Source organism: Cottoperca gobio, chromosome 12 (genome assembly GCF_900634415.1).
Source record: "Cottoperca gobio chromosome 12, fCotGob3.1, whole genome shotgun sequence".
In the NCBI taxonomy this organism is placed as follows: Eukaryota; Metazoa; Chordata; class Actinopteri; order Perciformes; family Bovichtidae; genus Cottoperca; species Cottoperca gobio.
In genome coordinates, this window is record NC_041366.1 from 3987202 (window position 1) to 4042348 (window position 55147).

The window sequence follows — 55147 nt, forward strand, 5'->3', positions numbered from 1 at the left end:
TCTATTAAGACTCTGCTCATTTCTCAACCTGTGTTTTGTTTTGTGGTGGGGGGGAGGGCTCACTGATCAGAGATTGACTCTTCACCGATGTGTTGAGGTCTGCATGACAGACAATTCCCTGAAACGTACAATAACACATTTTGTAAAGTATAATGAGAGCTGCCCAGCTTTTGTTGATTCAACATTCAGCAACAGCTATCCTGGCTCTGTCCAAAAGTAATCTCCCTGTGCCTCTAAAGATCTATGATTAACACATTATATCTCGTCTGTTTAATTCATAAAAGTGTGAAAACAAGAGTAATAAAACTTGTGTACAGATAAACAAATGAAATCTATTATAAGATGTATTCATTAGTGAGCGTTAGAGATACTCATAGATGGATTAGTTAGCGGTAGCCAGGTCAGCTGCTTCCTCCAGCTCCTAATATGTGTTCGTTAAACTAAGCTAACTGTCTCCTGACTGTAGCATCATATTTATAGGACAGATATGAGAGTGGAATCAATCTTCTCATCTAACTCTGACAAAGGGCCCATTTCCAAAATTGTAAGACTATTCCTTCCTTCGCCACGTCCTGCCCCCATACTTCCCCCGCCCTTGCTTGGACCACACTCAGAATTCAACTTAATCTCAACTACACACCTAAAGTTTTGTCATGCCAAATTCAGCCAGAGCCGTAAAGTGGGGGCACTAAGATGACCCCTTTGCCCCCCCTTTGCTCACACCCATCTTCTAACTTGATCTTCCTGATGTCAATTACACATCTGTTAAGTTTCGTGACTGCATCTTGCACGGTTGTAGTCACACAATCTGTCCACAGACACACGCACACGCACACGCACAGACACACACACACACGCACACGCACACGCACAGACACACACACACACACACACACACACACACACACACACACACACACACACACACACACACACACACACACACACACTCACACACACATATAGACACCTGGCAAAGTACTCGAAAACTCGAACATAATTAGTTGCAGCCCTATATAATGTAACTGTTAATTCCATATCCCTCTCAGCTCCTAAAGCACTGTGCTGCCTCTGTACTTCAATCTTGGAGATGAAACTAAATATCAATATATAACCCTCAGACAGCAAATCAGTGAATTTCCAAAAATGTCAGGAGGGGCTTTTAGATGGCTGACCGAGAATGAATGTGGACAGTTGAGCGGCCGCGGGGCAGCCCAGGCCCAGGGTCGTCGTCTGATGACCTTGTGCTGTCTGCCGTGGAAAGCTGATCTGACAGCAAGAGTCCCGAGGCCGTGGACACACATGTGGGGAGCTCAGATAGCCACCAGGACGCAGACTGACTGACCGACCGACTGACAGATGCGGCAGTCAGGACTGTGATGCATTCGGTGGGTCAAGAGTTAAGTCGATACAGTTAGTCAGCACTGAGATTACAAGTGGTTATTATTTTTGTAATTATTATTTTGCATGCTTTTGTAGTGTTTCAGGTTTAGGGGAGTGCAGGGTAGCTACCATTGAAGACTCTGAGGTCATGTTGTTTGTTATTTCTGGGGGTTTACATACATAACATCATATGGATGGATGTAAGAAGATGATTCTGGTCATTTATATCTTAAAATGTGAATGTTTTACATTTATAAACTTAATAGATTACAAATAAATGAATAACACCAATGGCCTGTAGCTTAGCTTAGCATAGGATAAAGACACAGTTAGCCTGGCTCTGCCTGAAGGTAACAAAAATAGCCTACTAGCACCTCTAAAGTTCAACATGTTATTGTTTGTCATTTAGTTTTTTGTTTGGTTGCCAGCACTAACTAAGGTTCATCTTGAGATGGGATCACACCAGCTGCATCGCCAAATCGGTCCGGGGGCGTAAAACAGGGGGTGCCAATGGACCCCTCGCCCCCGTTGCTTGAACCAGTATCTTCAAACTCAGTCCATTTTGATCTAAACTACATATCTGTCAAGTTTCATTACTGCATCTTGCACAGTTGCGACGCTATCGTGGTGACACAAATCTTGAAGTTCAGTCCATGAATGGAGAGAGGTTAGTGAGCTTGTTAGCATAGCTGGCAAATCAGTTCTGGTAACGAAAAGCAGCCATGCTGTCTCTGTGTTTGCAGCGTGCTGCCGGTAGAGTTGTTGTTGTTGTTGTTGTTGTTGTTGTTGTTGTTGTTGTGCTCTTACAGCTTGTTCAGCTGTTTGCAATTCAGAGGAAATTGGTCGTTCTGTTTGTTTTCTTACAGAATTCTGCCTGTTGCTCCTGTCGGTGTGAAGTCTAGCTGCTGCGTTCTAACCTGGTTGCTGTGATTAGCGGTGCTCGCTAACTGGAAGTCTTTTAGGCAGGCCGTTCGGTGTAGAGAAGAAAGTCCTGTGATCAGAGAGCCAACCGATGTGTAAGGCGCGGGGGTCTGCACCCGCAGGCCACAGCCATGATGTGAATTCACAACAACAGACATACTGTACATACCTTTCCGTCTATAAGTAGTGTGTGTTTAAGTGTACACATTTTTAAAGATGGACAAAGGTGGGAACATTTGCTTTATTGTATGCATTGACCTCAAATGTTGTGACATACTGATCCTTATTTCAAGAGATACATGTAATAGGGCAGAAGCTGTCCCTTTTGGAGAAGCCTACAATTTCACTATTTTCGTTTTGAGGAGGAATCAAGCATCAACCAAATAAACTCATTTTCCAGTAAAAATATGTTTATACAAGCATCCATTTAAAAAGCTAGAAACTCGTATCTCAACTTTTAGGGGCCTTAGTTTCTCTACTAATACCAGCGTTGCTGTGATAATCATACGTCAAGACATTGTTCAACATGAATACAAACATCATATAATGAATACATCTAATCATTTCTTGAGATCATGAGTCATTTAGCTAGAAACACTACAGATATGTATCTGTTAGCCCTGTGCTGTGTTATTGAGCTCACAACAGCCACTTTTCTCCTAAACTGTCTGAGCTCCAGCAATGGTTCAATTAGCTGATATCAATGTAACAAATGTATCACAGAGTTTATCATTTCCTTCCACAGCCACGTTGTGTATCTTGATATTTATGGCTAGTAAAACTCAAGTGGGATGTCAGATTAATGAAACCACATGTCGTGGTGCAAGAGTATATTATATTCTAAGTGACAAAAGATCAACATTTTCTGAAAGCAGGGCTGTAGCTAGGATTTTGGAAAGACTGAGGTACAAACTCCCCCGTGTGCATCCTCACCCGCAACCTCACCCTAAGAAATGTTTCACTACACAGCAAAAACACTTTACCTATAATTATTCCTTTAAGCGTTCAGTTACAATCTCTGTACATTTGTATTTGTCAGATGATGCTCCACACTCTTTTTTTGCCAAAAAAATTGTCGCTTTTAAAATGATAGACTCTAAAGCATATATAATCATCGGTAAAAGAAGAAAAACACTGTGAAACTTGTTTGTAATTGTAATGTAAACTTCTCCTGAGGCCATTAAAACAAAAACCGGACTTTAACCCAGGAGACCGCTGCTCATGTCCTGTTTGAAACCAAGTCAATGTCCACTTATTTTACCTTACTTTTGTTACATAACTTACAGTATATCTCAAAAGTGAGTACACCCTTTAGATTTTTGCAAATATTCTGTTATATCCTTTCAGGGGATAACATTATCCTACTGAAACTTTGATATAACTTAAAGTAGTCAGTGTGCTGCTTGAATAACAGTATAGATTTATTGTCCTTTGAAAATTACTCAGTACACAGCTGTTAATGTCTAAACAGCTGGCAACAAAAGTGAGTACACCCCATAGTGAACATGTCTAAATTGTGCCCAAAGTGTCAATATTTTGTGTGACCACCATTGTTATCTAGCACTGCTTTAACCCTCCTGGGCATGGAATTCACCAGAGCTGCACAGGTTGCTTCTGGAATCTTCTTCCACTCCTCCACGACGACATCACGGAGCGCACGGATGTTGGACACCTTGCACTCCTCCACCTTCCTCTTGAGGATGCCCCACATGTGCTCAATTGGGTTTAGGTCTGGAGACATACTTGGCCAGTCCATCACCTTAACCTTCAGCTTCTTCAGCAAGGCCGTTGTCATCTTGGAGGTGTGTTTAGGGTCATTATCATGTTGGAAAACTGCCCTACGGCCCAGTTTCCGAAGAGAGGGGATCATGCTCTGCTGCAGGATATCACAGTATATATTGGAATTCATGTGTCCCTCAATGAAATGCAGCTCCCCAGTGCCGGCAGCACTCATGCAGCCCCAGACCATGATGCTGCCACCACCATGCTTGACTGTAGGCAAAACACATTTGTCTTGGTACTCCTCACCAGGGTGCCGCCACACACGCCGGACACCATCTGACCCAAACAGGTTTATTTTGGTCTCATCAGACCACAGGACATGGTTCCAGTAACTCATGTTCTTGGATTCATTGTCTTCAGCAAACTGTTTGCGGGCTTTCTTATCCATCGGTTTCAGAAGGGGCTTCTGTCTGGGGCGACCGCCATACAAACCGATTTGATGCAGTGTGCGGCGTATGGTCTGGGCACTGACAGGCTGACATCCCACTTCTGCAACCTCTGCAGCAATGCTGGAAGCACTCGCACGTCTATTTTTGGAAACCAACCTCTGGATATGACGCTGAGCACGTGGACTCAACTTCTTTGGTCGACCCTGGCGAGGCCTGTTCCGAGTGGAACCTGTCCTGGAAAACCGCTGTATGATCTTAGCCACTGTGCTGCAACTCATTTTCATGGTGTTGGCAATCTTCTTATAGCCAAGGCCATCTTTGTGAAGCGCAATAATCCTTTTTTTCAGCCGCTCAGAGAGTTCCTTGCCATGAGGTGCCATGTTGTCCAGCATTCAGAGAGAATTGTGCCCAAAACACCAAATTTAACAGCCCTGCTTATCATTTACACCTGAATCCTTGTAACACTAACGAGTCACATGACACCAGGGCGGGAAAACAACATCATTGGGCACAATTAGGACATGTTCACTATGGGGTGTACTCACTTTTGTTGCCAGCTGTTTAGACATTAACAGCTGTGTACTGAGTAATTTTCAAAGGACAATAAATCTATACTGTTATTCAAGCAGCACACTGACTACTTTAAGTTATATCAAAGTTTCAGTAGGATAATGTTATCCCCTGAAAGGATATAACAGAATATTTGCAAAAATCTAAAGGGTGTACTCACTTTTGAGATATACTGTATATACTTACCTAATCATACTTATTTAAAAATGACTTATTTGAACCCAAACAATGAACTTTACCTAAGCCCTACTGAGCACTTTTGTTGCGTAAGTAAACGTTAACCTACGTTAGAACTTTATTTTGAAAAGAGACTGTATGCATGTCACGAGAGGAAACTGACACGTCCAAAACTGAGTTGGGAGTGAGAATGTGTTGGTTTCTCTATTTAGGAAAGATTTTCCTGACTTTCTTTCTTACTCCGCACTAGAAAAAATAACACTGGGAAAATGGATGATGAGCTTGTATATTAAAATAATCGTAACTCAAAGGTTCACTGTTTTCTTTGCATCACATCTCGTGGTCTTCATCAGTGAATGGATGGCTCAGTTGTCTTGACTTTTGGATGTGCAAGCAGAGATCTTCAGCTGCTTCTGGTCAGTGCTGACTCCATGTGCATTGAAGGCAAGATGTTCTGACATCCACTCAAGGGAGTCCCACTGGGATGCTTCCGGTGGACCCCATTGAGGTAGCATTGTTCTTTTGCTGCTAATTTTTCATCACCCAGTCCATGTACCCATTGACACAGAGTGCCTCTCAGATATGCACCTCCTTGTCTTTATCCTCCCCCGTACACAGTAAATATTCTGCTGCGTGTGAGCGATGCAATTATGGATGCACCAATCAGAATTGTTCTGTCCTGATACTGTTCCCAATACCAAAAGTCCTTAACCTGACCAACAACAACCTGTTAGAACAGGTTAATGTACTTCCAGGTCAGTTAGACACCATGGAAACAACCATAACAATGGAGCGCACACACACGTAGTTTTACTACTCCATTTGCTAAAAGCGTTATTTAAACAGTACATAATGTTTTCGTGAAAATGCATGTGTGTGTGAAGAAGTGAGCACACGACTGGATAAAAGAGACTTGGATTATACTGCACAAATTGTGTGAGAGTTTTTAAACGGATGTTTTGATATAGTTTTGCTGTTGTTAAACTCGGCCCCCATTTACATCAAGTCATCAAGACTTTTCTCCGTTCTTGGATTCTTCCTTCACCGTGGAGGCATGTGAGAAAGTTTTGTTCACATATTGAAAGCAACACATGGAGAGTGATTAATATACAACGACCATTTTGTGGGTGTAATATTCCTTTCAACTTTAATGTACTTCTAGTCTATTATGTGATTCTAAATGCTCAGGAGCTCCTTTATTTTCTCATCTTGTCTTACTTCCCCCACACTCCGTCATACTTGAAGACTTTTGAAAGGCGTTGTATCCAGTATGTGTGTTCTTGTATTTAACACTGTAGGTTAACAGTGGGTAGCCAGTCAAAGAGCACTTAACAGCTCCCTGGTAGTCTTTAGTCATACAGAAAAAAAGTCCAATCACTGAACTCCTACTTCAGCGATCCGATGGCTCTGTCAGCCGCACGATCTTCACATGAAGAGCTCATGAATACATTTACATGTCTGGGATCATTAACTGAACCATTCTCCCAACTGCCTCACATCACTCTTTAATACACTGCTATCACCTTCATCCTCCTCAATACCATCATCCTTCTCTTCATTATTATCATCATCACCATTATCATTCTCATCTTCATCATGGTCTTCCTCATTATCAACATCATCATTATCATTACCATCTTCCTCCTCTTTAGTGCGGCCTCAACGCCACCATCTCACAACAGGAAATCATCTTCAAAATCATAAGTGTTCCCAATTCTCATCAAATTGTCTTCGTCATTATCAACTTCATCATCGTCATGTATCCTCATACAACAGTTCGTAAGATATTTATCCATGAGGTATTTGTTTTTTCATGTTTTCTCCTGTGAATGTCCTGCAACACAAGCGATCAGTGCGACTTTCATCATTGACTTTGATTCTTTTCACATATTAATAACAACCATAAGAATTATAATAGTGAAACCAGTTTTTACTGGTGCTTGGGAAAAAACCCTGAAAATCTCAATAAAGGAACATTGCTATGAATAACACTTAAAGGGCCTAGGAAATGCTATTTCGTCAGTGTTATTGAGCTTGGTATATGATAGAGGTTGCATATCTATTGTGAAATGTGCCATATATATATTTTTTATATTGATATATTCGTAATAAATCACGATCATAACAGCATAAAAATGACTTCCGCTAACAACAATCGGTCGCTGCGCCGGGAGCATCCACTTCGGCAATGTTCGGGCGATGACGTCACAAGTAGAATACAGCCGTCGCAGTGTTTGTCTGCGTTGAAGCGTCCAGCAAAGACTGCTGTCAATTATTACCAGAAAGAACGGACAACAATCGATCGCCAAGGATAATTGTGAAGCGATGTGTTGTATGGGGATGTGGGGCCATCTCCAAATCTAGCTTTCTGTGGCCAAAAGATGATAAAATGTCGCGTTTATGGACAAGACAAGTGCGTCGATGAAACCGATGATTTGTGGGCAGCACTTTGAGAGATCGTGTTTCAAACAAACTATGCACGCCAAGGAAATGAGATTCAAAAATAATTTAAAACTGAACGCAGAAGCTGTGCCTACAATACTGCCGAGACCCCAGCCGGCACAAGCCAGCACGCCGATTCAAACACGTCCGCCGGTGCAGAGTCCTCCAGCAAAGAAACAACGAAATGCATTCGCCAAAAGGGACAGAGCAAAGGTAAGCCGTGCTACTTGTTTACTTTATTTATTGTTACAAGCATGAAGCCATAATCGGTCTACTGTATGTAACGAGTTTACATACAAATGTAATGTAAATGTTTCCTAAATTTCCCTCGGGATGAATAAAGTATCTATCTACACCAGGCCCTAGTCAATATCTGTGTGTAATTGTTTGTAGTATTAATAACTTTAGCTAATTACACTTCATTAGCTTAATTAAGTATAGATTCAATGTTTATAACAGGCTTCCCCATTTTATTCTGTAGTTTGAGTAAAGGTGTGAGTCTATTTAACTTTTAACTATCACCCTAATATTACAGAGGTATTGAAACATTGGTGAATGAAGCCACTGACAGAACTGAGGATACCTGTATGATCAGCGACCATCTATTGGACATCCACACAAGCTGTGTGTACACCAGTAAGTATACAGACTGTACGTCATCTGTACATTACAGTTGTAGTACCAGCAGACCTGCACATGACGTGTTAAAAATACAATCACCACATGCATATACATAATTCATATATTTGTTTAATTTGATGGAAACGTAGCATTTTGAATGGCACATGGCCTTCTGTGGTTCTTACCAAGTATTTCCCAACAAAATCTCACCAGCTGGCAGTATGCCAAATAGTGATACATTCTGTAAAGTACAAGATAATACATAATAATACTAATAATAAGCTTTATTTGTATAGCACCTTTCATACAAGAATTGCAGCCCAAAGTGCTTCACAGCAAAAACATAACAATTAGTACAAGGACAGAATAAAAGTATTTACAGTACAATAATCAAGCTGTAGATGTAAATGAGTCTGATTACCATTATAAAAATAGCTGAATTAAAATAGTATAAAATAGCAGATAAAATAGCAGAATTAAAATAGTATAATAGCTGACAACGCGTTATGGTTATATCAATGGTAATCATTTCAACCGTATTTGCTTATTTATCTATGTATTCTGTAACTTTGCCAGAGTGACCATTCGACTCTCCATAAATACATCAAAGTTTCTGAGCTCTACACATTTGTGCACACAAGTAACTTCCTCATTACGTGGCTGATCACCTGCTTGTTGTCTGTCCCTCTTCGAATACCTTTGGTAGGCTGTCTGCAACACCCAAACATCCAGACACTTTGATTTGAATCCTGGGTGATCTGTTATGCAGGTTATGTTTGCACGATGTTTCTCATATTCATTGAATTCCTTCATGACATCCTTTTCTTGGCAGCAGCTCTTCAATTGCTTCCATAATTGTACAGTTTTCACATGTACACCTAATTATACAAAGGAAGAATGGTAAGGACATGTACACAATATGCAATATCCAGAAAAAGGCCAATATTAACTATTTATATGCCTGTGTTTGACAACAGGCTCGTAAGCACTATAGGTGAGACGGTCAGTAGGCAGACTATACTTGTAAACCAGCGCTGTCCTCCGGTCTGTTTGTTAGCTAATAGCTAATGAGGCTTTATATACAGCCTCGTAATATATGACGTTTGACATCAGACACAACGATAGAACTTCAACCGCAGAAACATCGAGAAATAATCAAATTATCAAGCTTTACAGACGTCGATGTGTCCAAGTAGAGAAGTATTTGAATATTTAGGGATCGAGCAATTTGCGGACAACTAGTCGGGTTCATAACAATTCTTGCTAGCAAGCTATCGATAGCTATCGATCTATTTACGATCGAGGATAATGTTACGTTTTATTATGATGTATTTACTATATATTGAGAAGTTCTATGAACTATAGTCAAATGTATATACCTGTCTGTGTTCTGCTGTCGCACAGGATCTCCGCCAAATCCAGATTCACCGTCACCATCATCCGCATGTCCGCTCCCGTCTATGTCTCCATTTTGTATGTGTCTCGCGCTGCTCTGTTTCCACCACGTTAAACTCGCCTGCATGATCTAAATCCACGACACCGGCATCCTCTTCAACAAACTCCTCTTCTTGAAGGTGCAACGAGTCTGTTGACGACTCACTGTCACTCGATTCTGTCGGAATATCCGATCCAGAGTCCGACATTGCCACGTCTGCCGCTTCTGCCGTGCTGCCTGTGTATTCAACTGGTGGACTGTGTTCTACTTGTGACGTCAGAACACGCCGCCGGGTGTTTCTGGTAGCGGCAATGTAAACATCGGTGGTCGACATACTAAATCATGATTTATTAAATACTGCGATCATTGTGTCATAAATAACACATCATTTTACACCACAAATAACATTTACTATCATCAGTAGAAATTCATGTTTATCATTTCGTAGGCCCTTTAAGCTGGAGCCACGTAGCAAAACTCTGGAACAATACACAGCGCCACAGTTGGCTTTTTTGATTACATTTTACCAAGCTCAAAGTCTAATTGAAACTTGACACGGAACATTCTCCATTACTGATGATTTGTGCCGATGAGTTAACCCCAATAGATTAATTCATGGAAATCATCCAGCTGTTAGTTGTTGAACATACAGTAGTATATGGGGAAAAATTACAAGAACTGTGCGTGGCCACAAAATACAATGTGTTCATTTTATTGGTCCATCCGCTGTTCTTACGACTAGGAATGTAACCATACTTCACGAGACGGTAAATAATATGTGACGATTCATCTTTGTTTGACTCAGTTTGTTCGACAGTTTGTTCGACTCATGTCAATAGCTGTATCAAGTCACAAAGACATGGCAGCTGCATGTGAAGATTTGGAAAGTGAGGACGCACCATTGTGTTTTAAATCAAAGGCATGGCAGCATCATGGCTGATCTATGTCAGAGAATAAAGAGGTGAGAAGATAACAGACACTATTGCAAGAGAAGGATGAACTACACAAATATAAAATGTATATCTATAAAATTTATGTTTTTTTCATGTTTATAAAGAAATATAAATATGCATTGTTTTGCATAGTTTTGTAGATTTTTGTCTGAGAAATAAAGGAATCTTTTTCAGTGATAATTCCGGCATAAATCACACATCATTACTTCCCTACTTCGACCTTCCCCAACAGCCTGAATTTGAAGAAGTATTAAGAATAAATAAACTAATTGAAGGTATCAGAATGAAGAGACTTGTTTCTATCATCGTCTCTGTGGCTTTAAGAAACAGTCTAGCTCCTGCATCCTTTTCTAGCAGGTTGTCTGGGCGGATCAAACCCCCCCCCCCCAAACTACAATTGGGCTTCTGATAACAGATCTTTTAATATTACTCTCTCCTCCAACATCGGAGGATTGTGAGGGTGCCAGGCAGGGATATTAAGAGAGCTAAGAGTTTCTCCCTTTCGGCTTGGCCCGCCATCAAAACTTATTAGAAAGATAAATGAGAGCTGGACTTGCCTCTTTCTGTGCCCGTGTGTCATTTATTCGTCCCCTGAATACTGGCTCAATCAGATAGCAGCCAGCCTTTCACAGCAGCCACCATCTCCCTGCATCTGTTGACCTGCGCTGGCACAGGCGCAACTAATGTGAGCTGCTTGGTGCCACTGAAACAGCTGTTTCCCTTTCACTTTGAAACTGCCTTTGTTAAATTTGTTCTTATTTTCCCCCCCAGATAAAGCTCTGATCTAAAGGTCAGACTGTGTATATGTGCCTCAACTACTCTAGTTGATGATTTTGTTCCCTGATTTATCAAAGTGAAGAAGACTTCTGTTTGTGCTTCAAATTTTTGACTTTCATTCTACTGTTTCAGCTTGTGTGATGGCTTTTGTATCCTACATGGATGGATGGAGGTAACATTATAGTAACGGTTACATTATATAGCAGTGATAAGAGTTTGCTTGATAGACTTGCAGAATAATAAATATCTCTTTCCTCAGCACACCTATACTATCCTGAGTTTGTGTGTGATCTACATTGCTTTCAATAGTCTCTGTCTGTCTCTCTCACTCTCTCAAACACACACACACACACACACACACACACACACACATTTGGTTGGGTTTGGGTGGTTGATGCATATGTTAGCGGTTACGATTAGATCCTACAACAGGTGCAGGTAATAAAAAACCCTGACCCGCGCATCACTACTTCCTGGATTTGTTTACTCATCATCCACAGTTTAAATGTGATACCAATTCCTGCATGCATCATATTATGGCACATTGGCATCCATCAAAATGTACGTATCAATAGTTCAAAATTGACACAAACAGTATGCGTATGACTACGCTAGCAAGGGGTCTGAATATTTATGCAAATTAAGATTTTATTTGTTTGTTTTTTTAACACATTTTGTAAATATTTCTTGTATCCTGTTTACATTGTTTCATTACTGTTGTGAAGATTGAGGGTGAAAAGTCAACTTAATCTATTCTACAATGACGTGTGTAAAAGGCGAAAGGATCTGAATACTTTCTGAATAAATGTAGTCTGTAGGAAGCCCCACCAATCAAACATCCCTTTTTATATCACACACGTGTGTTTTCTTCAGACCCACAAGAACATCCTTGACCAGTTTCCTGTATCCATAGCGATAATAAGTGCTCTCCAATCACATCTCTGTATAGTGTGTCGGGGAAGTGCACTGTTTCCTGCTGTTTTCACTGGCTTCCTCCCATTGGTGCGTGCTCAGGATTTTGCATTTGGTCCTGGAAAGCCACTCAGTTTTTAACCAGTGCTCTTGTTGTGTTCAGTTTTTTTTATCGTTTTTCTCACGAACGTACTTACTGCGACGCCATCACATTTGAATGAAGTAAGTTGCACAATTCTTGTAGCATTTTCAGACAAATATTAAGTGAGTTGAAGTTTTTAAACAGATTATCAGACAGCCTGTATTTTCTTTCTTAAATGTGTTCACTCGATACACAGTTAATCCTGTTCATTGTGTTATCACGTGTACATTTCTGTTTGTTGGTTTGTCAGTGATTTCACTTGTTTAAAGACATTGTCTGAAAACTACAGTTACATTGAAATACATTGAGATTGTTAGTCATTTAATGAATGTTTGTTCATAAATGCTTAATAACTACAGGGCGCCTTTAAGTAATAATGCTATGCAGCACATCATGCTGATGCTTTCACACTACTCTTTTGATTGACAGTTGCTGGCGAAAACACATCAGGAAAACTATGGTTTGCGCCATTAAAAGCAAAGAAAAAGGCTGAAAATGGAAAAAGGAGACTGCTAGCAAGCAAACATGGATGTAAACAATGTAGTATTTTATATAATTGATATTTTAATGTGTAAACAAAGTAGAGGGCTCACTCAGATTGATAAACCTTTAGAGAATTATCAGCTGAATCTGTAGATAATCGCGGATTTATGAAGCCTTATGGCCAGTTTGAGTTTATTGTTTAGCTTTACAGCCCTAAACTACTGTTTAGGTTCACTCTCGCTGCCCGAATTGTTTTCAGTATAAATAAACCTCTAAAAGTCCCATGTACTCTACCTGCTCAGCAGCAAACAGCAGACAAGACACCGTTAGAGACTAGCTGGTGAACATAGTGGAGCATTTAGCAGCTAGAGAGACAGATACTCTCCTCAATGGATGGAAGAGACTCTCAAGAGAGAGGATATTGAACTTACATTCATCAGCTGGACACAAACACGACTTAAATCCATAACTGCTGGATGTGTAAATAAGCAGTTTGCTAACTGGCTCACCGTATCAACTTAAAAGGTGATGAGATGTCAATTTCGCAACTTAAGTTTGCTGTCCCCAAGTGGGGAAAAACATCTGTTATTGCAGGTTTAAATGTTTTAATAGGAAGGAAATGCTCAACACATGATACACGCATTGCATTTTACTGAGAAACACTGAATTAAATATAACTTTGTTAGTTTACAGAAAACAACATAAAGTCAACAAATGCCGCAGCTTCATTCTGAAACATGCAGTGATTGACACCTTTTATGTTACAGAGCATCCGACATTTAAAGCCATCTGAAGCCACCACCTTGGAGACACCTGCTCACACTTCTCAGCGTGTGTTCAACATGTGGAAATAATTTACATCACACAACACTTCATCAATCTTCCCCACCGGATAAAACCTGGCAGCGATGCAGGCTGATCATCAGGTGACCAGCAGCACTTCTCTCCAGATCCCTCCCAAGCTTGAGACTGTCCTGGTCCAGGCCATCATCAATCCTAAGCGAGGTATGGAGGGACCCCTCCAGACACCACAGCCCCCCAGGACCTGCAGCTCTCCCGGAGCTGCTGGGAAACCATGCTGGAGCTTGGATGCGAGGGTGGCCGTGTTTCTGGTGACTCTGGGTGGAGCTTTAATCCTGTTGCTGCTGTACAAACTCTTACAGCTGAGACACAGGTGTGTACATGTCGGAGAGAAATACATGATGTAACAAACATCCCATGAGATCAAATCCTATTTATTATTTTTCACCCTATTTGTTGTTAATGTCTGTTTTCCTCACAGCTTTTCTTACATTTTACTAAAGCAAAATCCATGCTTGATTGGCTTGGAGGGATAGCATAGTATAAGCAAAGTAAGACAATAGCAAGCTTTTTTGAGAACTGGAGAGCCCATAACTACTGTAGATTATTAACTGTGTTGCACCATCTAATTTTATTTATTTATTTATGGCTAGCAGACAGTTAGTTATGAGGCAGAAGTCAATGGTAAAAGTACATCTTTTGAATAAACTGTGGGAACTTATCATCCCGTTAGCGCCAAAGGTAACAAGCTTAACAAATAACAAGTACAGCAAGCTTGTTAGCTCAGAGATCTTTTTTCCCCTCTACAAAAACTCTTTAATATATGACATGACGTACTGATTCTGAGAACAAAATGCCACGAGGGATAGTAGAGAAGAAATAGAAAGAAGCTTGGAGAGCTATTGTGACCGACTAGCGTAGGGGTCGGGAACCTATGGCTCTTTCGATGACGCCATATGGCTTGCAGACAATTTTGAGTTTTGCAAGGGGCGGGGCTTAGCTCCCAACACAAACACACGTGCGCACACACCTACAGTCAAAGACAGATCGGAGGTAAGGAGAGTGAAAAAAAAATAATTCCGCACGGACCTCGGACAGCACCCCCCCCACGCTACGTAGTGGTGGCACAGAAACAATAGCAATGGAAAGTCATTTAGGATCCTTTGTCATGTCAAGAATTTTGCTGTGCCACTTTCTGGTGTAACAAGGTCTTTAAGCTTTTTGAACTTTGGACAGATCCAGGCTAGCTGTCTTCCCCTGCCTCCACTCTTTATGCGAAGCTAGGCTAACACAGCTCAGACTTGTGCTGACGTGTGTCTCGTTGTTTGTTTTGTTTTGTCCTGCAGGCTGAAGTTGACCCAGGCGAGGCACGCGCTAGAGTACTACAGCTTCTACCACAGCGCCACCTACACACTCAAACATGCTACGTCGTGTCAGGCCCTACAAGCCAAAAGTGAGTTGGTCCCTGAAGCTACACCACCTGTACAAACCGTAACCCTGGTGAAACCTACGGTCGTCGCTCAACTTCCGCCCCCACCGGTGCCTTCTCCACCTCCGATGCCACTCCCCCCACCTCCTGCCCTGCCGACACCACTGCTCCATACTCCATCTTCTCTCACTCCAACACCTTCTGTCCTGGCCTTCCCTCTCCCCCTATCTGTGATCCACACCACCCCGCCAAGCCCTCACCTGTCATGGGGCGCCTGCTCAGATGCAGATGTGTACTCTCGGATCGGTGCGTTCAGGCCCTCCAGGCTCTCCAGCCTCTCAAACCATTCAAAAGTCATCCTATTTGAACACTCGTCTGTCTGACCTCTATCGCAGAACTAGGTTGGAGATTTCAACTTATGAGAAAACTGTAGTGATTACCCAAAACACATTCTTCTGTTGCATTAATAATTATCTCAGGGGGTGATTAAGTGCCCAGTGTACTGTATAAGTATGCAGTATACTGTGCACTTAGTATTTGAAGTTGAAATACTTTCACGGCCCTCCAAAACGTCAAAGATTTAGTTTGAGTTTTGTGCGACACTGAACTGATTTGTGTACTTATCCTTTAACAAGTACCATACTTTGTGCCAGACCTCTGCAAATTGCAGATTGCAGTTTGGAGCAAAAAATCTGTTATTATGTTTTGTTGCGTTGAAGAGAGGGGTTGTCTCTAAATTCAGACTGGTGGAAGTTAAGAGAACCTTCTCTCTTTGTAACGCACTGCTGCCAAATATATTTACTGTGAGAGAGTCCTGAAGTCTGCTTTGTCTGCATATTGTAGTGGAGCCCATTGTTTCCCAAATTGGGAGGCATTTCCGTAGCCGGTTTTCCATGGCAGGGTCCCTCCCTGTTTCACACCATTCTCTATATTCTCAGTGTTTCCTCTCTCTCTCTCTCTCTCTCTCTCTCTCTCTCTCGAGAGAGAGATCGAGAGAGGAAGAGATCTGTTCAGGGAGCTGGAGAAGTCGCATCATTTCGATCCTCTCCTATCTACGCATCATATAGAGAGAGTTAGAACTTTTCTGTCTCTCTCTCTCTCACTCCCTCTCCCTCTCTCTCTGCCTTTCTCTCTCTATCTCTCTCTATCTCTATCTCTCTCTCTCTCTCTCTCCCTGTCTGTCTCCTCTCTCTCTCACTCTCTCTCTCTCTCTCTCTCTCTCTCCCTGTCTGTCTCTCTCTCTCACTCTCTCTCTCTCTCTCTCTCTCTCTCTCTCTCTCTTCTCTCTCTCTCTCTCTCTCTCTCTCTCTCTCTCTCTCTTTAGCAATCTTACTTTATTCAAACAAATGTCACAATTTTAGTCATGCATTTTAATTGCTTAATTTGTCTTTATAACACATTCAAAATCTCAGTACAATTAGTACAGGTGAAACTATTGAATAATATGTTCCTTTGTGACCAGACTAAGACTTTGGAGATGATCACAGATTGATTTCTTAAGTAGCCCTGTCGACACACTAATAACAGTTTGTCGTTGATATGGTAGCCTGAGCATTCATCTTGACCCTAACAAGCTGTTAACATGAATTTTCTTTTAATATTTAACCTTGTTTTCCCAACAGGCCTCTCATTTATAATTCAACAATAGTTGAGGGAAGCTGTTTAAGTTGCTTGTTTGTTACTTGCTGCTTGCCGGGGTGAAAACTGAGACCTTTTGTGACATTCCCCCTTAGTCTTTTCTGTATTAAGCTAGTGAGGCTGTCTCCATACTAAAAGCCAGTTAATTCAATCTGAGTATGTACAGCTGTGTTGTCTCTTAATTGGTTGAAAGCCGAGTAGGGAAGACAATTGTAACAATACACTGCTACTACAATTAAATATAATGAGGGAGCGTTATGCAAGGATAAATATGAATGTGTTCTGGATCTGATTAACATTAATTGAATGTTTTCATCTCAAAATATGATTTATCGTATTTTAGAATGCTCATAGAAATTCTTCATACAGCAATAAAATATATCTGAGATGATGTGTGATACTGGGGCAGGATCAGCAAAGAAATGGAGAAATAAATTGAATTGAAACAACTGGTGGTCCATCCCCACTGAAGCCACCACCTGCTCTCCTTCCTGTGAAGTAGTCTACAAGCTTCGGGAAGTGAGGCAGAGGGATGGTGGCGTGTGCTAGCTTCAATGCCCCATATCGCTATTTTCCAAATTACTGTAGCTGTCATATTTCATGAGGTGCCACTGTAAAACTTATACAACGGAAAAACTGACTCTCGAGACGTACGTTGGTGGATAAAACAAAGCTAGCTAACCCTTTGGCTAATGTTGAATGCAGCTAACTTTAGCAAATAAAATCTTAATACCAAAAAGCTCAACCTCCTGAAGTCCAGCTTTGTGTCCCCAGATAGAAGGCGAGTCCTCACAATGTCATATGTTTGTCCCCACAACATGGCTAGCAGTATTAACTATTAAATACAAAAAGGAAACAAATACAGATGTTTCATTTATTGCCTGCAGGTGGCACTAGCGTAAAACAATTGTAGAGGCTATTAATTACTGTCATCCTGTGAGTGGCATCATCTGCGACAATGTGTAAATCTGGAAATGCACGTGTTTGATATAGCTGAGCTTGGTTTCACATTAACTAATCTGTGTGTCCTTGCTTCTGAAATTAATGTAAACAGTTTTGTGTGGAACAGACTTGACTGATAATTGACACTGCTGGTTCACAAAATGACTTTCTGTAAATGACTGTTTGTCCTAGAAGCCATTGACTCAAAGTGCAGAATCTTGGTAATTGCGTCTGTCCTCTTCTCATTTTCTCATCTCTGCAGCTCTGAGAGGAAATGGTCATTGTTCCAATTGCCCTCAGTGTCGTCACCTCTGCATGATACCAAAACAGCTCCTTTACTCGAAATATTCAAGAGACGGGACGAGGAAAAACAAAGAAATGTTTTTCACTGACAAAACTGATCTTAACAGTCAAGTAGCCAGCCATTATGTTTTACATTTCATCATAAATTCTATAAATACATTTGTGCACTAATTATTTAACATGTTTAAAATGTACCACAACCAGAGCAAAAGTGAGTTTAGTGAAGTTATAACTATATTTCTATCATCATATCAAAGAATATATAATTATAATTATAAAATAAAACTAATTTTGTGATCATTATTTCACATAAACATGTTTTTTGTCTACTTGTTGTCTTGCTAAAATCAACATAATGTACATTTCCACAGGACTTCTCAGTATAGAGTCATGTTATACTCACCACTCTGCTGCTTTCTCTGTTTGAACTGACCATAGACAAGTTTTTTGCTTCAACTTATCATTACAAAGTGAACGTGATTGCACAACGTCATGGCTTTAGAATAATGACACCACCGACATTTAGATTGGTTCCCTTAAAGCCTCGCTTTCACTGACTTGGCAATTCTGTCTGCCATTGGTACGATCTCCCGGGAAAATGATGGCATAATTTATGGCACAAAGCTGTGGAGAATAAAACGCAGTGTTTCAAAAAAACTTCCAATGAAAGTAGCTAGCACTAGCTCCAAAAGACACTCAAAGTCATCTGATGATGCCCATTCAAATTTGCATATCGGTGACATCCTCGTTTGCGTATAGTTTAGTGGCTGTGTCCGTCGCAGCAAGGGAAATACTTCCATAAGGAGAGGGAGAGACTCTGTGCTGTCTTGCTTTTTCTCTGATGATCTGTTTAAGTTCCTAAATGTGTCGCTAGTAGTAGGCTTGGAGGAAAAGGCCTTTCCTTTGACAGTGTAGAAATGTGGGTGAGAGAGAGAGAGAGAGAGAGAGAGGGGTATGACATGCAGCAATGGTCCCAAGGCCAGAATCGAACCCGGGACCTGATACTAGCAAAAGCAGAGAGTAAAACGTTTTTCCTTGAAAAAAGCCCAAAGATAGAATCTATCTCATCGGGACCTCAATGTCCAGATTCATTGATGTTAACTTTTGATCACAAAAAAAAACCAAAGTTAATATTTGTGTCTATAAACAGGCAGACTTTGTTAAACCAGTGCTGGTGAAAAGAAACAAACATGTTATCAGTTTTTGTTATTTTCTAGTTAAATTAAGACCTGGATCATTTTCAGCTAAATAGTTATTACATCGAGAGTTTCATAACCTTATAAGTGAAGTTCTGAGACGCTTCATCCATACAGCTATTTGATTCAGTATGAGCCCCGATATCTGATTTCAGTGCATCCCTATCAAAAATCGATGTATTTTGAGAATTTAAAATTGAGAATTAAACGGCTGGCAGCAGCTCCTTGCACAGCTTGACTGAAATGACATTGACTGTCACTTGCTCCTAATTGGTTAGACAAAATAGACCTATGTGGGAACAGTCTAAGATTTTTTCCCCAAACAACGAGGAAATAAAAAAGTACCAGCTTGTTGTGTTGACGAGGGGACTGCGTGTGAGAACGTCCAGGACTTTCTGTTCTACTCGCCAAGCTTCACTTGTTGCACGTACTTATGTCACAGCTAAACTGACGTTAGAATTTAAGAATTGGAAGTGCTGTGCAAGAGATATGTAAGGTTTGTGGGTGACGCATGTTCCAAATCAGCCAACATCAGTTGTTTGTTTTTTAAACTGTTCCTATAAATTAAGCAAGACAATATTTGTTTCAGTCTTTATTGCTAGAGCTATAGTGGTAGCTGTAATATTTATTTCACACAAAACTTGTAATAGGATAACTTCATTGATGGTTTTGTTCTTTTCATATGATTTATTGACAGTAATAAAAATATAGAATATTGCCATCCTTATCCCTTAAAACAGTGATCACTTGCAGACCAAATGATGACGTTGTTCAATTATCTTCTTGTGCGTAAAAGAGCTGGAGAAGAGAAGGAACACCTGCAGAAGCACAACAAACAATGGGCCTCTGTTTGATGCCCCACTTAAAATCACTGCACAAACAAAGTGACAGCACTGAAACCTTCTGAAGGTTCAGTAGGGTCGGGTTCAGGGAGCCAACAACAGACCAGACTGGAAAGAAAAGAGAAAACAGTGCAAGAACAAAAACACTGAACAATAGTTGAAAATTGAAAAACTGAAGCCATGAGTTCAAATGGAAATATACATTTCCTTTTACTTGAGTTCAGTTCAAATGCAGGATCAGACACAGGTCTCGGGTCGGCGCAGTTCATTTGATAAAGATATACTCGCAATCAGTCATGACTTCATTATTGTTGGAGGAGCCCTGTGAAACATCACGACTTCAGCAGAGGCTTCATTTGCCTGCTTGTAGCTTCTGGAGAGACACTTGTGCATGACTAGCAATCCATGCACAAGTGGATTTCACATGATGCCATCAACACAACAAGTTACACTTTCAAACTGCACAATTTATATCTGAAGTTCACTGAGATGACCGAGTTACAATATGTACAATATGTAACATTTCCGTATTAAAATGTCTAATAAACGTCTCGACCTATGTTTTATATTTTGATGTCAGTTGTGACGTTACAAAGAACGTACGTCTCCTGAAGAACGTTCCTATTAATTTACAGTTACATTTCAGTTCCTTCTAAGGAAACTATAGGAACCTACGGGATAGTTACAATGAAGTGTTTACAATTGGGTCTCTCGGGACTATTAATATTAACTGAATACTTCATGATAATCTGCCCAGTTAGTTGTTAGTTTATATTTTGGTCTACACCAAATAGTTTAATGACATCAGAATTATTACATTATTAAATAAAAGCTTTTCCAAAGCATTTTGTCCATCAATTAATATTCTGGATTGTAATGATACTTAATTAATAAGATTTGACAATGAACTATATAATAATATCTAGAATTGAAATTCGAATAGAGATTTGAATTTAAAGATACAGTATATATATATATATATTTAAGCAATAGCTCACGACAGGCCGTGGTATATGCTCATTATATCACAGTTAAGGGGCGTGGTTTGGCCCGACGTGATATAACTGTGATATAATGAGCATATATATATATATATATATATATATATATAAAACGGTTACCAAGTGGGGCAATATGAAAGAAAAATACACACTCCAATTTAAATAGTTTTTATTATTAAATAATGGTGTTCAAAATAAAATAGTCCCTCCGTTGCCTTCTGCACAAAACATAGTGCTAACAGCTAGCGTGCTAACAGCTAGCGCGCTAACAGCTAGCGCGGTGTTCTGTTCGTTTCATTTTTTTTCCATTTGGACCAGATTGAATTGTAAACACGTCTGTGTTTCAGCCTGTATAGTACGTGTTTGATTATTGTCATTTCACGCTGATATTATTTATAATAAAAGCTACTGAACGAATGGAACTCTGTTCTTATTTACATAGTAAAGCTTTGTAAGTTTGTTTCTTAACGGACGTAATTTAACAGCTGTAAAGGCGTAGCTTTTTCTCAGACGCGGAGGGATACTGACTTGTTGTGAAAGGTAACTACAATTCTACCCATGATATACGCTCATTATATCACGGCTAAGAACCAATCAGATTGCTTAATTTGAGATGTCCGTTTTATAAAAATATATATATTCTTTATTTTTAAGCTACTATATGGCTTAGATTGTCGTGGTTCCGAGCCAAGGACACTGAAATAAATGGGCTGAAAGCATCACATGCACCAGATTCCATTGGGAGTAATCTCTTTGAACACATTCTGGCTCAGGCCACCAAAATTATTTGAAAGATGCCGTAATAACATAGACATTGTAGGGACTCTACAACAACAGAACATCTGCACCACTGCTTTGCCCCCTAAAATGTCCATAATAAATATATAAATACTATTAAAAATGTAAGGTTGTTTCCTTTTCAAAGAGAAACATCTGCAGCTCCTATTCTGCAGTTTTCCCCTAAGCGTGTTAACAACAATAGTTCCGAAAAGAAAACCAAAAAAGACGAGGTGGGTTTATCTCCGCGAGGCTGAGAGCCCGTAACGTAATTCCTCTGACAGCAGAACACTGCTGGCGTTCCCTGCAAGGAAAACATGACCGATCAGTTCAAGAGCATATGGATGAAATTTAATCCACGCTCTTCACCTCCTCCAATATGCAGGCTGATTTACAGCCAAGTGCACTCAGCGGCAGTCTCTGAGGAAGCACACACAACAAACCTGGAGGATACACAAGCATCTGCAATCATACGTTCAAACAGTGTGACACTGCTTTAGAGGATTTAGTTTGGACATGTCCAAGTGACTTTGTGGAATTAGAAAAGTTTAATGCTTTAGTCAGCAGATCATGTTCGTCCACAAGCTGTTCACTTTCTGTTGTTTTCAGAAATCATCCTCTGAAATGTCTCTTTTCAAAAAGACATCTGACTGACAGATCCTGTTGTTTGAAGGGAATACAACTTCTTATAACAGACAACATAACAATTGTGTTCTGGAGGAAATGCATCAATACAGATTTTGGTGTTTTTATTTGTATTTGTTGTCTCGATGTGACAGCACACAATAATATGGTGCCATGCTGCAGAGAAAAGTATTGTTTAGATCTACAAGGAAGACTGAAAATGTTCCTTATAACGTACGTAGGATGTCTTCTGGACGGTCAGAGGTGTGAGCAGACAGTGCTCAGTGCTCAGCTATACTTTATCACACTGTTAGCTAGTTTATTTTACGGCCAAGCAAAATTATTTAGGAGCAAGAAAACACTTAAAACAGGTGATTTAGTATCACTAGCAAACTGAGGTACGAGTCAAGGATCCGGAAAAGTAAGTGGACCTAGTTAACATGTTTCACTATATTGTTTAAGTTATTCATTATTATTGCCCAAAATATTCATTTAAGAACAGTTTATTAAATTGTACAGACTAATATTTTCCATCACACCTCTGTCCTTGTTTAATTTAGTTTAAAACAAAGTAAAAATAAACAAGTTTAGCATGTACATGCATTGTTTTTAGCAATGTCTTAGGCTGAGGCTATGGAACACGGAAGCAGCCAAAACAATAAAATAAATGACTCAATAACTGCCATTAAATGTACCAAAGAAAATGTTCAAAATAAATGTAGCAATTGTGATGAATTGATATTTCAGTTTAAATTTGATCTTTATTTATTTATCTTTTGTATTAATTACCTTTTTATTTACTTTCCTATTTTATTTTCCCTTTAATTTAATTATGTATCTCTTTATTCCCTTATCTTCCCATCTCCATAAAAACAGGATAATATTATAATGAGGTTTTGACTACAATAATAATTTCTCAATTTCTCTGTGGTCTGCACACTGAAGAAATACTGATCTTATAATTATTTATTTATTTATTGGCCTAAAACTGGCAGTTAATATATTGGGTCTGAAAATAAATATGATACCAAATATGTCCTGCTGATGTTTGGGGAAATTAGTTTAGTATTGATGATTTAGACATCTTGAATATTTCCAATTGATATAAATACGCATTCCATGTGGAGTCTTTATTTCTTCTGCTCCTCCCTTCTATACCATTGACCCATGTTGTCTTTTTTATGAGGGACAGGGAATCTTTAGGTGGAGATGAAAGCCTGAAAGCTGGGAACCTGGTGATTAATTTGGGATGCAGCTCAAGTTTCTATAGTCATTAATCTGTAAAAAACATTGTGTTTTGGTTAATCAAATTTTTCAAGGGCTTAGAACATTATGATGGATGTATATGATTAACATTCCCATGCGCTATTATGTCTCATAAGTTGTTGCAGTTATTTCTGGGTTGATACCTTTAGTTACACAGATTTGATGCCAAATTTAACCATTGTTGACCAATCAAGAATTTATAGAAATGGTCAAAAATCCCTCCAAAATACCACATTAAGACACCAAGACCATGAGTGACATCATAGAAAAAGTCATGCTGTGATTTGCTATCAAAAACCTTTGACATTTGGAGATTTCTGAAAGAATTGCATTATTCGTGATTAGATGCGAGCACTTCTGTTCTGGGAAAACTAGCTACTCTAGCTACATCTCTGAATGCTCTCAGTCTGTAGTGTTTCTCTTTGGATTGTACAGTTTCATGAGGCTGTGATTATCCTAGACGTCACAACAGCTCATTATATACAGCAAGGTCAAGTTAAAAATGGTCTCATTACAATGAAATGGCTACTATGGGGACTTACATCATCACACATGTATATAATGGGGCCTTTTGAATCCATAGGAGTCTTAGGTTTCCTTTCATACCCAATGTATGCAACTCTGCAAATAGGGGACCCACAAAGACTGAGTGACCCCAGTACAGACCCCTGCATACAGAAACCATTAAGAATAGGCAAAAATAATAATGCAAAACACTGCATATTGTTTGCCCCAAACTGCTTGGGATTAGCATCAAGTAGGCATGTCTGTAAAGGGGAGACTTGTGGGTATCCATAGAACCCGCATGATATGGTTGGTACCAATAGATGCCTTTAGGTCGGGTTGTCTAGTTCAGGAGACTGTGGGCCTAGGCAACAACGCCGACAAAAAACAACTTTTACCAAACCACGCACATTTAGGTTTATTTTTTGTGATCTTCTTTTGATAACTTATGTCATAAGTGTTCACTTCCATTCACTGAGTTTGGAGCCCACTGTCCACCCACCGAAAGACAGTAATGCCGTCGTCCTATGGGAGTTTCAGAGGTTACTGTTTAATTCAATATAGATATTACATAGTTTGAAAGAAGGGCTGCAGCAAACTGAAACAGTATGTATGTGAGTCATTATATTAACTGTATAAGATAACTTAATGTTACTGTGTAACGCTGTACGCTAAAGAATAAGATCCACACCTGCTTATTGTGTGCAGTAGCTGCCAGCTGTGGGCCCCTCACACACACCTCTGTCTCCTGCGTCGGAACAGGCCTTTGATCAGGTAATTGCCCCCTCGTCCCCCGGGGTTTGCATCCACCATATGTCGCTATGGCGACCACCTCTCCAGCATCAATCTGTGTGCCCCCTTCACAGCCTTTTTAAGATAGACTTATATGTTATGAGGCTGTGAGTGATGGAGCAAAAAGGGCAGAGAGGCGCTACAAGAAGCACCCAGTCCACTTCAACAGCCAGCTCTTTATGAGCGCTCATGTATGGTGACGAATGTATGTGAATGTGGCTCTTTTCTGTCTGTCTGTCTGTCTGTTTGCCCACCCTCCACATTCGAGGCGCTCTCCACGTCAGTGTCACTCTCTGGAATGACAAAATGCCTTTTTTTTCTGCTACTGTAATAAGGAAGGTCTTTGTTTCACAGTCTGCCCTGAGAAACAGCAGAGACGAACATGCATGTGATGAGAAGATCAGAGTGCAGGAGCGTGACACAATTTCTGTTGCAGTGGGTTTTTAAAGATTTTAAGATAAGAATTTACGCCCCATTGTGATTAAATTAAATTCACAAATATCACATATTAACCCTTTTTTTTTAGGGTTGCACTTTTCCATCCAATTCAAATATCCTAGATGTGTTGAGCATCATTTTTGGACACATTTTCCTTAAACTCGGCTTGACATATTTGTAATCTTGGGACACTAGAAGTTATAATAAAGTTATGTTGGTTTAAATAATGCGTACCAGCACGGCATGTGGGGATGAAGAGGTTATTTAACCACACAGGAAGCTACACAGTCACATCCTCCACTCTGTTGTCAGCTTCCAGTGCAGATGTTAAACACCCCATTTCAGTTAGCCAGGTTAACCATTTATTTGGGTGATCAGTCATTTGTTTATGCTTTTTTCTTGCTGAATGACTTAGTTCCAACAAACTTATGATCACATCTCTGATAGATATACGATTTAAAGTGTTGCATTTGCATTATTCTTTGTGGAGAAACTCAGTTTTATAGATCAGTCGATTAAATCTACAAAAGAATTACAGCCCCACGTAACTATCTAATTGTCACATACGCCACATTAAAGTATTTGAACATGTGCAGTGAAATATAACAGTATTGAACTAATGGTGTTTTCATTATATATATACATATTGTTATTAATGGTCTGTGGTTTCGGCTATAAAATGTTAGAAAATAAAGAGCCCGAAGTCAAACCATAATCAGAGTGTCGTCTGCCCAACAGCGCCAAATACAATTTACAATTACATTTACAATTATACAAAACAGAGAGAAGCAGCAATGTTTTGACATGTATCTTCTTAAATGACTGAAATGATTAATCGACTATTACAAATGTTATCTGTTAATTTTCTTCTGACTGAGTACAATATGTTGAAGTCAGCTGCAGGAGATGTACGTTCACCTGTTTCCTAAATGTTACCACTTATTTTAGAAACCATATCATTTGCAGAATTTAGAAACATCAACATGTACATATAGGCTTACGTCTCAAAATAATGATTTCTGAAAGAATTATGAAAAAGTAATTCTTTATTGAATATTACAGAACAGGATGAGGAACATGGAGCTTCAATTAAACGATCACAGCATAGGCTACAGACATCTCTGGGAATATTTCCGTACTGATAACGATGGAGATGATCAACAGTAATCATTTTTATGAGCCCTGTTTTCAGTTTTAGCATCATTCTGCTTTCAGAACAATCTCGTTGTGCCGCTTTTATAGGCTGTTGGTTCTTAGGGCTGCTCCTCTTTTCACCTGGATGATCATCACGGCCTGCAGAAATGACACTTGATTATTTTCTTGAAAGCGCTCTGGAAGTCTTTGTTGAAGTACGCGTAAATGATGGGGTTGAGCAAAGAGTTGGAGTAGCCCAGCCAGTTAATGACATCCTCCAGCCAGCGGGGCATGTAGCACGACTCCTGGCAAAAAGGCATGACCAGGGCAACAATGAAGAAGGGCAGCCAGCAGAGGATGAAGGTGCCCATGATGATGCCCAGAGTCTTCACCGTTTTGCGCTCCCGTGCCATCGCGATCTTCCTCTTCGCCTCAGTCGCCTTCTCGTGCCGGCTCTCGAACAGCGGCACGGAGCTCGGCGTGTTGGGCAGCGGCAGGTTGCCTTTGGAGTTGCTGTGAACTTCGATGATCTCCAGAGACTCGCCGTCCTCCGCGTGTTTCACCGCTCCGTTTACGCTCGGCAGAGGCCGGGGCTCCACGCTGCGTTTCCAGCTTTTGCCCTGCACGTCACCGGGAGTCTTTTTGTGGAACAGGGCTGGGGACAGCGCCAAGCAAGAGTCGCACACTTTTTTTTTCTCTGTTTTACGCACCGTCCTCCTAATGCGAAACCTGGCGGCTTTGAATATCCGTCCGTATAAAACCAGCATTAGGATCAGCGGGATGTAAAAAGCCCCGAAAGTTGAATATATTGTGTACCAGGGGTCTTGCCTGATCTTACACTGCTTGGGGTTCGCCCTGTCCTCTGCCATGCTGCCTGGCTGGGAGCGCATGATTAACATCGGTGGCACTGAGATGGAGAATCCGACGAGCCAGGTGACGCTGATGAGGACGGCGGCTCGCCTCGGCGTCCTCTTCTTCATGTACTCTATGGGCTCGGTTATCGCCCAGTACCTGTCCAGAGCGATGGCGCATAGGTGCAGGATGGACGACGTGCAGCACAACACATCCAGAGAGATGAAGATGTCGCACGGAATCTGCCCGAGAGTCCACCGGTTTAACACCTGGTAAAGCGCCGCCATGGGCAGCACCAGCACCGACACCATCAGGTCGGTGACAGCCAAGGAACCGATCAGGTAGTTGGCCACATTCTGGAGAGACCGCTCCAAGGCGATGGCTGCAACCACGCACGCGTTCCCAAATATTGCGCACAGGATGAGCGCGACGAGCAGGAAGGATGCGACTACTTGATAACTCAGCTTCACCTCCTCGTCCTCAGGTTTGGGGGTTTTGTTAGAAGAGTTGTCAAACTGAGGCCAGGCTGTCGTGTTGTTTGTGCCCTCCATTGTTGGTCAACTTGAAGTGTTTGGAAAGCTTTCTGTTACTTGATGGAGAGCCCGGTGTGCATCACACCGTCGCACCTTGAAGAGCGCATAGTTGGACCGTCTTGTGCAGCAGAGAGAGTCTGAACTGCGAGTGTCGGCTGCTCACGGAGAATGATGCTGCGTATTTATACCAGTGATGGAAAATGCGTCATTTGTCTGTGAGGATGTAACAGAGTCTGTTTGTTTGTGTCTGTTTAGTCGAGAGCTGAGGCAATGTAGATGTGGGAGTTATTAAAAAAATATATTATAAAACTTAAATCTTTATCATATTATTATTTAATTTTCAAAGTTTAAAAAAAATCTAGGTAGGCTGCAAGTCAAATCATTTTACTATTTTGTTTTTTCAATTGAAGTGTCCTGAAACAAGTGGATTTTGCCATTTTGGTGAGAAAAGAAGCTTTGCAAAATATCCTTTGTGACACTTTTTGAGTCTCGGTTTATTGATGTTTGTGAACTAATGCATTGCATCGTTTGTCTATTAAATAATAAATGAACCCGCACAGTAACACATTTATATTTGCTTTAATGATAGTAATAATACAACAAAAACAACACAAATAATAATAATAATAATAATAATACAATTAATAATAATACATTCATTTGAGTATGGAACTTATTGGCAAATTTAAAAAAAATGGTGTGCAGAACTAACTGTTTTGGAAGCTAAAACCACAAGTAAAAGAAAATAAAGGAACATGCTTTACGTTTACCTTGTTAGCAGTTAATATATAGTTTATTCTCACATTTGTATTCCCTTAATGACAGTAAACTTAGTTTTCAGAGGTAGTTCGGCGTTATTCTGCTCTGTTTCCAGCACCATGGTCAGCGCTCTGGGCCGCCAGGTGGGGCACTGCCACCTGCCGTTGGTCCGCTTTCATAACGATCACAAAACGGTGACGCATTCCTTTATTATTTTAAGTGACTCTGGTGGGTCCCTATTGCCCCCAGCACAGCCCACGATCTATCACTTTGTGCATTGTTATTGTACCCTGTCATCTGCAAGTTCCTATTAAGGAAAGGGCAGCTTTATACAGGACAAGCCATTAATATTGTTCTTTGCTGGTGCAAATATACACATTTCCAGTTAATCATATTAAAAGTAAACAAACAATTGGAACTTGTGCTGTTGGCTAATTTGTCCAGATGCTCGTCCAGGCTGGATGATTATTGCTGAACAAAGAGGTTTGATAAGCTCTAAAACTTTGAAAAGTTCTTGCTATGATAGAGTTCAAGTTAAAGTTCTTTATTTATTTATGATCTGGAGAAAGCGTATGACCGGGTCCCCCGGGTGATACTTTGCAAGGTGTTGCGGGAGTATGGGGTGAGGGGGTCACTTCTGTACGCCCAAAGTGAGAGAAGCCAGTTGAGGTGGTTCGGGCATCTAGTAAGGATGCCACCTGGTCACCTCCCTAGGAAGGTGTTCCAGACACGTCCAGCTGGGAGGAGACCTCGGGGAAGACCCAGGACTCTGGCACAGTCACAGACTAAATAGGTAAATAAGCAAATAAAGTTGAAGTGATTAAAATTTGACATGTATTATCTTGTATTTTACAGAATGGCTGGCTGGGGTCTTGGCAGTATTGTAAGCACAGCATCTGCGTTCAGTTGAAACTTATTTTTGTATCCCATTTCCTTGGCGAGCATAGTTGATTGTTCTTAACACAATCTCTCAAAGTGCTGGCCACAAATTGTTGGTTTCATCGACCCTGGTTTTCCTGCTTCAGCAAAGTCTGCCCTCGTTCGACGCACTTGTCTTGTCCATAAACGTGACATTTTATCATCTTTTGGCCACAGAAAGCTATATTTGGAGATGGCCCCACATCCCCATACAACATATCACCTACCAATTATTCTTAGAGATCTATTGTTGTCCATTCTTTATCATAATAATTGACAGCAGTCTTTGCTGGACGCTTGAACGCATACAAACACTGTGTTCTACTTGTGACGTCATCGCCCGAACATTACCGAAGTGAATTTTACGGTGCAGAAACCGATTGTTGTTAGCGGACGTCTTTTTTATGCTGTTATGATCGTGATTTATTAAGAATACATCAATAATAAAAAAAAATATATGGCACATTTCACAATAGAAATGCAACCTCTATCATATACCAAGCTCAATAACACTGACAAAATAGCATTTAGTAGGCTCTTTAAGCTGTACCATGTAAAACGCAATAAAGACATTAAGGACAAATATTTAAGGCTTTAAAAACTTCTACATTTTTCATTGCTTCAGAGTCAGTCAATGTAATCCATATAGTGTCCTGATTTCTATTTTGAGTTGTTGCATATATGTTTTCTGTTTATGCTATTTGCATTTGTGAATGTAGTGTTTTCCATATAAGAGGTTCAAAATAAACAATATTGTACAATCAATATCATTCTTAGAATAACAAAGTACGATATATGTTTGTTTGTTTTTAATAAATATTTGCATCAGTCATGTGTTTAAGAAATAATCTATATCTAACCAACATAATTTCATACACAGCCATTCATAAAAGAGCTGACACTTTTTGGTCTGTTAGACTTTCCGTAGCGTCCTGGTTCTCATGACGTCACAGCCTTGCTGAGAGCGAAAAGGCTGCTTAACTTCTTGTTTTCTTCACAAGTTGTCTTCGTTACCACTACTCAAAAAGTGCTTCCAGCTGGCAGGTAGGTCAATATAGATAATAAACATATTCATATGCTGAGTGTCATTATCTTAACAATGTTATTTTTCGGTGAAAACTCTACAAGAGAGTCTGTTGTTGTGGTTAACAGTGCTAAGTTAGCAGGACATTGTTTTTATTCTGCCAACATGACTGATAGCTATGTGATGTACGTGCTAAACATATGGGAACATTTGTCTCTGATATCGCTTTTGTAGTTCGAAAACTGTGAGAGAGCCTGACTTCCTCTCAACCTAAATATATACTATAACTAGGCCTACATTATTTTCACTTCGTAGCCTAATATCAGAGGGTCAAAAGGCTTTAGAGCATAGTGCATGGGTTTTAAGTGGTTGAGCCAATTGATGTAACAGGATGTGTTGCTCTCTGAATTCAGAAGAAGTTCACTCTAATAATAGCAACATAAATGTAAATGTAGTCCTACAGGGTGCAGCATCAGGTTACCTCATAGCTTGTGTAAATAACTGGCTCACTGCAAAGGCTTCTCTTATAGCTGTCTTATTAAAACTGTTTTTAATTAGCTGTTAAGCCTGTGGTTTAAAGAAACACAGCTTTAAACATGGTTTACTCAGTTTGTCTTGGTCACATGCACAACACAATCTATAGAATCTGATCAAAAATGGTGTGTGAGCATTTCTGGAAATAGGCCTAGTATATAGAGCTGTCTGGTTCTAAACATTTGTTGTTGTGCTTTCTAAATTCAAACAAATCTGACCTAATCTTTAAAGAAGACATTTTTTTGCCAAACTGTATGTAAGTGCAGGTGTGCTTTCAGTTGTGTGTCTTGACTATTATCATCATCATCATCATCATCATCATCATCATCATCATCATCATCATCATCATCAACAGCCGGTCTGAAAAGACCGAAGAGAGAGAACCATGCTCCGCTGCAGGAGGTGTCGGAAAGGCGTCGTAGACTCGACATGTTTGTCAATGGTTGGTGCTAAAACAATGAGGTTTTTTTTTATCAGCTTTCCAATGACCAGGAAACCAATGAGACAGTTGTTTAACACATTTCACAAGCAAACAAGTCAGACTTTCTGTATATTCAACTTACATTTTACATTTTATACTGCATCATTGCAAATTTAATTTCTAAAATGTGGTCACTGGTATTTCACATTTCATAGTCTAAATGTTCAATACATCTATGAAATTGAGAGTGATGATGGAAATTATCATTCGTTGCAGCCCTAATCATAGCGAATAGTCTATAAAGTTGTTCGGGGGCATCAGTGTTGGGAAAGCCCAGAGATAACAGCTTGTGTTTCAGTTATAAAAAAAGATGGCTGGCTATCAGTGTCAGAGAAAGTGGGTGTGATGGGACTGATTGTGTGTCCTTTATGTGGGAGCAGGTCGAGGCCACAGATGAAAGCTCAGCTGCTGTTTGCAGTATTTGGCACGTTGATGTTGACACGCTGCCAGAGTGGATACTGACCTCAGTTCACCAGGTAAATGTCTCGGCTCACTAATGAGGTGTGCCCAGAGAATCATTCAGTGGTAAATGATGCCATGAGGGGAAGGGAGGTAAGAAAACTGGGGGAAAAGTACTCATCTCATTAAGATTTGGATGCACTGTCATAGTTTCATATTTGTAATTGTTTTAAATTAAAACAAAAATAGTTTAATTAGTTATTTTAGTTTCTGAGAATTAAATTGTACACAGTTTCAGACTTTTTGAATCCTCTAATAATCCCACATAATGTAATGTATTTATATTTCATTTTTTATATACATTTTAGTTACATACACATTTAATTTACATTAGATATATATAAAAATGGATATAAACAGATATGCTTAGAGAGAAGAGAGAGAAAAGGACGGGGAGAGAGAGAGCGGAGAAGGAGACTAGAGAGAGAGAGTAGAAAAGAAGGGGAGAGAGAGAGGAGAGAGAGAGATAGACAGCGAGAGAGAAAAGGAAAGGAAGGGTGAGAGGAGAGGAGAGAGAGAGAGAAAGGAAGGAAGGGGAGATGAGAAGAGAGAGAGATAGAAGAGAGAGAGAGAGGAGAACCGATAGAGAGAGATAGATAGGATGAGAGAAGAGAGAGAGAGAAGAGAGAGATAGAGATAGAGCCAAAGCGAAGATTGTGAGATAGAGAGAGATATAGAGATGAGAAGGAAGTAAGGAGAGAGGAGGAGAGAGAGAGGAAGGAAGGGAGACGAAGAGAGAGAGAGTATATTGAGATAGAGAGAGAGAGAGAGAGAGAGAGAATAGAAGAGAGGAGGAGAGAGCGAGAGAGAGATAATAGAGATAGAGAGAGAGAGAGATAGAGAAAAAGGAAGGGGAGGAGAGAGAAGAGAGATAGAGAGAAAAAGGAAGGGGAAGAGATCGCGAGAGCGAGCGAAAAAAGGGGAGAGAGATACGAGAGAGATATAGAGAGGGATATAGAGAGAGATGAGAGAAAAGGAATCTTTTCGAGAGAGAGAGAGAGAGAGCGAGAGATAGAGATAGAGAGAGAGAGATAGAGATAGATAGGAGAGAGATATATAGATAGATATATGATCGAGAGATAATATAGGAGAGTATATAGAAATATATTAATTAGTTGGATATATAGAGAACATAGATATATAGATATATATATATATAAAATTAATTTAGGAGAGAGATATATAATAAGATATATATATAATTAATTGTTATATATATATATTTATACAAATTAATGTTTATATTCTATATATATATAAAATTAATTTATAATTATTATTTTATCATGCAGGCAATGCTAGAAATGTCCTTTTTCTTGTAGCTTTTCCTCACCACTGTCCGGCTTTGCCCATGCAATTTGAAATGTCTTTTTTCTGGTTCTGTTTTTCTTATTTATGTAAAGGCAGTATTTTGGGGTTTTGAACGTTTGATAGACAAGAACATCAAATGAATATGTACCTGTTTTTTCAACATTTTATAAATGAAACAATAAATCAAAACCGTTAAAAATCGATAAGGAAATAATCGTTCGTTACAACCCTACATTTTATTATACAAAACAGTGAAATGGATGGGACATTACATTTTCTAAAAAACAATCGATTTCAAGATATCATAGTTTTATGTGTCTGGTTTCTGTCCAGGCCCAGTGGACTGTAGGAAAGCTGTACTGCCAGAACTGCGGGGCTCGTTTGGGCGGCTTCAACTTCATCAACCACAGCGAGTGTCCCTGTGGTCGAGACGCCGCCGTCCACCTCAACAAAAGCCGCGTGGATCGCGACCACAAACACTATGTTCTTATCGTCCAGCCGAGGAGGACGAGGGCTGGCCTGCTGACAGACGGCTCTCAGAGCAGAGAGCAGAGGCCTCAGTTTAACAGGACGGCACTGGACAGTTTACAGCTCAACTGTGCTGCTGTCATGTCCCACATCAGCCCTGCGGAGGCCTCTAATTCACTGACTGACAGTGAAACCCCCCAGTCTTATTCGTTCAGTCCTCTGTACTGCATCTCTCATAAGAGACGGTGCAGTTTGGAAGATGATGCTGCCATCAGGTCGTCGTGTTTTTGCCCCGCAGGCCTTTCAGTCAAGTCTGCTGTTGAGAGTACAAGGACAGGTGAGTATACGCGGTCACCTGTCTCGTATCCAACAAGTCAGCAGTTTGACACTGAAGGTGAAGCGTCAGTCAACGCCGTCGCCTGCCGTTCATTCGTTTCTGGAAGGACACGGTCACCTCTGAGTCGACAGCTGCTGCAAACTGTGGAGGACGCGGAGTCTTCCCCAGAGTCTTCGGCTGTCCACGAGGAGGTTTCTGTTTCAGCCCTGTTCCTCAGAGGGAGGTCCATCTCTGACAGTGTGGCCGAGCAGTTCGAGGAAGGGGTGGTATGCTGCTGGAATATACATACTTTGTTTTATGAATGAAGCTACTGATTTATTTTGTCATTATATTGTCATCATTATTCATAGTTTTTTTCTTTTTTAATAAAACCAAGTATTTCACATCAAATATAGTGACACAGATACATTTGTAGCACTGTAAGGTATATAGCAGCAGTATATACTGAAGGAGCCCAGAAACCAGCAGTGTTTTAGAGTAGAGGTGGGCAAGACCCCTTCTGCTGACATCATGAAAAGTTTACACTTTATAACATAAAACATGAACACTCGGGGATAAGAGCAGGAGAGACTTGCTTACTAACAAAATGGAATCAAAACAGGATTTGTCAGGATCTGCCTGTATTTTAACCTTAACTAAACAGGCAGCGACCCCTTCTCCTGCCCTGCACCAGTAGTGACTCTGAGCATTTGTAGAATCAGAATAACATTTCTAACATAAATAAATAGGAACAACAATAATTTCTTCATGAGGTATCCTGATTTCCATACGGTGTGCTGTAGATATTCATGATCCCCAGAGGATGAATCCTGTTGTTTATAGTGACTCCTGACCTTTTCTCTTTTGCACCACCATCAGGCTAAAGTTTACAGGTGTAGCTACACCTCTGGTAAGGCTTTAGTAAAAGCAAAATCATAAGTTTGTCGTTTGTTCTTCTCAACACTTTTATATTATGGGATGTAAAATAAACTCAGTATGTCAATTGTTCCATTTCATCCAATACATTTGTCTTGGTCACACCTGGTCTCAGCTGGTCTTCATATCCCGTAGAGTTTAGAAAATAATGAAGCAGCTGACATTTGGTGGGATCAGGCCTCTGATTTGTGTGTATATGTTACCTTCTCAGCCTCAAGCCTCTCCAGACTCAAACAGACTGAGCAAAAGAGAGAAGAACCGTCTGAAGAGTCTTCGTAGGAAACAGAGGAGGAGAGAGCGATGGCTGCACAGCCAGCTGGAGCAGGTGAGAGCTTCACCCTAACTTACTGGGGCGGACTCAGAATGACTACCACTGAACAACAAATGTAATCGCAGCTCTTTTAATAATGAATTAATGAAAGCTTGGAATGTTTCTGAATATGTTTTGTGTTACACAGAAAATGTAGAAGGGTACTGAAGCGGTGCTATCATTATGCATCTTCTGTGTTTAAAATGTATTAACTGACCTATTATGTTCTATTTTTACAAATTCTTATTATTTCAGTTGCCCCCTCCAGGCAACTTAGAGAATATATCAAGATTATATATAGAATAGAGTTTTATTTATATAGGTTATGACGAACAAACTAATAAACGTTTTTTTTTAATTATGTTCAGCAGAATTTAAGGGTTTATGTCATCTTTTTAAATCAAATTAGAAGTTTTTTTTAAATTAAGAAGAGGGTTCAAGGACTTGTTGCAATTGTAGGTTTTTGGATTGCCGGGCTCCGGACTAACGTTTTACACTGTTTACACTGGTGCTCCAGCACATAAGTGAGGTGCACCCAAACATAGTCTTGTTTGATTTATTACTGAATTGACTTAATTATCAACACAATAACAAGAAACCAGGCGGCTTTATAACAATATAATAGATATATACATCTACATTTTTGTAGAAACTTGTGGCTAGTAAGAGTGACTAACAAAAAGTAACAAAAAAGTCTTGAAATTCGCTTCACTATTAGGTGAATTCGATTTTGTAGAGAAGTCTGCATCTCTCAATACACATTGTATTTGTTTACTAGTGGTTCTTGACTGCTCCGATATGGAGGACACGCACGTCAAATTGCAAAAATGTAAACATTACCGATGTACAGGATATTGCTACTGTGTAAGATTTGTATAGCATGCTTAAAAATTGTGTGTGCGTGTGCGTCCAGGCTGAGAGTGTGTCACTGTTGGACAGTGAGGAGGAGGACAGAGAGGGCCTCACCTGTGCCGTGTGTCTTGAGTTGTACTTCAGCCCGTACAGCTGCCAGCCCTGCGGTCACGTCTTCTGCGAGCCGTGTCTCCGCACAATTGCCAAGAACCGACTGACAAACACCCCCTGCCCTCTCTGCCGCACCATCATCTCACACACCAGCCTCCACAAAGGTGAGCCTCCAAAAGGACTCAACAAAATAGTATCTGACATACTGTCCTTTTTTCTATTGGTCAAATATCCAAGATGTTTATCTCATACCCATTGATTAATAAATAGACATTTTATGATCAACTGTTTTAGATTTTGTTTTTATAACAAAAATTAGCTTCCAAGTGCGTTTTATTTTCTCCATGCACTTTAAACACATGGTACATACATTGTGTGTTAGCAGGTTATGTACCATTACTGTCATGTTCTTTTGGCTAGGAATATATTTTAGTCATATCAATATATCAGAATCAGAATCTTTTTTATTGCCAAGTAAGTTTTCACCTACAAGGAATTTGCTGTGGTACGTAGGTGCTAATCGTCAAATATATACAAAAATGAACATATACAAAATATAGAATGTAGACACTGTGCAATATACAATATAAGCAGTACGTTAATGTAACGTGTAGAGGGGGGAGGGAGTGAAAGTGTCAGCGGGGGTCTCTGGCCTTGTTGATGAGGCCGACTGCAGAGAGGAAGAAACTGTTTTTATGGCGAGAGGTTTTGGTCCTGATGGACCGCAGCCTGCTGCCAGATGGAAGTGACACAAAGAGTCTATGTCCAGGGTGGGAGGGGTCAGCTGCAATCTTACCTGCACGCTTCCGAGTCCTGGAGACATACAGGTCCTGGAGGGATGGCAGATTGCAGCTGATAACTTTTTCCGCAGAGCGAATGACACGCTGCAGTCTGACCTGGTCCCGGTCAGTGGCAGCAGATATTGTATGTACCTTGTGTTTGAGTTAATACAAAAATTTCACCTGCCAAAAAATAAACTATCCTGGTAAAATTGCTTTTTTTTCACCTGGCAAAACTCTTTGCCAAACCTGTTTCACAGATGAACAAAAGGTTAAGGAGCAAAGAAAGATTATCCTGGCAAAACCTTTTTGTTTTCTCACAGGAAAGAAAACACTATGTGTAGATCAAAAAAAAGATCCCACTTGCTGTAGTTATCTGAATTATTTTTTTCTCCAGAAACATGCTGGAGACTCTAACTTGCCTTTTAAGTGTGAATGTCAGTGTGAAAAGTTGTCCAACTGAGTCGACTGGTGATCTGTCTGGGTGTACAGCTCCTCTTGTTCATTGTGTGCTGGGATAGGCTGCAGTCCTCTGCCTGCCTGCACAAGTATTACAGTAATAAGAAACGTTGGCCTTCAACAAACTGATTGAGATACTGTTCTCATTCCTCCTCAGAGCTCGACCAAACAGCCAAGACCTTCTTCCCCAAAGTGTACTCCGCCCGCCAGCAGAACTTCCAGAGTGCTGTGTGTGCAAAATGGCCTCTGCCCAGCTGTCGCAAACGCTTCCTTGCCTTCTGGGGTGAGAAAGTGTTTTTTAATAGTTGTATCAGCATGTTTGTTTTCCAGTCTAATCCTGTGAACCAGGATGCTGTTTCTGAAATAGATGGTTCAGTTTATCTTAAATGTTCTGACCTCACTCTTCTCCATTTGAACACGTTTCTTCCTACATGGTAACCTGTTGGAAAAATATTCCTAATAACACCACGACGTCAGGATCCAAATCAAATAAGAGTTTTAATCTTGCAAGAAGGAGCTGAGTTTATACATACAAAGGATAATCAAACTCACACTCATACAGGTTGTAAGGCTGCCATGTGTTGCTCCCAGGAGCAACTGTCCCTGCCTCTGTATTTATACTTCATTCAAAGGACAGGAAGTCATGAAGAGCTTCCAGGTCAGTCTTCCTTTGTTCACCCCAGATGGGGGTTTACTACGAACCTATTCAGATCAGGTCGTCCTTGGTTTATTACTTGTTTACAGTAAATAACAGATGTACTGATCAATCAACTGCTTTGATTGATCTACAGTTCATCAGCAGTTTCACCTCCTGTCCTTTGCTGTGTTAATCACTTAGTTTCAGGATTTTCCCATCATAACCTTTATGAGAGTGTTGGAACAAGGTTTGGTTAATACGCAATTGTTTTAATTTGTATAATCTGTTATAGGGTAGACACTTCCTAACATCTTCTGAAGTTTTCATGTTACAGGTTGAGCAACGGCAGAGTGAGTCTGTGATGAAACATGAATCTTTAGTGCTGCCGAAAATGTATTTCCCCCATTTGTTTATATTCAGAAGACTCAAAACCAGAAAATCATAAGAAAGTCCAAGTCAGCAAATCTATGTATTGCAATGCGTTGTTTGCTAATTAGGATTTAAGGACAAAGAAATCACCATATTTGCATATTTATTTATTCCGGACAAAAAGTATCAAACATTTTGGATTAGCTTGTTTGTTAGCTCTACGCTGCTATGATTATAGTTGAAGAAGAATACCTGTGTCTTTAGGAGAGGCGGTCGTCCAGTGTGCGCCTGTCTCCTGAATGCTTGTCTGGTAACCAGACCGTGTTCTAACGCTCTCCTGCAGGTTAACATGTAGGAAGAAATGTGTGTGAATCATAAGGGGTGAGAAAGGAATGCTCTGACCTCCTTTTCACCCTTTCCTCAAGTCGTGCCATGAACTCGTTCACTTATGTAGAAATCAGACATTTTATTGCTTCCTTCCCTGCAATAGAGCAGTGTCAATAATAAACTTTATCTTTACAGCAGTTGACATTTCAACCCTACATATGGCTTTACAAACAATAAAACATTTTTACACAAAGAACTAACTGCATAGTATGGAATATGGTGTTCTAGATATTCTACACAAAACTACAACTAGCGACTATAATTCAAAAGAATTATGCAATATTCACTTGATAAACATCTCTCTTAAGTACTTATGCCTCATAAACTATGGAGATGCCAATATTGAATAAAATGTAAAGAAACTAATTTTATTTTATTTGCTGAATTTCTTTTAATGCAGATTTGATGAAAAAAAAAAAGTTCAAAAGCGTGTCATAAACTGTACAATGAAACCTCAAATTTGTGAATTCTAGATTTCATTAAAGAAAATGAAATGGTCTTTTTAATGGCCATTATTTTTGCTAGCCCTGGAGTTCCACTATATATATCCCATAACCTGAAATCATTCAGCCCAAAAGACCTTGTTCCCCTGCACAGTTTCCTTTGTTCCAATAAAATGATGTAATTTTACCAAGGGATTAAATGACATTTTGCGATGAACAATTAGTAATTGCTCATTAGAAATAAATCCACGTTTCAAATTAATTACACAAAAATTCAAACCAGCATGAAGAGAAATTGTGTTCAATGACTTTGAATATAGAAGGTAATTTTCTCTGTCTAACTTCAGGTGAACAGAGACGGGCTGCGTTGACAGGGAGACGCTGGCACTTTCCCCATGGAGGTTTCACGCTGGATGCTTTGGACTTCACGGACATGCGCGGCTGGCTCTTCTACATCGGCCTGGTCATCGTGTACATCCACTCAGTCAACTGGATCCTGGCTTTCCTCTTCCTCTGTCTCCTCATGTACTACTTCTTCTTTTGAGACACTGAGGAGCGCGTGAGAGTTTGCAGTGCAGGTTCATCTTTTTTTAGTCTTCAAAGAGAGTGATGTGCGTTTTTCTGGTTTCACCAGTTGGAGAGAGTCACAAGTCAAACCTGTTATTTCAGCCGTAAAGTATCTCAGAAATAGCCGAAGTGATGAGATACAAAGGAGCAGGAATCTGAACACTTGTAGCTTCGAAATGTGCACGACTGGTGCGAAGAGTTTACAAGATGTGTCATCTGACTACAAACTAACTTTAAAAATGTTCTGATGTTTTGAGCAGAGCTTCTTTTTGCAAGTGTTAAGGGTTCTATGGTGTAAATGCAATAATACACGGAGGTGTCCTGATCTCCTGATGCGTGCTGTTTGGTAGTGATCAGAAAGAAAAAAAACATGATTGATGCATGGTGTAGTCACTTTTGTTCAACAAGAAATAGTTCAACATTTTTGGGGAAATGTGCTCGTTCCCTTTCTTTCAGAGAGGCAGAACATGGATACTGCTCTTATGACTGTTTCAAGTACGGTGCAGGCTGGGAGGCAATTAGCCTAGCTTAACATGAAGACGACGCAGATAGCCTGGCTCCATCCAAAGTAACGAAAAGGTGTTTTTAGAGGAAGTATTGTGCTGGAACAATAGTATTTCTTGGCAAACAGCCTGGAGCAGTGACTGCACAGCTTCCTGAGGTTTTTTTCGTCACCATCACAGGTTTGGTACCTTTGTGTCTGTACAGAGAACAAAATATGTGCCATATGTGGCAACCTGCGCTGTAGCCGGAGACATTTGCACCTAAGTGAAGGTTAATTTGATTTTAATATTTATTGTCATTGTACAATACAGGGTTGCACAATGAAATGCAGTTGTAGTCCCTTCAAACTACATAAAACTTGAGTCTCAGCCTGCAGAAAGAAGCTTCTGTGTAGCATACCAGGCGGCAGCAGCAGCGTGAACATGCTGGGGTGGGTATTGTCCTTTAATATTCTTTGTCTCTTCACAGGCCGGATGCTTTCTATTGCTCCTCTGTAAAAGTTAACAAGAACTTGGCAGGGGAATTTAGACTTCTTTAGTGTCCTTTGGAAATACAGGCGTTATTGAGCTTGTCTTACCAGAACAGAGATGTTTGATGACCGTATCCGGTATCAGGTAACAAATGGGTTAATGAACGACATGTTAATTAGTGAGCTTTAGCTGTGTCGATAGGTGTATTTTTAACCTTCCGACAAAGCCAGGCTAGCTGTCCACCTTTTTCACTAAGCTAGGCTAATCATGTCCTGACTCCACTTTCATTAGTGATGGTTCTCGTCGTCCCTAAACTATTTCTTTAATGTAGCACAGGCGCGATGTTAGGAGACAAACTGTCACTTTACTGAAAAAAACAAGGAAGAGGAAGTTTAGACTTTGAGTTTTGTTAATGGATTTAAAAAAAACATTGGAAGTAAGATTCCCTGCTGAGAAAAATTTGATTCTACATGTACATGTTTTATTAATAAATTAGAAAGATGCTCAGGAATCAAATATATACCAAGTAACGACAGCAGCAAGTATTGATGGATGTGAATGAACAGACAAAAAATCCTATACAGAAATGTGTTAAAAACTAAACCATTTCATTATGGTGCCTTTGCTTAGTCTGTGCCTTCTGTCCATATCAAGTCACAAGAAACTGGAATCAAGCAGCTTTACATTGTTGCTCTCTGGCACAGAATATACTGTATTCACAGGAAAAACCTTTGAATAAAATTAAGATTTCAGTGAACAAAGACTGTCTCTTTTGAAGAAAAAGGCTTACTAAAGTCTCATAAAAATGTATTGGCATTCATAGTCTTGTCAAAAAGGTGTCATTTGAGCTATGCATCGCTGCTTCTTTCGCATTTTGATCTTGAGAGTGAAACTGATATCAAATATAAATAAAATGCATTTGTTTTGATTGTATTATTGTAGGAAAAAAATACTTGAGTTCATGTGTTTCCTCTTTTTTTTTTCTGGTTTGCTTGATAGCTCTGGCCATAGTAATGAAATGGTAATAAATATGAATCTAAATAGAAAACTTTATTTAACAAACTGATGAAGCCTGTTTTTTCACTGCTCTCTACATTGTATGAACGTGCGATAACTTTCACAATAGTTATCTTTAGTTATAACCAGGAGCATAAATGAAAAAGGGAACCTCAGTGCTGTTGGGTTTTTTTTCTCTCCAAAATATTTTGTAAAGCAATACAACAGTGTTTAGAAGTAGGAAAGTGATGTTCCTATTGTGCCACAAAAAGCAGAGGTATGATGGATACACATAAGATCAGGCTATCCACAGATCCTTCAAAAGTCTTAAAAAGGCATTGACTTCATAAATCTAAAAATAAGGACGATTCTAAGGCCCTGTGACTGACAAGGACCCTAAAACAATATTTGGTAGGAACATTAGGTCATTTTTTTTTCAATAGAAACCATTAATATAATATTTTATTTACAATGTACGAATTCTTGTTTTTGGCAAGAAAGTATATATCCAGAAATTTAGAGCTGCAACAATTAATCGATCAACAGAAAACGTTTACCAACTATTTTGATAATCTATCACTGTTGAAGTAATTGTTCATGCAAAAAATGGCAGAAATGCTGTTTCACTCTGTTTGGATATTTCCTTATTCTAAGTTTTGGACTGACAAAACAAGACTTTTAAAGACATTATCTTGGACTTTGAGAAACTGGATGGACCGGGTGAAAGTAAAAGGGTAAATGCATTTAATTAATTAATTAATTCAAATCATCATTTAGTGTTGATAAAGTAACGATCATGTTGAAATCCTGGTCTTTTTTCTGATCCTGCTAAACAGTTAATTGTCGTTCGGAGGGTGACGACTTGTTTTGCTGTTGGCTCGTTGAGCACGTGAGCGTGCGGCGGAAGACAGAGGAGCCTCCGTCTCTCTCTCTCTCTCTACTCTCTCGCTGTGTCTCTGTCTCTGTCTCGCTCTCGCTCTCCCTCTCTCTGTCTCTGTCTCTGTCTCTCTCTCTCCCCCCCTCTCTCTCCCCCTCTCTGTCGGCCTTCAGGAGGGGCTGAAGGTGACTCTCCTCTCGGCTGGCTGGGATGCACAGCGAGCTGCTGGGGGTCCGTCCGGCCCGCTACACGCTCCTGCTCCGGGTATAACGACTCACACCTGCGGGGGCTTTAAGCATTAACCAAACCCGCGACCGTGCTGCGTCTGAGCGGGTCATTTTCTTCTCTATAGAGGACACAGCAGCTATCAGAAAAGAGGGGCTTTCATCTCTGTCTGCGTCTGTCTGGGCTCCGGTGGTGGGTGTGCATGCATGTGTTCTGCACCGTACGGGCGGAAAAAGCGCCCAAGATCTGCAGGGAGCATCTTCCCCACCGGTAAAGTGGCGCAGACGGAGCCGGAGCGCCGCGAGAGCACGGAGGAGGCCGTGGACGGCAGCAGGATGGTGAGTAGTTAATGATTAGCAAGTGGTCTGTGTTAGCGTAGCTCTGCACCAATGCACAGGTCCTCGTATTTACATAGATACGGTTTTTTATCATGTGCAGGTGCACCTGCAGCAGTGGCGCAAAATGGACAAAAAAACAACCGCACGAATCCTTTGATGGCTAGATCGCTTGTATTCCTGCCTTCCTTTGTTAACCAACAGTCGGTGGTGGCTGTGTGTTTTCCTCTCCAGACAGTGCAGGAATTCAACACCCTCGTAGCGCTGTACCGGGAGCAGGTCATATCTGTCGGGGAGATGTCAGCCGACTGTCCGTCTCTGCGGGCTCAGATGCACCACACACGGTCCAAAGGATGCTCCATGGCCCGGGCTGCACACCATGACCTCACTGTCATCTCTGTGTCAGGGTAAGAAGGACACTAAGACTGAATAAAACATTTCCGCTGTCCCTCCTTGTTAGTCTCCAAGCACCTGAACCTCCTAAACCATGATGTCCCCTTTCTTCACTCTGTATGACAGCAATAATAAGCCCAAAGTGCTTCACAGCAAAAACATAACCATTAGTACAAGATTAGACAGAATAAGAGCATTTACAGTACAATAAACACAATGTTGATGTAAATGAGTCTGAAGTACCATTATAAAAATAGCAGAATTAAAATAATATAATATAGCAGAATTCAAATTGTATAAAAATAGCAGAATTAAAATAGTATAAAATAACATTGGAAATCATGCCTAGTTTCCGTATCTGTGCCGTACTTAACGACCCTACTGTCGGGAAATCACATTCATCACACCATTCTTGTAAATGTGTTAAACTATCAGAGCCATATTTTGAAAGCATGAGATCAACAATGGGCCCCTGTGGCCCTTCAACTGGTTTACTTCCTTCGGTTAAAGCCAGTTTTTCTCCAATAAACATTTATCAGAGAAACTTCCTCTTTTTCTATTTGATCTCAGGTTTTTCAAAAATACACACTCTGAAATTGATCTCAGTTACCTTTACAGATTCAATATTAAACCAGGCATAGCAACAATGTATGAAATCATTTAAATTAGTTTAAAGTGGCCCCATTAAAAGGCTAAGATAAAAAGATATAAAATATCACCATTAAAAGGCTAAAGTAAAGAGATATAAAATATCACTATTAAAAGGCCAAAGTAAAGAGATATGTTTTTAGCTTACTTTTGAAGATATTGTGCGAGCTTGCCTCCCTAATGTCTGCAGGTAAAGTGTTCCATAGCTTTGGTGCATAATCGATAAAAGCTGCATCCCCAATTTTCTTTTGAATGTTTCTGGGAACATTTAATAAACCAGTAGTGGATGATCGTAATATTCTTGGGGGCACATAGTTGATTAGAGAGTTGGCAGTGTAACTTGGTGCGGTTCCGTTTAGGGTTTTGTATACAAGAAGGAGGACCTTAAAATCAATTCTAAAAGTTACTGGAAGCCAGTGTAGAGCGGCTAACACTGGACTGATGTGGTCTCTCCTCTTGGTCCTAGTCAGCAGCCTCACTGCAGCGTTTTGGATGAGCTGAAGTCTCTCTGTTGTTTTTTTTGGGAGGCCGGTAAAGAGTGCATTACAGTAATCGAGTCGGCTTGAAATAAAAGCATGGATTAGTTTTTCAGCATCCTTTTGATTTATAAATTGTCTGATTTTAGCTATATTTCTAAGGTGGAAGAATGATGTTTTTGTCACCTTGTTTATGTGGGATTTAAAGCTTAGATCTGAGTCTATGATAACACCAAGACTTGTGACTTCAGGTTTAATCAAAGGAGTAAGTTTCCCCATGTTATTCTGCATCATCTCTCTTTTTGCTACAGGACCTACTAGCAGGATTTCAGTTTTGTTCTCATTTAATTTTAAGAAATGATTGCTCATCCATTTATTTATTGCTGACAGACAGGTGGTGATGGAGTTAACAGCTGTAGTATCATTTGGTTCAGCAGAGATGTACAGTTGCATGTCATCCGTGTAGCTATGGAAGCACACATTGTGTTCTCTAATGATGTCCCCCAGTGGTAGCATGTATAGGGAGAACAGTAATGGACCGAGGAAGCTCCCTTGTGGAACTCCCAAGTGGGCATCATGCTTCTCTGACACATGATCTCCAAGCCTGACAAAATACTTTCTCCTTTTGATATATGTTCTGAACCAGTACACAATACATATCTGTGTGTTCCAGCAAATCCTTTGTTGCTATATAATGCTTAAAACAATTATAAAAATAAAACTTACTTACTTTGTGTTTAGTCACACAAACCTTTGCATTCATTAGGTGAGACATTACATGTGAAAACTCAAGTAACTGAAATATTGTGTTGACATTGGATAGCACATCTACATCTATTCACATAAGGTATTCACGAATGCAATATACACGTGCATACATTCACATTTACATAAAGAAATGGAATGAAATACAAACAATCTAATGTGTGGATATTAAAAAACAACTGTATACCGAGGGAGAACCAGAAACAAGTACATTGGTGTGTTTTGCCTTAGCCAAAACTTTGAAATAACATTTGATTGAAGTTTATTCCAAATCATTTTTAAACCTCCTATGATGTGAAACTTACTAAGAGAAAAAAACAACAAAGTTAAAATGGGCACAAAAAGGAGGTGGACCGTTTTCTTTTTCTTTTCTTTTTTACCTTCAAATAAACCCTGCTACTGTGACGTACTTCTGACAAAAGTTCACTCTGCAAGTTAGTTTTGTTCATTTGTAATAAAATTAATAACAAATTGTTCAAAAGCCTACATTTTCTCCATGCTCTGAAACTTGGTCAGATTAGGTGTAAAGTACACGTTCTCTGTTTGTCTGATTTGATCTTTCTCTCTTTTCATTCCTCCCTTTAATGCTCTCCCCCTCGTCCTCCTCTTCACGCTGCAGTCTAGAGGATGGAGAGATCCACCCCGAGATCTGTCGCCTCTTCATCCAGCTGCAGTGCTGCCTGGAGATGTTCATAACAGAGATGCTCAAATCCATGTGCCTGTTGGGGGTGCTGCAGCTGCACAGAAAAAGTACCCAAAAAATCACAATGTTATTACGTCACAAAATGTCTAAAAGGGAAATAGAAGAGTAATGAAATCCATATTACTTTAAAAATTAGACAGATGCTCATGACACATAACATGCATCACATGGCTGCCGTGAAGACTGCAGGACTAATACATTGAATCTGTATTTGTTTGGTTTTAATACTAATGTCACTGGAAATGTTTCTTAGGGGTAGAAAAAAAGGAGGGTAAAGATTTTATTACACATCAGACATTTTCTAGTAGCAAAAGCACAGGTGTAAATAATAAAATGAGATAAATTAAATGTAGCAGTTTAAGTGTCAGAGTCCTGGTACTGAGCGCCGTGCATGGCTTACTGGGACACTGAAATACCACAGAGCCATCTTACATGTTGTAACACCTGGGCTTTCCCTGCTATGCCAAGGTCAAGTGTCTGCTGTGAAAACAGCCTGAAGTTACAATAATCACACATTGAATTTATGTAAAGGCAAATACAACATTGATCAAATAAGTAATGAATCCATTAAAATTCCTAATTGTAAAAAAAATGCATTTAACAAAAGACTTTAAACTGTGGTGTGGGGATTCTGGGCTGCATCTGCATCTCCTTCCCAGGAAGTTATTCATGTTCCATGATGCCACAGATGCCATGCGTATGTATGTATGTATGTATGTATGTATGTATGTGTATATATATATATATATATATATATATATATATGTATATGTGTGTATATATATATATATATATATATATATATATATATATATATACACATATACATATATTTATATATATATATATATATATATATATATATATATATATATATGTATATGTGTGTATATATATATATATATATATATATATACACATATACATATATTTATATATATATATATTTATATATATATATATATACTGTTTATTTATATATATATATATATATATATATATATATATATATATATATATATATATAAATAAACAGTATATATATTTACAACCTCTAAGCATTGCACATGAAAAGTATTTGTCTGGAAGTAATGCAGGCAATTATTCAACAACTTCAAATGTATATCAGATATATAAAATATATTGCATGTTCAACAGCCATTTAATTAAAATATAGTTCAAATGCATTTTAGCCATAAACCCTTATACTTATGTACTTATGTTTCTTTCCCATTTGGGCAGTTCGATAATATGAGATCAGAGCTGAGGTCGTATACTGTTGAAACAGCGGAGGGCAGTAGAGAGCTGTCGTCATGAACAACATGTACAGATCGGCTTGGATTCATATACATTGTATTTTTATATAATATATATATAAAAAAATATATATTAAAACTAAAATGTTACATTTATAGCTTGCATACAACATGCAGTACCTGCAGGGCCACAAAACATTTCACTTTTTAAAGAATTCATAAGCTCACTTAAGAATTTGACTTACAAAACAATCATCAAAATATGGGAAGAAATCATCCCTTGTTTTAAAGTCGTTGTTCCTTTGAATGTGTTTGAGTTGTGCTGCTGTCTGTGTTCGGACCTGAAGGAACCGAGTCGGAGCCGAGGTTGGACTTCAGGGTGGATGAAAGCTCGGACGCTCCCATCCTGGAGGAGAGATCCTCCTCCCCCATTGACTTCTCTCAGGAGCAGTGGCTGGTGGGAATGGATATTGAAAATATAGAGAGGTAAACCTACAGCACCGGCTTTTTAAAATGAATTCTCACGCTGACAAACTAAATTCATAAAAATGATCTAAACTGCAGATGAATCGGTGTGTCTTTGTTTTTTCAGAGATATGCGAGAGATGCGAAACCTACTCAGCAAACTCAGGGACACGATGCCATTGCCACTGAAAAACCAAGGTATGTAATATTTGTGAAGGATGCAATTCATAACATTAGTGTAACAGTTGTGAAAACCTTTCGCCGCTCTATACCTTCCATCATTCTTTGTGAAGTTTTCTAGTTCTCGGTACATAATCTAGAGTGACTCAGAATAGATGCATCAAGAGTACTAGACTAAATAAGAGCAGCAGCGGAGCGGAGAGGTGACGAGGAACAAAGATGTGCGTCAAATTATTGACAAAATTGTTTGAAAAGGATTTAATTCATCAGCCTCTGCTGAGACTGTGAGACGGAGCTGTGGACCAGGTGTTCAGGTTTTACTGGCAGGTACAGCAGTAGAGACTCATTTATCTTTGAATATGCTTTACAGGAAGACTGATGAAAGAAACCCTCTGGAGAATACAACATGTTTTCTTCATCCTCTTGGGGAAATTCAGGTTCTCTAAGAGACGATACAGTGACAACTGAAAGCATAGGTCATAGGTTTAATGTAAAGGGTTGTCAGATGATTGTCAGGGACGTTATACAGTTCTACACACATTTAGGTTAATAGTGACTTTGTTTTTATTGTGACAAACTATCATTTTACCTCTGGAAATTATTGAAGGAGTAATTTGACATTTTGGGAAATCAGCTTACATATTTTCTTGATGAGAGTTAGATGAGTAGACTGACACCACAGGTCTGTACGCTAGATATTCTAATACAGCCAGTTAGCGTAGCTTAGCATACATACTTGAAACAGCTAGCTTTTTTTATCCGTATACAAAAACTAAACGTAAGAACAAAAAGTTGTGTTGTTAGATTGAGTTACATGTTGGAACTGTATCACACATCCCAAAAAGTATTCAGCAGATGCTGGACCAAACAGGACAGTCGGCCTATCAACGCAAACTAACTAAGTAAATATAGAATAAGAAAGAAAGCAACAGATAAATCACATATAGTCTTTACATAACTGTCCACAACTCAGACGTGTACAACGTTTGAAAGATTAAGGGCTCACAGTAAAATGGTTTGACACCATCATGTCTTCCTGCTCTGTGTCCTTCACAAAGTGTTTGTTTGTTGCAGACGACAGCAGCTTGTTGAATCTGACTCCAGACCCGCTGATCAGACAGAGGAAGAGACGCTTCCCTGGACTCTGCTGCATGGTGTCTGGCTGAGGGTCCAAGGGCAGCGCTGCAACACGCATAGGGAAGGACTTTCACTTTATCTGATTTTGTGATGTATATCACATGAATCCTAATTCATTCTATTTAGTTACAGTATTTCCCCCCATATTATCTACAATTGTAATCTTGCAGTACCTGTTATCCAAGTATATGCCATTTGTCTTTTTCATCTGGATGTTAACTTTATTTGCTGGCTGGTCATTTGGTTCTTGAGTTCTGCGGCTCGCCTCGTACAGTTCGGTGCGTTCAGTGGGGCAACATTTTGGGTTTGGTTGTTTTGAAACGTATTTTATGAAAATATATTTTTCGAAGAGATAGTACTTACACAGTAGAGTGCTTCAGGAATGAGTCAGCATTTTTGCACTTCCAGTTCCCTCGTCTCAAAGTCAAGGGTTTCTTCGAATGGGTTTTTGTTAGAGCCCTAAGATAAGGTCTGTTGTTACCACATGCTTAAGAGATTTTAACCTCTTTTTTTACTACAACATTAAATGCGTCAGTATATACCCCACTCTTGAATTTGGAATCTTTTACATGTCTTGAAAAAGGCGGTTGCTATCAAGTGGCAAAATTAAACTACGCCGCCTTCAGCCGTAGTTGTGGTGATGTTGTAGTCATGTGACCGTAGTGTAGTTTGTTTATACCCTAACGTTAGTTTTTCACTTTATTTTACGCTTGCAATTACACTTATAAATCATAAAAGTGGCGTTCATTTGTAAAGATTATCTTGCTGATTTTGGATTATTGCTTTCTGCAATAATTCAAAATCTAATGTAAATATCCCATTGGCCTTTTTCCGAGGGAACCGGGGCGATGCTGACTTCCAGGTTTGCAGAGAAAAGCACGTCATCCTTGCAGATCTCTTACGCCCAGTGGAACGGGGGAATATTGAAGCCAAAGTGTTGCATTAGCCTGGCGAGCTAACATTTATTAATGGATAAAATGAAGCAAAAATATAGTACAAGCTAACAGGTACAGTACTATTTGTTCTGCTGAGTCGGACCTTAAAGACACAGGCCGGGTTGGGCTTTTCAGTTTTAGGCCTGTGCAGGACTCTATTTAGTGTTTTTGGTACTTTTTCAGCTGAGTCATCTTTGCATTTTCTTTTCTTTCTTACATATGCAACTATCCCTCCTCATCTTTCTGTTTTGTGCCATTTTATATAATAAAATAATAAAAATGTACATATTCAGGCTATGCACTGGCATTTTTCTTTTTCCTTTTCCGTGTCTCACTGTGCTTGTGTCAAGCCTCCATGTTTGAATGTATCACAATGTGACATGTTTTAGTCCCAACAACCTCCAGATGTGTTTCATCTGAACTTCATTCTGTAGAGACTCTTGCCAGGTGAGTCTCTACGCGCCTGTGTGTTGTGACACCCTGTAGACAAAGCAATTCATCCACCGTGTTATGATGCATACACTTAATTGGCATCTATAATTATGACATTTATTTCTCTGTAGGAAAAAAAAGGATTTAAAATGTATTCAACAGTGCTTGTGTAAAAATAAACGTTAAGATAAGTAAATGCTGCTACAAAGCTTTTAGATATGTGTAGCATATTGTCTGCCTTGTTGCTCTCTCCCATATATACTTTGGTATAGACTGAGATACTCATCACCTACTGGCCAGATTACATTTCAGGGTCTTCTCACTCCCAACTCATCAAATATGGCAGCTTGGTCAGTGGCCCGAAGCGTCAGACTATAACGTTTCACAAACCCAATTAGCATAAATGTTGCTTGTGCAGCGCTGCCTCTAGTGGCTGTAGTAATTATGATAAGAGTAAAGGAGGAAGTCACGTGACAAAGTATAAGGTGTGACAAAGTGGAGGTTGGGTGGATGGGTCAAACAAACACAGGACTTTCACTCAGGAGACGAGTGTTCGTGACCTGTGTGAAACCAAAACTCAATGTTGACTTATTTCCAGTTGTAACATAAAGTAACACTTAATTTGTGTACGTAACTTCGATAGCGAAACAAACTTACTTATTTAAAGCCAAATGAACTTTTCCTAAACCTGACCAAGTGATAACATAACGTACTTAGGTGTTGAAGTCTATCAGACTACCCTAAATGTTGAAAAATGATGCCAACGGGGGTGTGTGTGTGTGTGTGCCAGTGCGTTAAAAAGTGACGCCAAGGGGTCCTGACCAAGTGGCTTTGTTTGACCAGATGGGAGTGAGAGGGAGGGAGTGTGTTGGAAGTTAAGTGTGGAAAGAGGATTATTTCTAATCATGTAGTCCAAAGCAGGGGAACTCTGAAACTATTGACTCCATATGGTATCTACTAAATGGTATTTTCATGAATTTTGTATATTCATGGTCCCCAGAGGCTGAATCTTAATAATTCTACTGACATCATCAACACCCATAAACTTCCATTTGTACCCAGGAAATATCAAAATCTAACATAGATATCTAGAAAATATTTAAGTGGGCAGATATTTAGCAATCACAAGTCACATAAACCCCCTCTCGTTTTAATGACCTCAGGACAACTGAGTATTATCGTCACTGTGAGGGTGAGAAAAAATAACTGTGAGATGTTTCTTTTAATGTTCCATAATTACGGAAGAGTATTACGGGCCAGGCATAAGAGGGGAAAAGGAGAGGAGGAATCCTTTTTTAATTTAGCATTTTGAGAACAAAGTCAAGTTTCAGTATATTCGCTAGTAGCTTAATGTATTCCAAAAAGTTTGACTTTAATGTTTAAATATCAAGTTTATCTTCGACAAAAGAGACATTTTAAGTTTATTCCCCACATTTCAACCTTATTTTAAAGATGACAAGATCCACACTTAAGTAATCTTTTTTATTAAGCCTGGCACTGGTTGAAAGTTAAACTTTATTCTCGAAATGCAAAATAAAAAAATATCTTCCTCCTGCCTGGCCCTAATACTCTTCCATACATCATACTGTAACTTGTAGTAAACAAGTAACAATCCTTTTCTTTGACTTTATTATCATTGTAAAATTGCAACTTGTAATATTATAGTTGCTCTAATACTTGTCGTAAAGTACAGTTGAATCACATGTTGTTCATTCTGTCCGACACTTTAATATTATGGGCTGTCATGATCACTGCAGCCCCTAGGGGAAACTAGCAAGGCTTTAAGTCTCGTTTACCTGCCTGAGTTTTAACTTTCAGTTTTAGTTTTCATCACAAGGGCTTTGCAGATGTTCCACATACAGAAACAGCAGAATTGAAAAAGCCACACACAGCCATTTACTCATTGAATGTAAGTGTTATTTGTAATTTCGTGTTTGTGAAGTTTATTTCTTTCTTTACTGTAATCTAAAGTGGTGATGTCTAAATTGCTAAATTCTTTGTTTTGGCATGTATATGACTCGGAGTATGCCATGTGTAGTTAGTGTGTCCAGCAATGTAGAGAATCCACAGCTAAATCTATGTACAGGTTAGGACATTTTATAATGTGAATAAAGTTTTATATACAACAAAGATGATATTTTAAAAAATGTTTTTATTGTTTATGACTAATAGTTCAACATTTTAAAATAGAGTTATGTGTTTTCTTTCAAAGAGTGAGATGAGATAACCAGTATCCATCTCAGATCTGTTGTCACAATATGGTTAGCCTAGCTTAGCATAACGAGTGGACGCAGGGGAAATCAGCTAGCCTGGCTCTGTCTGTTCTTAATGCACAGACGTGATTGATATCAATCTTCTCATCTAACCCTTGGAAAGAAAGCCAATAAGAATATTTCCCAAAAATGTTGAACTATTCCTTTAAGAAATCATACAAAAGCATTACACACAAATAAATAGCGTGTGTATCCTCTGATAATCTGAAAATTCACTTTATTTGGTAGACTGTGTCTGTGTAGAGCAGGGGTAGCCAACGCGGTGCCCCGCGGGCACTTGGTCGCCCGCAGGGCATGTTCTAAAAATAGCACTACTCACCATGGAGCTCTGTTTAAAATTTGTATTTAATTGTTTTGCTGGTTGTTTTTTTGATCAATAACACTTGAATTATTCTTTATTTTAAAATGACAATATTGAATATAGAATTTAAATAGCAAAAATGTTTTATGTATATATGAACTCTGACCATACCTTTCAACATTGGAATTTCAAAATAAGGGAAAAACCTTTGCCGGACTCCGCCCTCAGCCACCAATGTAAATGTTAACACATAAGGGACGGGTATACATTCAGGAAATACATGTTTATGTAAAGTATGTATTACTTGTACAGACATATTTATAAGATTTATGCATTTTATTTGATGAGTTATTATCATCAATTTATTTGATGATGTTGTGTGGCTTTTGTTTTCCCCGACGAGTTCTTCCTTGCGATGTCAGAGTCGGGAAACATGTCCGCTACACTGCGACTGAAATCATCGCAGAAGCTGAATGCTACATTATTTTTAGCGCAAAGCATCGACATCTTTCCCTCAGCTTTGGTCACTTGATCTGCCTCTGAAACAGTTCTTGTCACAAATGAAGTCATTGACAGTGAATGTTTTGCGCCTCGTGCTTGTGCTTGCTGGCGAACATCGCTTATTCTGCCGTGTGCAATGCTAACATCTGAATGGCACACTTTACAAAAAGCAAGAGTTTTCCCGACTCTGCTTTTAATAAATAAGGGAAGGTCTCCTCCCATTTGGTACTTACATAAAGTTTTAACTTGTTTGGCAAGTCTGTGTTATTGTTCCTGTTTTCTTCTTCTGTGTGTTTACTGGCGGATAACGTTTTTCAGCTAAAGTTAAACATAATACTGCCACCTGCTCTACCGGAGGCCACTTTACACTTTTTTTAATTAGGCCTATTTTTTTTTAAAGGTTAAAAATACGGGATAATTACGGGAAAATATTTAAACAGGAGAAAAACGGGATAGAAGTAAAAATACAGGATAATCCCGGGAAAAACGGGAGGGTTGACAGGTATGACTCTGACCCTGTAAACTAAATCTCCATTTCCCTTCTCGCTGAGACAAGCTAGCGGGAGCAGCTACGATGGGGCGCTAGGTGTGTTTTTTACGCTAAACATGGCAGAAAAGCGAAAGAAAACTATTTTCACAATGATTGGGATGAAGAATTATTTTTTACAACAGTGAAAGAAAAGTGTGTATGTCTCATTTGCGGGATGACGGCAAAGCGGCACATTGTGGAGACACTTCGGTACCGGTCACAGAAGCTACCATGCTAACTAACTAACTAACTAGCTACCAGCTGCAGCACTGCGGGCAGAACAAGCCGTGAGGTAAAGGCAGCTTTGGACAGCAGCATCTGTTTTCACGAGGCCGGTGAACAAGTCACAGAAAGCAACGGAAGCTTCATTTAGAGCTGCACATTTTTTTAATAAAGTACAAGAAAGCCTTTTCGGACGGAGAGGTCTTGAAAGGTGCAATGATGTTGTTGAAAACGCTGTTCAAAGACGAGAAGAAATGTTCCGATGTCATCTCCACTCTCTGATGTTACAAAGTTAGTGTTTGTACAAACAGGATATGATTAGAAGATGTGATTGTTAATGATTTC

General features: G+C 39.6%; 4 protein-coding genes across 6 annotated transcripts; 3 read left to right on the forward strand and 1 right to left on the reverse strand.

Moving 5' to 3' along the window:
* The first annotated feature begins 12491 nt into the window (after positions 1–12491).
* LOC115016888 (arabinogalactan protein 1-like) lies at positions 12492–16186 on the forward strand. The gene is made up of 3 exons (XM_029444967.1): positions 12492–12584; positions 13755–14161; positions 15135–16186. The coding sequence occupies exons 2-3, from the start codon at positions 13896–13898 to the stop codon at positions 15598–15600; spliced, it is 732 nt and encodes a 243-aa protein (XP_029300827.1). The 5' UTR covers positions 12492–12584; positions 13755–13895; the 3' UTR covers positions 15601–16186.
* A 10388-nt stretch (positions 16187–26574) lies between these two features.
* On the reverse strand, positions 26575–28208 carry htr1ab (5-hydroxytryptamine (serotonin) receptor 1A b). Its single transcript, XM_029444796.1, has one exon. It carries the CDS (start codon positions 28075–28077, stop codon positions 26827–26829), a length of 1251 nt encoding a protein of 416 aa, XP_029300656.1. The 5' UTR covers positions 28078–28208; the 3' UTR covers positions 26575–26826.
* A 2450-nt stretch (positions 28209–30658) lies between these two features.
* Positions 30659–42180, forward strand: rnf180b (ring finger protein 180b). 3 transcript variants are annotated; one of them, XM_029445014.1, is made up of 8 exons: positions 30659–30780; positions 31650–31736; positions 32156–32251; positions 33879–34616; positions 35477–35590; positions 36489–36702; positions 37934–38059; positions 39960–42180. In XM_029445014.1, the coding sequence occupies exons 2-8, from the start codon at positions 31680–31682 to the stop codon at positions 40154–40156; spliced, it is 1542 nt and encodes a 513-aa protein (XP_029300874.1). In that variant the 5' UTR covers positions 30659–30780; positions 31650–31679; the 3' UTR covers positions 40157–42180. The 3 variants fall into 3 exon arrangements, with proteins under 3 accessions (XP_029300874.1, XP_029300875.1, XP_029300876.1); XM_029445015.1 differs by having other exon boundaries at positions 30673–30780; positions 31573–31736; XM_029445016.1 differs by having other exon boundaries at positions 30684–30780; positions 31561–31736.
* Positions 42181–43004: 824 nt separating this feature from the next.
* Positions 43005–50836, forward strand: LOC115016534 (regulator of G-protein signaling 7-binding protein B-like). The gene is made up of 6 exons (XM_029444327.1): positions 43005–43589; positions 43821–43993; positions 46488–46618; positions 48175–48313; positions 48420–48490; positions 49547–50836. The coding sequence occupies exons 1-6, from the start codon at positions 43458–43460 to the stop codon at positions 49636–49638; spliced, it is 738 nt and encodes a 245-aa protein (XP_029300187.1). The 5' UTR covers positions 43005–43457; the 3' UTR covers positions 49639–50836.
* Positions 50837–55147: the final 4311 nt, after the last annotated feature.

What these genes read in the sequence shown, in the direction of transcription:
- LOC115016888 (XM_029444967.1), top strand. Translation starts at nt 13,896, where the DNA reads ATGCAGGCTGATCATCAGGTGACCAGCAGCACTTCTCTCCAGATCCCT. An exon ending in CTCTTACAGCTGAGACACAG is followed by an intron (nt 14,162 to 15,134) that starts GTGTGTACATGT and finishes TTTGTCCTGCAG; the next exon opens with GCTGAAGTTGACCCAGGCGA.
- htr1ab (XM_029444796.1), bottom strand. Translation starts at nt 28,077, where the DNA reads ATGGAGGGCACAAACAACACGACAGCCTGGCCTCAGTTTGACAACTCT.
- rnf180b (XM_029445014.1), top strand. Translation starts at nt 31,680, where the DNA reads ATGCTCCGCTGCAGGAGGTGTCGGAAAGGCGTCGTAGACTCGACATGT. An exon ending in TACTGACCTCAGTTCACCAG is followed by an intron (nt 32,252 to 33,878) that starts GTAAATGTCTCG and finishes GTTTCTGTCCAG; the next exon opens with GCCCAGTGGACTGTAGGAAA. An exon ending in AGCAGTTCGAGGAAGGGGTG is followed by an intron (nt 34,617 to 35,476) that starts GTATGCTGCTGG and finishes TTACCTTCTCAG; the next exon opens with CCTCAAGCCTCTCCAGACTC.
- LOC115016534 (XM_029444327.1), top strand. Translation starts at nt 43,458, where the DNA reads ATGTGTTCTGCACCGTACGGGCGGAAAAAGCGCCCAAGATCTGCAGGG. An exon ending in ACTGTCATCTCTGTGTCAGG is followed by an intron (nt 43,994 to 46,487) that starts GTAAGAAGGACA and finishes TTCACGCTGCAG; the next exon opens with TCTAGAGGATGGAGAGATCC. An exon ending in GCTGCAGCTGCACAGAAAAA is followed by an intron (nt 46,619 to 48,174) that starts GTACCCAAAAAA and finishes TCGGACCTGAAG; the next exon opens with GAACCGAGTCGGAGCCGAGG.